Source organism: Mustelus asterias, chromosome 7 (assembly GCF_964213995.1).
Source record: "Mustelus asterias chromosome 7, sMusAst1.hap1.1, whole genome shotgun sequence".
Taxonomy (NCBI): Eukaryota; Metazoa; Chordata; class Chondrichthyes; order Carcharhiniformes; family Triakidae; genus Mustelus; species Mustelus asterias.
The window spans coordinates 74,627,723-74,693,302 of record NC_135807.1 but is presented as its reverse complement, the minus strand read 5'-3'; the positions used below and the strand labels follow the sequence as shown (position 1 = coordinate 74,693,302).

General features: G+C 41.6%; 1 protein-coding gene and 1 long non-coding RNA gene across 8 annotated transcripts; both read left to right on the top strand.

Annotated features, from left to right (window-relative positions):
• The first annotated feature begins 20,296 nt into the window (after positions 1-20,296).
• Positions 20,297-22,962, top strand: tcf24 (transcription factor 24). Its single transcript, XM_078217090.1, has 2 exons — positions 20,297-20,719; positions 22,852-22,962. The coding sequence occupies exons 1-2, from the start codon at positions 20,297-20,299 to the stop codon at positions 22,960-22,962; spliced, it is 534 nt and encodes a 177-aa protein (XP_078073216.1).
• An 11,303-nt stretch (positions 22,963-34,265) lies between these two features.
• On the top strand, positions 34,266-65,255 carry LOC144495790 (uncharacterized). Of its 7 annotated transcripts, none has more exons than XR_013498330.1 (7): positions 34,278-34,445; positions 44,122-44,344; positions 57,841-57,962; positions 60,352-60,419; positions 61,906-61,982; positions 64,556-64,629; positions 65,051-65,255. It is a non-coding gene; the product is annotated as an uncharacterized LOC144495790 (long non-coding RNA). The 7 variants fall into 7 exon arrangements; XR_013498329.1 differs by having other exon boundaries at positions 34,293-34,417; XR_013498333.1 differs by lacking the exon at positions 64,556-64,629 and having other exon boundaries at positions 34,268-34,445.
• The last annotated feature ends 325 nt before the right edge of the window (positions 65,256-65,580 follow it).

Here is a 65,580-nt window from a genome sequence, read left to right as displayed (position 1 = left end):
GGATATAAATTTGTCAGATGGAGTGGATATCTACTCATTTTCAGAGCAGATATCCACTCCATCTGACAAAGGAGCAGCGCTCCGAAAGCTAATGGCATTTGCTACCAAAAAAACCTGTTGGACTTTAACCTGGTTTTGCTAAAACTGTTACTGTGTTTACCCCAGTCCAACGCCGCCATCTCCACATCTCTCCAGTGGGACCAGGCCCCATCTACTGATTTTCAGGATGACTCTCTCTAAGACACTCTGCTGTGCTCAGAGTGTGGGAGATTCATTTTGAAAATCCCCCTTAAAAAAAACAGCAGGGGTTACTCCAGTTTTACTTAACCTGTATATGCACTTTAGTTTAATGAAGTAGGTCCAAAGTATCCACTGATTTATCAATCACCAACACTTAAATCTCTTAGAATGAATTTCACATTGGATGAGCTCCAAACATCTTTCTTATCACAAGTTATCCTTTTGGAATGATGACCATCAATTGTGTTTGTCACTAACAACTGTTGAACTGAAACTAACTCACTCTTTTACCCTACTGATTATTTTAAGATTCTCTTCCTTGTGTTTAAATCCCTTCATATCTCTGTAATCCTTTAATGTGCCATACAACCTTTCCAAACTTTCCATTATGCATTCTCTCTCCGGTCAACAATCCAGGTTCTATGTTCTGAAATTCCTTCCCTAAATGCCTTTTCATTTCCAATTCACTCTCCTCCTTTAAGACCCATCCTTATAACTTGCCTCTTTGATCACATTTCTATCACATCTCCTAAAATCTCCACTTTTTCCTTGCATAACTGTAAAGCACTTTGGGATGTTTTTCTATATTAATGTTGGTGTGTAATTTTTTTAAAAATGTTTTTAAGATGCAATTAGAAGAATCATATTCAGGTATTGAAATTGATGTTACCTACACATAAAGCATTTTTATAAGTCCCTGGTGCTTGACAGGATTGATGCTGTTCAGCAGAAACAACAAGAATATGAAGAAAAGCAGGGAATGATATGAGAGTAGATATCTCCAATTTAAGCTGAGCCAAATAGCCTCTTTATATGTTGTAATCTCTAGGATGAGTTGCAGCTGCACATTTAAGATGGACATCAGCTTATTTAATTAGCAAAACCTCTGCTGTGTTCATTAAATCATTCATAGTTAATATCAGCCAACCAATCTGATGAAGGATCCAAAGAGCTTTGCTTATTGAACAATGAAACAAAACAAAATTTATAATAAACTCTTAGCATTCTGGAGGAAGTTTCTGTGAGTGTCACACATATAACACGCACGTGAACCAACATTGTATGCCATGCTTATTACATTCGCATTCACTACTCCTATCTGGTATATTAGTCTGTATTTTATATACAGCAACTTAATCATATTTTTTATGTCACGCTTAATCTTGCCAGAGAACAATGAAATGTGTACCATATAACTATGATAGAGTCTGATTAAATGTACACAATGTTGACTGTACTTAGTTTTGAGTTAAGATGTTAAAAGAGTGCAGCTATTCTTCCATTTAGTTCAGTACGAGATTCCAGTAATAACCCATTAGACCAAGAAAGCCCACATTTGATTTTTTTCTTACAGGTCAGAGCCAGTCAGATTTTTGTTGCTGCCTTCTAACATGATGACTAAGGTATAGTACTTCAGTCATGTGGATGCAATATATTTCAGGTTGTACTGCCTTTTGCAGTAGACTTATTAGACAAGTGATATAGATGTGATGGTTGTCCCACAGTTATTTAAGAGTAACGACATTCCCTATACTCTGTATACACTACTTCAAAATCCTGACCATCATTAAAACAGAATGAATCAGCTGTTGGAACTTAGTTTATACATTTTTCATTCTAAGCCTATGACTATAAACTCCAGAACCTTGTGGGTATTGTAAACAGAGAACACACTTGGGGCCTGATTTTACCAAAACTTCGCGCCCGTTTCACGGTAAAGTTGGGCGTCAGGCCTTTAACGCGATCTGCTCCCGAATCCGAGCAGATCGCGCCTTTACCGACACCCGATTCGGGCGCGATTCAGCCACCCCTCAGCTTTGCAGACCTGCAAAGCTGAGGGGTGGCTGTGAGGAGCAGAGCTGTAAAACTGAGGGGCATCGGCAAGGCCTAAGATACACTGTGGATCATTCCCTCCAAGGATAGTAGAAAGTAAAAGGAGAGTGAATGAGACAGAAGACTTGTTCAGCCAGTCCTCCAGGACCAGCAAGCAGAGGATGAGCAATGCAGCAATGCAGCGGGAGGGTGGACCAGTTGCTAAAGCCGGTGCAGCACAAGCAAGAGATAAATTGAGCTTGTAAAAAAGTATTTGCATGCTTATGACTGCAATTAAATATTATCTTTCTAATTAAACGTGCAGTGCATGGGCATCGTATGTCGTGAGATCCCTGACCAATCAAAGGTGGTGGTGTCCAGGCAATGCCTCAAACATTTAGGAGGAGGTCAGCCATTGTGGAACAGCCTTCAACAGGAGTTGAAACTTTGGTTGAAAGGGGAGAGAAGACCAGCGAGCTCACAAAGCTGAGGGGCAGCTCAGAGGAGCAGTGAATTCTGTGGCTGTAGAGGTTGCAGAAGGAATAACAGTAGGAGAAAGTCTGAAAATGGGTCGTGCCGCATGCCAGAGTGTTCAGGAGTTGCATGAACTACCTGCATATGTTGAAATGCAGTGCCAGATTAGATTGTGGCTGTCAACAGAGTCTGTCACCAACCTGTGTACAATGCTGCAGTACAAACTGCAACGGTTTGGAACAAATGGGCACACATTGCCAATGGTACTGAAAGTCACCACAGTGCTGCATTCCTACTCCTAAGTCACCTTCCAGAGATCCACATGAGACATGTACCAGATATCTCAGGTAACTGTCACTGCTGCATGAAGGAGATCAACAAAGACTTGAAGAGAGCTGGGGAGTTTGTGCATTTTTGCACTGACCCCGATGGCCAGGTAGAGAAAAGTGTTGGTGCCACAGCCATTGCAGGCTTTCCACAGGTGCATGGTATAATCGATTAGGAACAGGAGTAGGCCATTCAGCCCATCACACCTGCTCCATCATTCAGTGAGACCATGGCTGATCAGCTATCACAACACCACTTTCCTGCACTATCTCCATATGCCTTGATGTAATTAGTCTCCAGAAATCTGTTGATTTCTGTTTTGAACATGCTCAGTAATTGAGTTTCCACAGCCCTCTGGGTTAGAGAATTCCAAAGTTTCACCACTTTCTGACCAAAGAAATTCCTCCTCATCTCAGTCTTAAATGGGCTACCCTTTATCCTGAGATTATGATCCCAGGTTATAGACTCATCAGGCAGGGGGAGCAACTTATCCACATCCACCCTGTCACGCTCTGTAAGAAATTTTAAGTTTCAAGGAGGTCACCGCTCATTCTTTGAAACTCTAGGGAATACAGACCCAGTCTCCCCAATCTCTCCCAAGGGTTAATCTAGTGAACCTCCATTGCACTCCATCTATGAGAAGTATATCCCTCCTTAAATACAGGAACCAAAATTGTACCCAATATTCCAGGTGAGGTCTCAACAAGGCTCTCTCCTATTGCAGCAAGACATCTTTACTCCTGTACTCAAAACCTTTGTGAAGAAGGCCAACATCCCATTTGCTTGGTACACCTTGCATGCTAACTTTTAGTGACTCGTGAACAAGGACACCCACACTTCCCAACCTCTCACCATTTAAGTAGTATCCTGCCTTTCATTTTCTTACCAAAGTGAATAACTTCGCACTTATTAACATTATATCCAATCTGCCATGACCAACATCCCTGTACCAACGAAAAGCCAGGCAGCGTGCCTTAATGACTATCATCCGGTGGCTCTGAAATCCATCATTATGAAGTGCTTCGAAAGGCTAGTCATGGCACAAATCAATTCCGGGCTCCCAAATTGCCTGGATCCACTGCAGTTTGCCTTTCACCACAGCAGACGACATCTCCCTGGCCCTACACTCAACCCTGGAACACCTAGATAACAAAGACACCTATGTCAGACTCCTATTTATTGACTACAGCTCAGCCTTCAACACCATTGTCCCAACAAAACTCATCTCCAAACTCCACGGCCAAGGGGTCGGCTCCTCCCTCTGCAACTGGATCCTAGACTTCCTAATCCACAGACTGCAATCAATAAGGATAGACAACAGCACCTTCTCCATGTTCATCCTCAACACCAGTGTCCCGCAAGGCTAAGCCCTCCCCCTTACTATACTCCTTATACACCTATGACTGTGTGACCAAATTCCCCTCCAACTCACTCTTCAAGTTTGCTGATGACACCACCGTAGTGGGTCGGATCTCAAACAATGATGAGATAGAGTGCAGGAAAGAGATAGAGAATCTAGTGAACTGGTGCAATGACAAAAATCTCTCCCTCAATGTCAGCAAAACAAACGAGATAGTCATCGACTTCAGGAAGCGTAGTGGACATGCCCCTATCTTCATCAACGGGGTGAAGTGGAAATGGCCGAGAGCTTCAAGGTTTTAAGTGTCCAGATCATCAACAACTTGTCCTGCTCCCTCCATGCTGACGCTATAGTTAAGAAAGCCCACCAATGCCTCTTTTTTCTCAGGAGGCTAAGGAAATTCGGCATGTCCGTTACAACTCTCTCCAACTTTCACAGATGCATCATAGAAAGTATTCTTTCTGGTTGTATTACAGCTTGGTATGGCTCCTGCTCTGTCCAAGACTACAAGAAACTACAAAGGGTCGTGAACCAATCCCAGTCCAATATACAAACCAGCCTCCGAGCCATTGGTTCTGTCTACACTTCCCGCTGCCTTGGAAAAGCAGGCAGCATAATCAAGGACCCCATACACCCTGGACGTACTCTCTTCTACCTTCTTCCATCGGAAAAAGATACAAAAGTCTGAGGACACGTACCAACTGATTGAAGAACAGCTTCTTCCCTGCTGCCATCAGACTTTTGGATGGACCTACCTCGTACTAAATTGATCTTTCTCTACACCCTAACTATGACTGTAACACTATATTCTGCACCCTCTCCTTTCCTTCTCTATGTGAGGTATGCTTAGTATAGCGTGCAAGAAACAGTACTTTTCACTGTATACTAATACATGTGACAATAATAAATCAAATTAAATCAAAAAAATATTCTAATAGAACCCAATCACTTAACCTGTCCAAGTCATCTTGAAGCCTGCTTGCATCCTCCTCACAACTTACCTTCCCACCCTGGTGTCATCAGCAAATTTGGAAATATTACAATTGGTTCCCACGTTCAAATCACAGATTTTGAACAATTGTGGATCTTGCAGTGAATCTTGTGGCGCCCCATTGGTAACAACCTGCCATTCTGAGAATGATCCATTTATTCCTACTATCTGCTTACTATCTGTTAAACAATTCTCAATTCTTACTAGTATATTTCCCTCATTCCCATGCACTCTAATTTTATTTACCAATCTACTGTGTGAGACGTTATCAAAAACTTTCTGAAAATCCAAATGCACCACATCCATTGGTTCTCATTTATCAATGCTACAAGTAATATCCTGTAAAACACCAAGTTTGTCAAACATGATTTCCTTTTCATAAATCCATGTGGACTCTGCCCAATTTTACCATTCTTTTCTAAATATTCAGTTATTAATAGGTTCTAACATTTTCCTTATTACTGTCATCAAACTAATAAGTCAGTAGTTCTCCATTCTCCTCCCTTCTTAAATAGTCGGGTTACATTTGTTATTTTTCAGTACGCAAGACCCTTTTCAGAATCTATAGAATTTTGAAACATGACCAATTCACTATTTCTCTAGCCACCTCCTTCAACGTTTTCATCTGTTCCAGGGAATTTATCAACCTTCAATCCAGTTAACTTATCAAGTACTACCTCTTTACTAATATTAACTTCTTGTAGTTCCTCAGTTTCACAAGTCCTTGGTTGCCGAGTAATTCTGTGAGATTTTCTGTATCTTCTTCAATGAAGACAGATGCAAAGTTTAGTTTCTCTGCCATTTCCCTGTTCTCCACCATAAATTCTCCTCTCTCCACCTGTAATGCGTGCACATTTGTCCTAACTAATCTTTTCCTTTTCACATACCTAAAGAAGCTTTTAAAATCCATCTTTATGTTCCTCGCTGGTTTGCATTCATATTCTATTTTCCCTTTCTTAATCAGTTTCTTGATCCTCCTTTGCTGGGTTCTAAATTGCTGATGTGGAGATGCCGGCGTTGGACTTGGGTAAACACAGTAAGAAGTCTCACAACACCAGGTTAAAGTCCAACAGGTTTATTTGGTAGCAAAATCCACTAGCTTTCGGAGCACTGCTCCTTCATCAGGTGAGTGGGATATCAGTTCACAAACAGGGCATATAAAGACACGAACTCAATTTACAAAATAATGGTTGGAATGCGAGTCTTTACAGGTAATCAAGTCTTAAAGGTACAGACAATGTGAGTGGAGAGAGCGTTAAGCACAGGTTAAAGAGATGTGTATTGTCTCCAGACAGAACAGTTAGTGAGATTTTGCAAGCCCAGGCCAGTCGTGGGGATTACAGATAGTGTGACATGAACCCAAGATTCCGGTTGAGGCCGTCCTCATGTGTGCGGAACTTGGCTATCAGTCTCTGCTCAGCGACTCTGCGCTGTCATGTGTCGTGAAGACCGCCTTGGAGAACGCTTACCCGAAGATTAAGCATTCTCCAAGGCAGCCTTCATGACACACGACAACGCAGAGTCGCTGAGCAGAGACTGATAGCCAAGTTCCGCACACATGAGGACGCTCTCAAGCGGGATTTTGAGTTCATGTCACACTATCTGTAATTCCCACGACTGGCCTGGGCTTGCAAAATCTCACTAACTGTCCTGTCTGGAGACAATACACATCTTTTTAACCTGTGCTTAACGCTCTCTCCACTCACATTGTCTGTACCTTTAAGACTTGATTACCTGTAAAGACTCGCATTCCAAACATTATTTTGCAAATTGAGTTTGTGTCTTTATATGCCCTGTTTGTGAACAGAACTCCCACTCACCTGACAAAGGAGCAGCGCTCCGAAAGCTAGTGGATTTTGCTACCTTCTAAATTGCTGCCAATCTTCAGGCTTACCACTTTTTCTGGCATCCTTATAAGCCACTTCCTTTGATCTAATGTAGTCTTTAACTTATTTTGTTAACCATGGTTGATTTACATTTTCCCTTTGGGTGTTTGTGTCTTAGTGAATGTGTATCTGTTGTAGACCGTGTAGTATTTACTTAAATACTAGTCATTGCCGGTCTACTGTCAAATATTTTAGTGTATTTTCCCAATCAACCATAGCCAACTTGTCCTTTATACTATCATAATTTCTGTCACAAAGATGGAGAAAAGTACAGGAAATTATACACTGAAATATTGGACTTTAAGAAGACCTGAGTTTTATATTTTAAAACGGACACAAACCCCGAAGATGGCTGAGAATGCACAGTCAACCACTGACAGGAATTGCTGCAGGGTGATTCTTTAAGGGACAATGGAACCTTTCCTTGTGTTTTCAGACAAGGTACTTCTAAAATCATCCAAAGACTGATTACCCTCTCCGGTAAAGACAAAAGGACATAATGACTATCTCATCTCAAAGACCCTGGGTGTAACTGCCTAGACTGACTAGTGTAATCCGGTTTCCTTTTGAAATATGCAAAGAAAGAGGTTAAAGGCCTGCTTCCCTGTGTCTACTCTGCCAGTCTGCCTCTATGTGTGTACTATGAGTAAAAATAGCTGAAAAAACTTTTTCTATGACTGTGGAAGTCAATCAACCAGCAAAAAGATTGCAGCTGAAAAAAGAACTGAATTCTCTCTATTAAGCCACGGAACACTGAATAGAAGAATCAACAATTCGCTGCCAAAGTCAACTATACTGGAATCAAATGGTAATGACCACAATGCATCATCATCCACTCCTTGTAAATCAAACACTTTTTTATACCTTTTTATTTATCATTACTTACTATTTCTTAATTCTTATTGCTAATCTCTATGAATGTGGATGCATGTGTTTTATAACTTCTCCTTCAAGAAAGCCTGGTTAAATTGACTATTTTTTAAACATGACTATTAGATCTGAAAAGGATTTCCAAGGGAAAGGGAACCTGTGAGATTGAACCTTTTTGCTACAAGCAGAAGTTGGGTTGAATAAAGGCGTGGAGCCAGTCATCCCTTCTCACCTGGGTTTGTAACAATTCGGGGGTATCTCAGCTGTATGGTGATGAATTGATGAGGAACCTCACCTGGGGCTAGTCGAAACATTTTGTTTTATCAGATTTCAGACCCTAGTTTCAGAATGAACTATATAGCATTCAAACTTAGTGCAAAATTCTATCATATTATGGTCACTATTTCCCAAAGGCTCCTTTATAGCAAGATTATTCATTAACCCTTTCTCATTACACAACAAATCCAAAAGAGCCCAATCCATAGTTGAATTCTCAAAGTTCTGCTCCTAAAACCCATCTTGTGCGTGTGTGTATGTGTGTATCTGTTAGAGGGAAAAGGGTGAGTACATGCATGAGAGAGACAGAAGTGAAATTGTGTGTATGGTGTGTGTGAGAGAGAGAGAGAGCGTGTGTGTGAAAGAAAGAGAGATGGGTGAGTATGTGTGAGCATGTGTATGTATAAGATAGAGGGAGGGGTATATATATATATATATGTGTGTGTGTATATATATATATGGCTGTGTGTGCGAGAGAGAGGGTGACTGTGTGCGAGAGAGCATGGTGAAGTGTGTGTGTGAGAGGGGGGCATATGCATTTGTGAGAGAGGAAGGTTTGTGTGTGTGTCTGTGTGCACAAGGCAGAGAGAGAGTGAGAGGGGGATAAGTGTTTGTGTCTATGTGTGTGTGAGAGAGAGTGAGAGAGATAGAGGGGTGAGAGTGTGTGCATGAGAGGTGTGTTGTGTGTCTGTGTGAGAGAGAGAGTGGGGTACATGTGTCAGAGAGAGAGGTGTGTGCGCGATAGAGAAAGGGGTGTGTGTGAGAGAGACGGGGGTGACGTTTGTGTGAAAGAAGGGAGTTATGTGCATGTATGAGAAAGAGAGAATGGTGTGTGTAAAAGAGCGGTTGTACATGTGTATGAACAAGAGAGAGATGGTGTGTGAGTGTGTGCACAAGAGAAGGGTGTGTGAGAGAGGGGAGTAAGTGTGCATGAGAGAGAAAGAGGGTTAAGTGTGTGTGAGAGAGAGGAGTGAGTGTGTGTGTGTGACAGACAGTGAGGGGTGAGTGTGTGTGTGAGAGAGGGTGTTTGTGTGTGTGTATGTATATATAACAGAGAGGGATGTGTGTGTGTATGTTTATGTGTGTACATAAGAGAAGGGGTGTGTGTGTGTGTGAGAAAGATAGGAGTGTGTGAGAGGGTTTGTGTGTGAGAGAGCAAGAGAAAAGTGTGTGTGTTGATGAGAGGGATGAGTGTATATGAGGGGTGAGAATGTGTGTGAGAGGGAGGGGTTAAGTGTGTATGTGTGTGTGGGAGAGAGGTATATGTGTGTTTGTGTATGTGAGAGGGGGGAATGGTTGTGTGTGAGACAGAGAGGGAGGCGTGAGTTTTGTGTGTGTGAGAGGGGGGTACATGTGTGTGTCTGTGTGTGTGTATATATGAGGGGGAGGGATAGATTGTGTGGGGGGTGAGTGTAAGTGAGAGAGAGAGAGGGGGGGGATGAGTGTGTGGGTGTGTTAGGGTGTGTCTGTTTTTGTTTGTGTATTTGACAGGTGAGTAGGTATAAGAGGGAGCAATGTATGTGTAAATGTGTGTGTCCGAGAGAGAGAGAGGGAGAGATAAGTGTATGAGAAAGAGGAGTGAGAGAGTGTGTGTATGTCAGAGAGATTGAATAAACTCGGATTGTTTACACTGGAAAGATGGAGGTTGAGGGGAGACCTGACAGAAGTGTATGAGAAAGAGGAGTGAGAGAGTGTGTGTATGTCAGAGAGATTGAATAAACTGCCTGCCTATTCATGTACCCATCCAAATGCCTCTTAAATGTTGCTAATGTGCCTGCTTCCACCACCTCCTCTAGCAGCGCATTCTAGGCACCCACCACTCTTTGTGTGAAAAACGTACCCCGCACAACTCCTTTAAACTTTCCCCCTCTGTGCATGTGTGTGCGCGAGAGGGGTGTGAAAGTGTGTCTGAGAGAGAGTAGTAAGTGTGTGTTTGAGAGAGAAAAGGATGTGTGGGGGAGACAGAATGGTGAGTGTGTTGAGAAGGGGTGTGAGAGAGCGGATGAGTATGTTGCATGTCTAAGAGAGGGGGTGTGTGTTTGTGTCTGTGAGAGAGAGGAGATGAGTGTGTATGCATGTGTGAGAGAGGGGGATGAGATGTGTGTTAGTTAGTTAAGCTTTTCTGGACCCTTTAATTAGAAATCCTTCCTTAGACAGATCTGGTGTGTGATCTTGCCCTCCCTCACTGGTTAGGGAACCAAAAGTGGGATACTAATACCATAGCTCAGTTAAAGAGCCACAGCAAAGATTCATAATCAACTAATAAGAACAACAAAGAACAAAGAAAAATACAGCACAGGAACAGGCCCTTTGGCCCTCCAAGCCCATGTCAATCCTAAAAAAAACCTTCTGCTCTTATTTGGTCCATATCCCTCTATTCCCTGCCTATTCATGTACCCATCCAAATGCCTCTTAAATGTTGCTAATGTGCCTGCTTCCACCACCTCCTCTAGCAGCGCATTCTAGGCACCCACCACTCTTTGTGTGAAAAACGTACCCCGCACAACTCCTTTAAACTTTCCCCCTCTGACCTTGAACCCGTGCCCCCTTGTAATTGACACTTCCACCCTTGGAGAAAGCCTCTGACTATCCACCCTTCTCATAATTTTGTAGACTTCTGTCAGGTCTCCCCTCAACCTCCATCTTTCCAGTGTAAACAATCCGAGTTTATTCAATCTCTCATTCATAGTCAACACCCTCGAGACCAGGCAACATCCTGGTGAATCTTCTTTGCACTCTCCAAAGCTTCAACGTCCTTCTGGTAGTGTGATGAACCAGAACTACAAGCAATACTCCAAATGCGGCCTAACCAAGGTTTTATAAAGTTGCAGCATGATTTTCCAACTCTTATACTCAATGCCCCGGCCGATGAAGGCAAGTATGCCATATGCTTTTTTCATCACCTTGGCCACGTGTGTTGCCTTTTAGGGAATTATGGACCTGCACACCCAGATTCCTCTGTATGTTAATGTTCCTAAGGATTCTGCCATTTACAGTATAATTCACACCTAAATTTGATCCTCCAAAATGCATCACCTCACATTTGTCTGGATTAAACTCTGCAATTTCTGTGCCCAAGTTTCCAATCTATATGCTGTTATATCCTCTGACAATCCCTGACACTATCAGCAACTCCACCAATCTTCATCTCATCTGCAAACTTGCTAATCAGACCACCAACATTTTCCTCCTGATCAGTTATATATACTAAAAACATCAGAAGTCCCAGCACTTATAGTCTTGCCATTTCAACAGGGACTAGATGTTGAAAATTCTGCCCCTCGTCTTTGGCCCCTGCCAAAAATGTTCATTCACCAGCTACAGATTTAATTGTCTTCCCTGGCTATAGTTTCACAACCTCAGTTTTGACCCTTATCCTCTCCAATATCAAGAACACCAACTTCCTCCTCTGCAGTATCATCTATTTCTGTCCTCATTTCAGCCTGTCAGCTGTACAAACTCACATCCTCCTTTTGTTACCTCCAGGCTGGATTATTCCAATGCTTTCTTTGGTAGTCTCCCATTTTCCACTCTCCGTTAACTTAAACTTATTCAAAACCTTGCTGGCCATATTGTAACTCACACCAAGGCCTTTTTACCCACCCTGGGCATACTTACCTATATTAGTGCTCATCAATACCTTGATTTTAACATTCTCATATTTGTGTACAAATCTCTCCAAGGGCACCCACTCTCCCCATCTCTGAGACTTCCAGCATCCTTACAACCCTCTGGAAACTGTTTTCCCAACAGTGGTCTCATATACACCCACTAATCCCTTAATGCCACCAGTGCTTATAGCTGCCTGGGAGCTAAGCTCTGTATTTCTCTGCCTACATCTTTCCACATCTCTCCTCCTTTTAGATGCTATTTAAAATGTACTTCTAATGAACCTCCTGGTCACCTATCCAATTGTCTCCTTTGTCTCAGTATCATTTTTGTTTTCTGATACTGCTCCATTATCTTGAGATCCATTGTTTTGAGATTTGGCTACCTTTAAGGTGCTTTTTAATGAAAATCTTTGTTGATTTGTATTCTATAACACTACATTTTCTCATGAAAAATATAATTTTATGGTATATTTTGTACTGTAACTTTAGCATAACTATTTTGTTTATCTTAGTATCTATGTTCCCAGTGCATTCAAATTTCAGTGATTGAGAGTGGAGCTCTAGGTGTGTGTTTGTTTGCATGTAAGCGCGGAGATGTCCTGGTGGCAGCTTGGTGGTGTAAGTAAGATACTGCTCGCTGTGAAGGGATACTGTAATTCCTAGCCTGAGTTGGTTTTTGACTCGATAACTGCACCCTTAATGTATTTTTGTGTTCAACAAGTTTAGTTTTAATGTTGTGCTTATATTTTCTTTGCAAATTTGACTTGACCAATACTTCTTCATTGAAATCAATGTATTTGTATCTAAAATAAGTAATAAGCAATTGTACCTAAAATAAGGTCAGAAGTGGGGATGTTCGCTGATGATTGTTGCAGTGTTGCAACTCCTATGCTACTGAAGCAGCAGGATATGGACAACATTCAGGCTAGGTGTGAGAAGTGGCAAGTAACAGTCACACCACACAGGTTCCTGGCAATGACCACCTCCTACAAGAGAGAATGTAACCATCTCCCCTTGACATTCACTGGCATTACCATTGCTGAATCCTCCACCATTAACATCCGGGGATTACTATTGACCAGAAACTGAATTATTCTAGTCATATAAACACGATGGCTCTTGAGATGGCTGCAAGAGCAGGCCAGAGGCTGAAAGTTCTGCAGTGAGTGACTCACCTCCTGCCTGTCCATCATCTACAAGACACAAATCAGGAGTGTGCTGGAGTACTTTCAACTTGCCTGGATGAGTGAAGCCACAACATTCAAGAATTCACACTATTCAGGACAAAGCAACTAGCTTGATCAGCACCCCTTCCACCACCTTAAACATTCATCCCCTACACTACCGATACACAGTCATAGCAGTGTATGCCATCCACAAGGTGCACTGCGGTAACTCCTTTGATACCATCTTCCTTACTCACAACTTCTACCATCAACTTCTACAAGGGCAGCAGTTGGATGGAAACAACACTATCTGAAAGTTTTCCGCCAAGCCACTCACTATCCTGATTTGGAACTGTATTTGATTTTGATTTGATTTGATTTATTATTGTCACATGTATTAACATACAGTGAAAAGTATTGTTTCTTGCGCGCTTTACAGGCAAAACATACCGTTCATAGAGAAGGAAATGAGAGAGTGCAGAATGTAGTGTTACAGTCATAGCTAGAGTGTAGAGAAAGATCAACTTAATGCAAGGTAAGTCCATTCAAAGGTCTGACAGCAACAGGGAAGAAGCTGTTCTTGAATCGGTTGGCACGTGACCTCAGACTTTTGTATCTTTTTCCCAACAGAAGAAGGTGGAAGAGAGAATGTCCGGGGTGCGTGAGGTCCTTAATTATGCTGGCTGCTTTGCTGAGGCAGCGGGAAGTGTAGCCAGAGTCAATGGATGGGAGGCTGGTTTGCGTGATGGATTGGGCTATATTCACGACCTTTTGTAATTCCTTGCGGTCTTGGGCAGAGCAGGAGCCATACCAAGCTGTGATACAACCAGAAAGAATGTATATTGCTATTCCGTCACTGTTGTTGGGTCAAAATCTTGGAACTTCCTCCCCAACAGTACTGTGGGTGTACCTATACCATGTTGACTGCAGTGGTTCAAGAAGGTGACTCATCACCACCTTCTGGGGGTAATCAGAGATGGGCAGCAAATCTTGCCAGGGAGACTCACATCCCATCAAAGAATAACAAATTTCATTTCGGGGTTGAAAGCAAATTACTGTCTGCTTTACTATTTATGAAATTGAGGAATATGGGAAAGACATTCCTAAATTTCAGTCCGAAAGTAGGCATATTTTAGTTCATTGTTCGTTATTTTAAAAATGCGTTGAAAATTGCACATTTCTTCCATCACAGAATCGCGGCTTAAGGAAAGCTACCGCCTCTCTGTCAGTACAGAATATTGCTCAGCCTCAGGCCCAACATCACTGACTGATAGTGCGAACTGTGATATCGAAGATACAAACAACATAATCACTATGCACTGTCATTGGAAAATATTGGAACTACATTAGCCATATTTGGACTTATTTTGCGAGCATGCGAATGTGATTATTTACTCGATTTTATTTAATAAATTTTGTGATATCGAAGTACTTTGTCATTGAAGTTTTAATAAATAAATTGTAACATTAAAGCTAGATAAATTCACATAAGTGGACACATTGTAACGTATGCCAAATGGTTTATCAGCAGAGTTACGTAATGTGTGTTAATTTTAGCGTTGTAACCATGAAGTACAACACGTTACTACTTTCATTTCTTATGTTCGATAATATTAATATGATTACTTACTCCGCCACAATATAATTATTGTTATGCGTTCAGTTAAGTTCCTTGCATGATGATAAAGCAAAATAATTGATGTGATACTTTGACGTAAGAACAATTGAACACCTTTGCAGAGTTCAGACTAACTTGGCCTGGTTGCTGTACCTTTGCTTCAGTTTGTTTTTTAATATATTCCAGTTCCTGAACGTTTGAGTATCTGAAACCCCAGAAATTACAAGTGAAAAAAGGTGCAGAAACTTGTAGCAGAACATTACTATAACACTTCCTCTCTGCTATTAACGACATGTGGGGAGCGGTTTATATCTTCTATTCTTATAAATAAATGGATGAACACCATAACGAACATCTTAGTGTTGACTACGCTTAAGAAAATAAACGGTTGTCACCGTAGTCAGGACTATTTTGGCTACCTTGTACCGAACCATGATGGTATAGATATGATAAAAGCAAGAAGAGTCATACGGACTCGAAACGTGAATACTTTCTTTCTCCACAGATGCTGCCAGACCTGCTGAGTTTTTTCCCCCAGCATTTTCTATTTTTATTTAATGGCATATGTTTGCGTTTATTAACTGTTAATGAGTCTATGCAGTGAGTTTTTGAAATAACGTTGCTGTGGTGTAGGCAAACATTTAGCAAATTACACTATTTGGGAACATTTGTAAGAAAATTGCATGTTTAAATCCATAAATTGTATACGCAATATAACATTTTGTGATAAAATGCCAGCTAACAGTAACTTCTGAATAAATGCAAAACGGAAACAGTTAACATTATATCAAAGTTCGAATGCGCGGGAATAAAACAAATAAAAAATATTTTAACATGTTTCCGGCAATAAATTAACAATAAATTGCTAAATAATTTTGAATATAAAAAATATAAACATGATTTTCATAGAAGATGTATCATAAGAAACATATTACGTTAAGTGCGCTGAACAAATACTGGTGTTTTTGTTGTTCATGAGATAAGTTTTCGAATTGTGGGTGGATTACGGAATTGTGTCTCCGTTTTCTGTTTATATCACTGGTTAGGTATTTGATATAAGTTCAATAATGAGTTGTAGATGTTATTAATGCAATACACCATTGACACTAGTTATGCTGATGTTACTTTTTTTGTTTTTCCATCAAATATAACATTTCACGCATATTCCAGAAGTGATGCTGTGGTATGAAATATGTTAAACTACATGCCTGTGTTCTCTTTATCTATTTAAAATGTTTGTTACATTTTAGTGCAACCAGAAACTTGCAAGTGGATATGATAATTTCAGTTGTTTTCCAAGTTAATGCAAATGCCCAGTCTCCACCTGTGTATAGTCAATAATAAATTGTTGCTTTGAATTAATTGTTTTACACATATATGCGCGTCATTTTAACCAGCTCTATATTTATGTTTATGCAGCTGATTCACCATTATTGCCCTTGAATAAATTGGGGGTCATGTGTTCTATGAACTGTTGATTTAACAAAACTATAATAGATAGTGTACACATATATATACACAGATAGCACTAATCATTCTAAACTTTTCAGAATGATTTTTCATAATTGTTTAGCAATCTACTACCACCAGAACTCCCTCCACAAGAAAGCATAATAATATCTGAAATGGTCTAGTTTGGTGTCTCTTTAAACAGATTAGTTGGATTTTGCATGTTTCACTTAGTTACCCACGGATAATCTAGGTCATTTTAGAAAGAGAGAAATATGTATAGTATGTAGGCAGTTACATTTCTTAACATTCATTTCTGAAGAATTCTAGAGATGCTTGAAAATATTTAATGTATATCATTTATTAAGGATGTTACTTTGCATAGGAGGTTGTCTTAGTATTTTGACAAAAGCTGCTGACCCTTCTATTATCACACTAAGTCAATTTTTATCTTCCACGAGGTATCGTACAAAATTCATATACTGCCGTTTTATTGTGATAATCCCAGCTGAAAGGCAAATGTGGAACTTGTCTTAGAAGAACAAAATACTGTTTATATATAGTAAAAGTTTGATCGCCATAATATTACGAGATAATTATAGGGTTAAGGGAACTAATTCTGTATTTTTGCCCAGGAATTATATGCTTTTTTGCATTGATATAGATGAGATCGGTTTAGAGAAAGTTTGAGTAATATTTGTGCACGTACATTTTTTAATGTATTACATGGAGAAAGACTATACTCAATTATCAATAAAACACATTCTGGGACTGAGTTATCAACTCGAATTGAATATAATGTTAAGTATGACACAAATATTGTTAAGACTTAATTCCCTACATGTAAGAAGCGTGTTTTAAATTTCCATTGTGTGGAATAGTTGGTAGGAGTCGATTCTGTCTCTGGTAAATGATTAATTTTTAATAGAATCAGTAGGGCTATCTGTTTATATTCACTTGAAATAGTAAATCCTGATTATATATTTCTATTAAACTAGTAAATGATTAGTTTAAATTGAGTATTTAAAGAAATCGCGATAGATATAGTTGAATAAATACTTTAAAATAAAATAACAAGATCATGAACGATATCTAAAATGAAAAATAGAAAATACTAGAAACACTCCGCAAATCAAGCAGCGTCTGTGGAGACAGAAACAGAGTTGTCGTTTCAGGCGGAGAACCGGCTGATTTTGCAAAACCCAACATGTTTTAAACATGTTACTTCTCGTACCAACACTTTTGTTATGTGCGTAAACGTTTATATGCTCATATAATTTCTTTGAACTTGTATATCGCTATTTCAGCATTAAATATTGTGCAGGACAAACATTAACTATGAACTTTTCCTGGATAACATACACTGTTTAATCTTCGTTAGAAAAAAAACAGAAAAAATAGATGTTTTATCGCAACCTCCTGTAAAAATATTTCAATTGTGTTGCAGGCTTTCATTTTATTCTGCTGTCGGTTCGTTTTCTTTTTGCTTAATAAATATTGAAGTATTGACTTTAATCATTTCATAAACTAAGAATGTCCCAAGTTCTACTTTATTAAGTACTGCGTTATTGTACGTTGTTTTCATTTTGTTGCCACAAATTTTACGAGGACAAGATAATTGTTTTCGGAGCGATGACCCAATATGCTTTGGAGATCGAGTTTACACCATTGCTATGTAGATCATTGCGGAAAATATTCGGTTTTTTGGCCAACGAATCTTTTACATTACTCAAAGCGTCTCATGATGCACTCCTAGGAGCTAGAACACAGCTTCTCCAAATATCCCCATAGTTTGGTCGCCAAATATATTGCAGCACGTCAGTATTCTGATTATAATCTAATTTATTGCTGGTATTCTGTGCTTTAGAAAAATAACCTGGCGATGATATATTAAATATTTTTGATCCACATTTGTTCCATTTCAATACGTAACACAAATGGTGTAGTGATTCATTTTGCTCCCCAAAGGTTGGAGAATTAATTGACAATAATTGGCTCACATTGTAAACTATGACGTTAAAAATAAGTCAAAGCCAACTGGTAAAGGGATTGCTACACGACACTGATAACCGCCTTTTTCAGTTTTAATTACGTTTCATTGCCGGGTGATTAGTTTTCTCATAATTCTTTCAAAAAATCTGCTCATGATGGATATTGTCACCTATTTTATTGTGTTAAGTTGCCTTTCTACATTTTAATTATGATATTCAGGATTTCATTCAAATAATTATTGTTCTGCGTTTTCTGTCAATCTTTCGAATAAAAATGCAAGAATTTTCATAATCCATTAATTTATAATTAAGCATTTCATTAGTTTAGAGTTTAAAACAGATACGTAACGGGCAAAGACTCCATATTACAAGCCAGATATAGTGCGATGTCCGCTGTTGTATTACTACAGATGATGTGGAGATTACTACAGCGCACTGTCCGAACATGACTCCACATAATTTTGGCGATGTACACTTACCAAATGAGATTGAAAATGAAACCATAATTTTAACTGACCGATCGACATTGAGACGGGAAGAGCTAAAATGCTCGCAACTCTGAAGAAGAGAATGAAAATTCGTGCCTTCTGACAATATAATTTGATACTAATTATTAAAAAAGATTTTGAGAATGGAGTTATTTCATCCTTATACTAACGATATTTATTGCAGCCAGCACTAAAATAAGCTAAATATATCTTATTTTATGATGGATTATGCCTTTAGAAAGACGACATCAATTAAACTTCTGTAAGAATCATGGATTAGTTTAAGATTTTACAGCGCACTTTCTACTCTCTGCACCCTCGTTTCTGTGGCGAACTAGGCAGATAAAGACACTGGCCTGCCTTTTATAAAATCTGAAAGTTTTTCCATTCATGATAGTTCAGTTTGGTCCGTGAAACATAATTTATGCCAGCTATTAACCTCGTTGTTCAAACTTATGTTCAATGTTAAGATGTGATTAAGTATTTCATATATATAAATATTATCTTTCTTTTGTTTAAATGCAATCTCCAGGGGTCATAAAATAGGATGTGGCCTCTTTAAGGAGGTTGGCATGGGTGTCCCATTACTTGTTAGTGAGTGCTGGCTACACAGTGATTAATTGGTTTTCAGTGTGGAAACTGTCAGCGCTTTGTGCTGTCAATGAGTGGCTCCAGAGGCTGCCGGGCTCATTCAGGTGTGCACTCGACGCTTTCCGCCAGCAGTGCTCGGCGCTGAAATCATTACAAGCATTGCTTTATAAAAGGTTCATCTTAGTTGATAGAACGGATCCATTCCTGAATTCTAACCAGCAGGAGAACACATTGAGACATGGAAAGCGTGTCATAGCCGTCTGAGCCAGCTGTATATATACAACATATGGTGTATTCGTTGTTCGATTGGTGCAAAAAGGTAATTTCAAAGCCTGATACTCGTGTACGTCTCTCTGTCTCTGATGGTGTGCATATAGGATCACGATACATGTCCACGTTTATGATGAATTCTTCTGGTTTTAGAAAACAGGACATCAATTAGCATTTTGGAAGAGTTGCTGTTATTTAATCTGTTGGAAATAAGTATTTCCTATTTTTTTGCTGTCAGATTTCTGAATGTAATCCATTTGGTGCACAATAAAGGAGGCTTTTTTTAAAGAGCTTACAGACATCCAAAAGCCGATTGGTTCGTCCGTGTAAAATGTGGACAGCGCAAAGCCTGTCCGAATAGTATATTGCTAACCAGCGACTGTGCAACTGAATATTAAATGATAACTTACTTTCTGGTGCAACTTTCTCTAAGTATACAACATAATAAACTATTTTGAACATTGGCTAAATTTGGTACTTAAACTCACTACCAGGAAAATGGGCGGCATGGTTAGCATTGTTGCCTCACAGCGCCAGGGATCCGGGGGCTAAATTGTCCCTTCGTGTCCCAAAATGTGTACACTAGGGGGAATTAGCGGAGTACAAACGTGGGGCAACAGGGATAGTGCCTGGGTGAGATGTTCTGTCATCGAGTCAGTGTAGACTCTTATGGGCCAAATGTCCTCCTTCTGCACTGTAGGGATTCTACGAAAATGGACTTTTCTGGTGAGTGAGAATCACAAAGAAATACATGCACCTCAAAATACCTTTAGCATGTAGCAATTTGAAAAATTAAACCAGTTCGCGCATTTAGTTAAAGTTTGTGTTTGTTTTCAGATTGACGCTTTCCCATGACTGTTGCGTTTGATCCGGGGAATGGTTCAGCCTAAGAAAAGTCCAATGGATTCCGCTGCCGTTCCAAAGGTCAGGATCGAAGACAGCCCTGGTTCCAGCCCCAGCTCGGATCCTGACTCTTTGATCTGTCCCACGCGAAAGCATTCGGAATTGGCCTCTCGCTCGAAGGTGGTGCGTACTAGGGGCAGGCCTGCGGCAGCCAACGCAGCCCGGGAGCGGAGCCGAGTCCAAACCCTGAGGCATGCCTTCTTAGAGCTACAAAAAACTCTACCCTCAGTCCCCCCGGACACCAAGCTGTCCAAACTGGACGTCCTAATCCTGGCAACCACCTACATTGCACATCTGACCCGTACCCTAGAAGAAAGTCTGGAGGAGGGAGAAGGTCGCAGATCTGCTGAGTTAATGCATTCCCTCAAAGTGGACGGATATCTGCACCCGGTCAAAGTAAGAACTTCTGAATTGGGAAAAAGATTTGAAAATGATTTCAAACGTAAATAATGTAATCTAATCTAGTTAGCTTTTTTAATCATTAACGTTTATGAAATATCATCGTGATAATTATTTCAAGCACTGATCTTTTCAGCCTTAAAAACTTAGAACATTTTCAATAATCACCCGAGGTCTAGTACATTAAATAAATATTATATTTGAAAACGTGGCGCATAGTTTTCTTCCACATCTATTTCTGTCAAAATTAACCTAACATACCATGGACATTAATACGTAAAGGAATCATAGGGCCACTTTGGCTAAGATAATTGCTGCCAGATCTAAAAGCGCTACGTGCATGACGCCATCCAAGCACACAGAAAGACATCTGCGAAACTTTGTGTTCATTTGATGTACACGTCGAAAAAGATTATTCTCACACTCCCGTATGCGCTGGGCCTATAAAAACAGGTTCACGTTTCACTTTTCCACTTTCCAAAATCTTAAAACTACAGTCTACAACATTTATTCTACACGTTGAGTACTTCCAGGCTAGCGTTGCAGAATGCAGATAGTGTGGGAATTACATAAAATCTGAAGTTTTCACCTATAACGATTTGACGCTCTCAGTTTAGACCTTCGACTTTTTGTAATTTCAAAACTGCTCGCCTTTTGTGGGCAAATGCCAAGGTTCTGGTTTCTCGGAATGAAAGTAGCAGTTGTCTATTAAAAAAAGAGTATCAGTATTTTTTAGGGTTAGAGAATATTCAGACATTTTATGTGTTTTTTATTTGGAAATGCTAATAACAGGTTTTGGTTTTAAGATACACCGAAAGTAAAACTATTTTTTTTTAGAACTCCAACCCAGTTTATAAAACACAATTTTCGTTTCGAGTCTATCATATATATTTTTTGAAGATGAGCTCAGGTACGGAACTTTATAATTTTCCAGTCTTGTCGATCACACATTTAGTTTTCGGCACTTTATAATATGACAAATATATTTAACTCTAATATGTAGAAAAACAGGGAGTAATGTCAACTTAACGAAAACGAACGATACCTGAAACCATCCAAAATGATAGCAATCCCAATATAATGAGCAGTATTTTATCGCAAATGTTTACTTCAGCGATCGATGATAACCCCTCACCATTTTTCCATGTTAATGTTTTCAGCAATTTTGAATTCAGCTCTGTACAACATGGAACATTCGGTTGCGTAGTATATAACTTTATATTATTTGCAATGAGGAAATTATTTGCATTACATATTTACACAAAATGATGTTCTCAAACAGTTGCCGCATTTTTTTTGAAAATCACACACCAATGTGGTCATTATGAAGGTTCGTCGCCCATGACTTTCAAGCATCAACAGATATCTGTCACCTTGGGAGATAGAATGATAAACTAGAAATATGAATCAAAAGATGAGAAATGATACAGTTCCGCTAGCTGTAACTCATCTTCCTAAGCGCACGGTGTGGTATATTTTTGAAAGCCATACCACTAGCAGCTGTAAACACAGTTGCTTATTTATTGTATATTTTTTGAGTTCAATTGGCGAGAATTGGATTTGTAATTTTATTGTTTGCATGAGAACTGGAAACAACAATTTCAAGAACAAAATGAAACATTCAGAAAAGTTGGTGTTGTGTGCAGGATTGAGGAGCTGCCTGGATTCTACCCATCTTTTTAAATTTCCTCTGTGGATGTGCAGAACAAGAAGTTTAACAACACCAGGTTAAACACCAGGTCCAACGCCGGCATCTCCACACTTTAACCTGGTGTTGTTAAACTTCTTACTGTGTTTACCCCAGTCCAACGCCGGCATCTCCACACGATGTGCAGAATCACATTTGGATGGAAATCGGTGAATTGACGTATAAAGCAAATTTGATAAAGCAAATACGAAAACTGCCCCAATAATTCTAAACAATTTCTGAACTCAATAGCACTCAAAACAGTACTCACCGATTTCAAAAGAAAATAATTCCGTTACAACAAACGGGAACGGACAAAAATCCGGTTAAAATCAACTGGATTGATTGTCATAGACACATTATCAGTCTATTAAAACCCAAAGCGCTCTCAGACATAAGGTAACAAACAAATAATAAATATAGCTTTGTTTCTGAATTTCAGAAGTGGCCGATGCGATCCCGGTTGTACGTCGGTGCAACAGGTCAATTTTTGAATTCGGGTCAATCAGAGAATCAAACTCAAGGAGAGACGACTAGCTCCGATCCTGTCTAAGTCGGGCTACTTCGCAAAACACATCGCATGGTGTTTATACTCAGAAGAACTAAATACTATTGCCAACTTCACCATTGCTGTTTTGAGTGAATTCCTTAGAGAGCCAACTATCCATTTCAAGGTACAGCTAAGTCAAAGAAATTACTGAACACGATATATAGCCGAATGAAATTATTGAAATAAATGCGGCGTATTTGAAATTGATCTACAAAATTGTTTAATGTTATGCATATTCAAAATATAGTCTCCAAATATTTCGCGATGTATGAGCTAGGTGTTACTTTAAAATGTTTGTAAATATCGATGATGATATGTACATGGATTGTGATAAAGTCATCCTCCCATTCATTTTTTGTCAATTAAATCTGAAATGTCGATTAAGAAGTACTAACGCTTGCAAATTTGTAAAGTGCTGAAGCTAACGTTTTCCGTTCAAGTGCTTCTCTGCCCAATGGTGTTGAAAGGATGGGGGTTGGTTTCTAGTAATGAAGTCTCGGCCTGGCTGATCGGCTATGCACTTTCAATTTCAATAGGTTTGCACTATATACAAGAATGAACAAATAGCAGCAAAATATAGTTGTGCACGACCATTAAAAAAGCGTTCCATTCAAATTCAACTTTGACATGATCGAAACATTCTCATAGCTACGGAAGTTGAGCAGTGCACGACTAATACCGCTTTATACGGAAGTGTTACTCAACTGAAAGAATCAAATTATTGTGTCCAATATGTTAACACTTATTAGTAACTTTAAAATGAATTTTGGCCATTCCGTATGACAATAAGAATTACAAAGCAAAATGCAGCAGATGCTGGAAATCTGAAATAAAAACAGAAATTACAGGAAATACTTAGCAAGTCATGAAGCGTTTGCGGAGAGTTAACGTTTCAGGTCCAACTGACGGAAGGTAATCGAATTGAAAAGTTAGGCGTGTACTGGTGTTACATTGAACTGTGTTTTATTTTTTGGAAGAATAATTTACATTTGTATTTAACTTATATTGTACTGACCGTAAATAAAACCAGCATGTATATTTCATCTGTTTGATTCATCATTTCAATAATACTTCGTGAAAACCTCAATATTTCCAGCAATTGAATGAAAGAATGGATCAAAACTTTATTGGTTCAATTACTTGAGAATTTTGATACAATGTAATGTAAATCTTATTTTACAATATCGAACCACACAGATGTTAATCTTAGTATGTCGACATTCATGCATACCTGTTTTAAAGACTCGGAGTTTGAACTCTTGATGAACTAAACTGCATATAAAGGGGTCGGCTGAAAACAAAGCTGCAACTTGATGCGCCTGCAAGATGTATATATCAAAGAAACAATATTTTAACGAGGCACACCTTCACATTAATACATTGACTGATGTATTATAATTGTAGTAGTATCGAATAGCAATATCCCTTCTTAATTGTAATGTATATTATACTTTGGCTGTTCTTATCGTTCAATTTAATGTTCTTTTTAGCATACTTTGTTGGGAAATGTTAATTCATGTGCAAATGCATTCAACCGCAAAATACAGAACACGTCATATCGCGCAAGCGTTTAAATCTGGTTTATAAAATAGATTTTGTTACGTAGATTTGAAACTGACAACCGTCTGAAATATGCATCGCTTCTAACTATCTAAGCTAAGTATGAGGAAAATGTGTGTTCGCTGGGCAACATAAATGTTTCCATTGACGTTAATGTTCTTAACTGTCCATCAATCATCATCTGGCGGGCTTTCACTTATTAATGACAACAAAATACTTTTGAAATGTGTAAAATGTGAAATTAATTCTGTTTAACCAGATAGCATCATAAGCTATTTGAAATTTATTGGCCAGATTAGCTACTAACGTCTGTCTGGGCTGAAAGAAAAGTAACATTTTAATCTTAGGACATTTTGAATGTGGTGATTACACGTTGTTGCAATTCCCCAAGGGGTCTATCAGTGTAAATCTATTAAACACACATTGCAAAATCCTTTCTAGCCAATGGATGGGCTGAATGAACAAAGCTGGATATGCAGCTGAAAGCCAATCTGTCAAAATCATGTCCCCGTTCACAAATCGCCCCCACCCTAGAATTACTACATTTTCCAATGTTTGTACCTAATGCATATAGAAATCACTGTAAGGTCGAGAACAGGCAACAAGGAGCGTTTCATTGTCCCAATAAAATACAACTCCAGTCTCACAAGAGTATTTCCTGTGCCACTTCAATTCCTCACATTATCAGAGTGAAACTTTCGCTTCTTCTACTCATTCACAATTTTACGTGAAGCAAAGGCCATCCAAAATCACTTTACTAAGAGTTACAAACAACTGCAGCGAAAATTGAAACCGGAACCTTGAAAGCACAGCATGTTCAGTCAGTTCCCAACCTCACCCCCATTACATTGCTCCACTGCCTACCAATCAGAGGTTTAATTTACCAATGCTACATCGGATCTCCGGTAATAGTAATCAGAACCTATAGTAATTTCTTTAAATAAGAGCCACAAAGCCTCAATCATATTCGATTGCGTGGTTTGCTCTCCATCTATAGAACCCAAGTAAATATTGTCACGAAATGACGCAAAAACAGAAAATGCTGGAAAATCGCAGCAGGTCTGACAGCCTCTGTGGAGAGAGAATTGAGTTCTATTCCAGCGTTTTCTGTTTTAGATTCCAACATCCACAGTATTTTGCTTTTACCTCGAAATGACGGTTTAACTGGATGGTGGGAAATGTGTTGAGAATTGACTGAGATTATGCCTTTCTGTGTGGTGACTACAAGTAAGATGTTTAGGAGAATGGGAGGATCCAATTGGCTTCGACGTAAAACCATTATCATCAAAACTTTAACAAATATTTGTCCATAGAATTCTATAGAGCATAAGGAGACCATTTGGCCCATCGAGTCTGCACCGACCACAATCCCACCCAGCCCTATCCCCATAACCCCAGCTAGTCCCCCTGACACTAAGGGGCAATTTAGCATGGCCAATCCACCTAACCCCCGCACATCTTTGAACTGTGGGAGGAAACCAGAGCACCCGGAAGAAACACGCAGACACGGGGAGAACGTGCAGACTCCACACAGACTGTGACCCAAGCTGGGAATCGAACCCGGGACTTTGGCGCTGTGAGGCAGCAGCGCTGACCACCATCCCACCGTGCTGCCCTTTTAGGGATGGAACTTTAATGATTAGAAACAAACAATATACTATGGTGGATAGTTAAGTGTTTACTTTTTCTGAAACTGAGACAGCTTTTTAAAATTGTTTTAGATTTATAAGCTTGATGAATTTCTCTACGGTTTTGTGAACTGTCACATGGATTCCAGTGGTCATATTATTCAAACCTTCATCTGGATCCACCATCTAAATAAAGTCTGGAGTATTTCGATGCTCTTTTCCTTATTCTGTCAGAAGGGATGAACTGAACAATTAATTCTATTGTATTGGAAGGAAAAGAAGCCTTTACGTAACTGAAGGCTGAAACTTTTATATACATATTTATTAAACGTAGATGTGATTTTGAAAAATAAAGGGTAAATTAAGTGTGTATCTGCTGCATCTATGGCAAACATCAATGGAGAACACAGTTAAGATGAATTGATAATTGCATTGCATATGTAATGAAGACAATACATTATAAGGCATACCTAGAACTACAATGTTAAAAATTCGAAGCGCGAATGAATATCATTATCTTGAACTGAAAATTTCTAAAAAAAATTATAACATCTATTTGCACATAGAAACATAGAAAATAGGTGCATTCGGCCCTTCAAGTCTGCATCACCATTCAATATGATCATGGCTGATCATGCACATTCAATATCCCACTCCTGCTTTCTCTCCATACCCCTTGATCCCTTTAGCCACAAGGGCCACGTCCAGCTCCCTCTTGAACATATCTAATGAACTTGCTCCAACAGCTTTCTGTGGTAGAGAATTCCACAGGTTCACAATTCTCTGAGTGAAGAAGTTCTTCCTCATCTCAGTCCTGACTGGCTTACCCCTATTCTTAGACTAGGACCCCTAGTTATGGACTTCCCCAACATTGGGAACATTCTTCCTGCATCTAGCCTGTCCAGTCCCATCAGGATTTTATCTGTTTCTATGAGATCTCCTCTCATTCTTCTAAATTTCAGTGAGTACAAACCCAGTCGATCCAGTCTCTCTTCCTATGTCAGTCCTGCCATTCCAGGAATCAGTCTGGTGAACCTTAGCTGGACTCTCTTAGTAGCAAGAATGTCCTTCCTTAGACCAGGTGACCAAAACTGCACACAATACTCAAGGTGCGGCCTCACTAAGGCACTGTATAACTGCAGCAAGACACCTTTACTCCTATACCCAAATCCTCTTGCTATGAAGGCCAACATGCCATTAGCTTTCCTCACCACCTGCTGTACCTGCATGCCAACCTTCAGTGACTGTTCCACCGTGATACCCAGGTCATATTGCACTTTCACTTTTCCTAAACTGCCACCATTCAGATAATAATCTTTCTTCCTGTTTTTGCCACCAAAGTGGATAACCTCACATTTATCCACATTATGTAGCATTTGCCAAGTATTTGCCTACCCAGCCAACCTGTCCAAGTCACCCTGCAGTGTCTTAGCATCCTCCTCATAGCACACACTGCCACCCAGCTTAGTGTCGTCTGCAAATTTGGAGATATTGCATTCAATTCCTTCATCCAAATCAATAACGTATGTTGTGAATAGCTGGAGTCCCAGTACTGAACCCTGCGGTACTCCAGTAGTCATTTCCTGCCATTCCCACTCTCTGCCTCCTGTCTGCCAACCAGTTCTCTATCCACGACAATACATTACCCCCAATACCATGAGTTTTAATTTTGCTCACGAATCTCTTGTGTGGGACCTTGTTAAAAGTCTTTTGAAAGTCTAGATACACAACATTCACTGGTTCACCTCCTCAGAAAATTCCAGAAGATTTGTCAAGCACAATTTCCCTCTAGTGAATTTTTTAAAAATCCATTTGTGGGACATGGGCGTTGCTGGCTGGTCAGCATTTATTGCCCATCCCTCGTTGCCCGTGGGCAGTTGAGAGTCAATCAGATTGCTGTGGCTCTGGAGTCACATGTAGGCCAGACCAGGTAAGAACGGCAGATTTTCTTCCCTAAAGGACATTAGTGAGCCAGGTGGGTTTTTCTGACAATCGACAATGGTTTCACAGTCATAGTCCTTTTACAAATATATAAAAAGGAATAGAGTGGCAAGAGTGAATGTTGGACCCTTGGAGGACGAGGGGGGGGATTTAATAGTGGGAAATGAGGAAATGGCTGAAACTTTAAATAAGTTTTTTGTGTCAGTCTTCACGGTGGAAGACACAAATAGTTTACCGAATATTAACGATAGAGGGTTGGTAGGAGGAGAGGTACGCGATACAATTAATGTTACCAGGGAGGCAGTGCTTGGTAGACTAACAGGACTGAAGGTGGACAAGTCCCCGGGCCCGGATGGAATGCATCCCAGGGTACTGAAAGAAATGTCAGAGGTAATAGCGGATGCGTTAGTGGTTATTTATCAAAATTCATTGGATTCTGGGGTAGTGCCGGCGGATTGGAAAACGGCTAATGTTACGCCGCTGTTTAAAAAAGGAAATAGACAAAAGGCGGGTAACTACAGGCCGGTTAGCTTAACGTCTGTAGTTGGGAAAATGCTGGAATCCATCATTAAAGAAGAAATAGCAGGCCATCTGGATAAGAATGGTTTGATTAAGCAGACGCAGCATGGATTCATGAGGAGAAAGTCGTGCTTGACGAACTTGTTGGATTTTTATGAAGATGTGACTAGTGCGGTTGACGGAGGGGAACCGGTGGATGCGGTGTTTTTGGATGTCCAAAAGGCGTTTGATAAGGTGCCTCACAAAAGGTTGCTGAAGAAGATTGGGTCACACGGAGTTGGGGGTAGGGTGTTAGCGTGGATTGGGGATTGGCTATCCAACAGGAAGCAGAGAGTCGGAATAAATGGGTGCTTTTCTGGTTGGCAGATGGTAACTAGTGGCGTGCTGCAGGGATCGGTACTGGGGCCTCAACTATTTACCATTTATATAGACGATCTGGAGGAGGGGACTGAGTGTAGGGTAACAAAGTTTGCAGACGACACAAAGATAAGTGGAAAAATGAATCGTGTGGAGGGCGTAGAAGGTCTGCAGAGAGATTTGGACAGGCTGAGTGAGTGGGCGAGGATCTGGCAGATGGAGTATAACGTTAACAAATGCGAGGTTATTCACTTTGGAAAAAATAATAGCAAATTGGATTATTATCTAAATGGAAAGAAATTACAACATGCTGCTGTGCAGAGGGACCTGGGGGTCCTTGTGCATGAGACGCAAAAACCCAGTCTGCAGGTGCAACAGGTGATCAAGAAGGCAAATGGGATGTTGGCCTATATCACAAGGGGGATAGAATATAAAAGCAGAGATGTCTTGCTGCATCTGTACAGGGCATTGGTGAGGCCGCAGCTGGAATACTGTGTGCAGTATTGGTCCCCTTATTTGCGGAAGGATATATTGGCCTTGGAGGGAGTGCAGAGAAGGTTCACCAGGTTGATACCAGAGATGAGGGGTGTTGATTATAAGGAGAGACTGAGCAGATTGGCTTTGTATTCGTTGGAATTTAGAAGGCTGAGGGGGGATCTTATAGAGACCTATAAGATAATGAAGGGGCTGGATAGGGAAGAGATGGAGAGCTTCTTTCCACTTAGAAAGGAAACTAGAACTAGAGGGCACAGCCTCAAAATAAAGGGGGGTCAGTTTAGGACAGAGTTGAGGAGGAACTTCTTCTCTCAGAGGGTGGTGAATCTCTGGAATTCTCTGCCCACTGAAGTGGTGGAGGCTACCTCGTTGAATATGTTTAAATCACGGATAGATGGATTCCTGATCGGTAAGGGAGTTAGGGGTTATGGGGATCAGGCGGGTAAGTGGAACTGATCCACTTCAGATCAGCCATGATCTTATTGAATGGCGGGGCAGGCTCGAGAGGCTAGATGGCCTACTCCTGCTCCTATTTCTTATGTTCTTATGTTCTTAGTCGATACTTAATAGTAGATATTTTTTATTGAATTCAAATTCCACCATCTGCCGTGGTTGGATTGAAACCCGAGTCCCCAGAACATTAGCTGAGTTTCTAGATAAATAGCCTAGCGATAATACCACTAGGCTATCACCTCCCCTTAATCCATGTTGATTTGAATCAATCCTATCACTACTTTCTAAATGCTCAATTATTGCATCCTTAATAATTGACTCCAGCATTTTCCCCACCACTGATGTCAGGCTAATTCCTGGTTTTCTCTCCCTCCTTTTTTAAAAAGTGGGGTTACATTAGCTACCCTTCAATCCGCTGGAACACTTCCAGAGTCTATAGAATGCTGGAAAATGATCACCACTGCATCCAATATTTTTAGGGCCACTTCCTTGAGTACTCTGGGATGCAGAGCATCAAGCTCTAGGGACTTATTGGGTTTTAATCCCAGCAATTTCCCCAATATAATTTCCTGACTAATGAGGATTTATTTTAGTTCCTCCTTCATCCTGGACCCTCTGTCCCCTAGTATTTCAGGAATATTATTTGTGTCCTCCTTAGTGAAGACAGATCCAAAGTATTTGTTCAGCTGGTCTGACATCTCTTTGTTGGCAGCACTAGCTTTTGGTGCCTCAAGCTCAAGATTGAGGCTCCGAAAGCTAGTGCTGCCAAATAAACCTGTTGGACTTTAACCTGGTGTTGTGAGACTTCTTACTGTGCTTACTCCAGTCCAACGCCAGCATCTCCACATCATCTATTTGTTGCCCATTATGAATTCACCTGATTCTAACTCTAAGGGACCCACATTTGTCTTCACCAATCTTTTTGTCTTCACATATCTATAGAAGCTTTTGCAGTCAGTTTCTATGTTTTCTGCAAACTTTTCCCTTCTGAATTAAAACCTTTGTCCTCCTCTGCTGGATTTTAAATTTCTCCCAGTCCTCCGGTTTGCTGCTTTTTTGGGTCAATTTATATGCCTCCTCTTTGGCTTTAACACTATCCCCGATTTCCCTTGTTAGCCATGGATGTGCCACCACATGGTGCCTCAGTGTTTAGCACTGCTGCCTCACAGCGCCAGGGACCTGAGTTTGATTCCCGGTTTGGGTCACTGTCTATGCGGAGTCTGTACATTCTCCTCGTGTCAGTGTGGGTTTCCTCCGGGTGTTCCGATTTACTCCCACAGTCTGCAAGACCTACTGGTTAGGTGCATTGGCCATGATAAATTCTCCTTCAGTGTACCCAAACAGGCATCGGAATGTGGTGACTAGGGGATTTTCACAGTAACTTCATTGCAGTGTTAATGTAAGCCTACTTGTGACAATAAAGAAAAAAGACCATTCCCATTTTACTCTACGCCAGACACAGATATACAGTTGTTGAAGTTCATCCATGTGTTCTTTAAATGTCTGCCATTGCCTATCCACTGCCAACCCCTCAAGTATCCTTTGCCAGCTTATCCTAGCCAATGTACAATATAATGTATAATCTCGGGATGTTTATCACACATGGATGAGTGGACTGTATAAAACTTTTATTAAATCAGAAAAAAGAACAATCAAGTTACATGGCTTTGAAAGGAAATCTTCATCACCATTTATTTTCTTTTGTTGGTTATATATTCTTGGAATACATATCTGTTCTGAGGATGGTGGGATGGATGGTTGGCTTTCAGATTACCATAATGCTTATTCTAGCCAGCTACCAGGGATCACATGAGAATAGCCTGGTGAAAATGTTCCCTTTAATTTTTCTTATCCTCTACCGGGTGCTTGGTGTTTCCCCATTCCTGCTCAACTGATGTTGGAAACACATGTCCTGTGTTGCTTTGGAACTCCAATAGCAGCACTTCTACATTATTTAAAATAATGGATAGATTTATTGAAAATGAATATTATTCTTTAAGAAAACTAAATTAATGGGCAACAGTATGATTAAAAGTAGGCCTTGTGTAAAAAAATGAAGACAATGTCATCATGCTGGTTCAAGATTACGATTGGATGCTGGATTGAGGCACTTACATGCTTTGCTGTATTGCTCCAATGGACAATGTTTGATTCATGTGGACAAGTTGGAAAAGAGTTTTACTCTATGTCTGGCACATGTGGAAGCATAAACTGTTAGTTCATTTAGAAGGAAGAAAAAAGACAAATATAAGTTCATAAGTTCTTAATTTCATAAGATATAGCAGCAGAATTTGGCTATTCAGCCCATCGAGTCCGCTCCGCCATTCGATTATGGCTGATATGCTCCTCAGCCCCATTTTCCTGCCTTCCCTCCATAAACCTTCAACCCATTACCAATTAAAAATCTGCCTAACTCCTCCTTAACTTTACTCATTGTCCCAGCATCCACCGCACTTTGGGGTAGCAAATTCCACAGATTCACAACCCTTTGGGAGAAGTAGTTTCTCCTCAACTCTCTTTTAAATTTGCTACCTCTTATCCTAAGACTATGACCTCTCGTCCTAGAGTGCCCCTCAAGAGGAAACATCCGCTCCACGTCTACTTTATCCACACCTTTTATCATCTTGTATACCTCAATTTGATCTCCCCTCATTCTTCCAAATTCCAGAGAATATAGGCCTAAACTGTTCAATCTCTCTTCATATGATCAACCCCTCATCTCTGGAATCAATCTAGCGAACCTCCTCTGAATTGCCTCCAATGCCACTACATCTTTCCTCAAATACGGGGACCAAAACTGTGCACAATACTCCAGGTGCGTCCTCATCAATGCCTTGTATAGTTGCAACAATACTTCCTCACCTTTATATTCTATTCCTTTAGTTATAAATGCCAACATTCCATTCGCTTTATTATCTGCTGCACCTGCATGCTAGTTTTCTGTGACTCATGAACGAGGACACCCAGATCCTTCTACAACGGAGCACTGGTATATTAGCATTAGGAATATTAGAGAAATATTAGGAATATTAGAGAAAAACACATCAAATTTGGTATTAAACCAGTGGCAGAAAGAGGATGCTCATTCAAAAGTGATGTGCCTGATCAATGTTCCCAAAATTTGGAATGGGAATACCTGCTAATGACCACCCTCTGCCCTTACAGCCAACATGCCTCCTACTACTACAACCAAACTTTTCCCTTACCATCACTCACCGGGATCCAGCGACAATACTGGACCTTGGGTAGGTGTTTACCAGAAAATGCCATTTAACAGACATTGATTGGTCAGCAACTCTTGGCAGGTAGGGTTTACACCATCAGAGACCTTGCTCCTGGGAAGGTCTGCTGCTGCTGTCCAGTATGATAGGTCTTCCCAAAGAGCGGGGAGGCGGTGCTTGCCATCTCTACATATTGGGTGGGATTTGATGGAGCTGTGTCCCCCTGACCCACAGTGAAGGGGTTGGATTTGATGGGGCTGTGTCCACCTGACCCACAGTGAAGGGGTTGGATTTGATGGGGCTGTGTCCACCTGACCCACAGTGAAGGGGTTGGATTTGATGGGGCTGTGTCCACCTGACCCTCCCACAGTGAAGGGCGCTGGATTTGATGGGGCTGTGTCCCCTGATCCTCTCATAGTGAAGGGGTTGGATTTGATGGGGCTGTGTCCACCTGACCCTCCCACAGTGAAGGGCGCTGGATTTGATGGGGCTGTGTCCACCTGACCCTCCCACAGTGAAGGGGTTGGATTTGATGGTGCTGTGTCCCCCTGACCCACAGTGAAGAGAGCTGGATTTGATAGGCTGTGTCCCCCTGACCCTCCCACAGTGAAGGGAGCTAGATTTGATGGAGCTGTGTCCCTGACCCTCCATATGGAGCTGCCGGCGTTGGACTGTGGTAAACACAGTGAGAAGTCTCAGAACATAGAAAGGAGTCTAACAACACCAGGTTAAAGTCCAACAGGTTTATTTGGCAGCAAACGCCACTAGCTTTTGGAGCGCTGCTCCTTTGTCAGATGAGTGGGAGATCTGCCCTGTTTGCTGTTTATGAGCAGATCTCGCACTCACCTGACGAAGGAGCAGCGCTCCGAAAGCTAGTGGCGTTTGCTACCAAATAAACCTGTTGGACTTTAACCTGGTGTTGTGAGACTTGACGTGGAGATGCCGGCGTTGGACAGGAATAAACACAGTAAGGAGTCTATTTGGTAGCAAAAACCACTGGCTTTTGGAGCGCTGCTCCTTCATCGGGTAAGTGGGAGTTCTGGATTTGATGGGGTTGTGTCCCCTGACCCGCCCACAGTGAAGGGGGTTGGATTGGTGGGGCTGTGACCCCACAGGATTTTACTGCGGGGTGGGGGGCGGGGCTAAGGACACGAGCAGTATCTGGAAGTGAGCCGCCATTGCCGGGAGTGTGGGTGTCTCCCGGAGGCGCTGCAGGCCAGGGAGAGGCGAGTGCGGGCCTGGCGGCGGTGGAGAGGCGAGTGCGGGCCTGGCGGCGGTGGAGAGGCGAGTGCGGGCCTGGCGCCGGGGAGGGGTGGGTGCGGGCCTGGCGCCGGGGAGGGGTGGGTGCGGGCCTGGCGCCGGGGAGGGGTGGGTGGGTGCGGGCCTGGCGCCGGGGAGGGGTGGGTGGGTGCGGGCCTGGCGCCGGGGAGGGGTGGGTGGGTGCGGGCCTGGCGCCGGGGAGGGGTGGGTGGGTGCGGGCCTGGCGCCGGGGAGGGGTGGGTGGGTGCGGGCCTGGCGCCGGGGAGGGGTGGGTGGGTGCGGGCCTGGCGCCGGGGAGGGGTGGGTGGGTGCGGGCCTGGCGCCGGGGAGGGGTGGGTGGGTGCGGGCCTGGCGCCGGGGAGGGGTGGGTGGGTGCGGGCCTGGCGCCGGGGAGGGGTGGGTGGGTGCGGGCCTGGCGCCGGGGAGGGGTGGGTGGGTGCGGGCCTGGCGCCGGGGAGGGGTGGGTGGGTGCGGGCCTGGCGCCGGGGAGGGGTGGGTGGGTGCGGGCCTGGCGCCGGGGAGGGGTGGGTGGGTGCGGGCCTGGCGCCGGGGAGGGGTGGGTGGGTGCGGGCCTGGCGCCGGGGAGGGGTGGGTGGGTGCGGGCCTGGCGCCGGGGAGGGGTGGGTGGGTGCGGGCCTGGCGCCGGGGAGGGGTGGGTGGGTGCGGGCCTGGCGCCGGGGAGGGGTGGGTGGGTGCGGGCCTGGCGCCGGGGAGGGGTGGGTGGGTGCGGGCCTGGCGCCGGGGGGTGCGGGCCTGGCGCCGGGGAGAGGCGAGTGCGGGCCTGGCGGCGGTGGAGGGGCGGGTGCGGGCCTGGCGGCGGTGGAGGGGCGGGTGCGGGCCTGGCGTGCTCGGGCCGGGGGATTCAAACCCCGGCATCAGTCCAACCAACAACGACTCGGGCCTCTTGCGTCCCCCCTGCCCTGAGTAAATACTGGGAGGAGTAGGATGAAGCTCTTAATCTAATTGGCCATTTAAGGGCCTCGATAGGCCCAAGGGCGAGAGTGCCGCCTGATGTTTGGAAGCGCTCTCCGTCTCCCGCCTCCCCGTTACTGACTGGCGCCACGGCGGGACGGATGGGAAGGCGATGGGTAAATGCGGAACAAATCTGTCTGTGAGCCTCTTGAGATTTTTCAGCATTTTCTGTTTTGTTTCAGACTCCAGCATCCACAGTATTTTGCTTTAATTATAGTAGATGGGGAGGCCGTGCGCTGAATTTTACCGGTTTCCCTCCTTCAAATACGCCAGCAGGGGAGCATAAAATCCAACTTCATGATGTGGCTGAGATCAGGACTTCCATTTTGATTTGATTTATTGTCACATGTATCGGGATATAGCGAGAAGTATTGTTTCTTGCACGTTATACAGACAAAGCATACCTTTCGTACAGTACATATGCGAGAACGAAAGCAGACGGTGCAGAATGTAGTGTTACAGTCATAGCTAGGGTGTAGAGAAAAGATCAACTTAATAAGGTAGGTGCATTCAAAAGTGATTGCAGTAGGAAAAGTGTTCTTGAGTTGGTTGGTCCATAATCTCAGACTTTTGTATATTTTACCTGACAAAAGATGGTGGAAGAGAGTATGTTTGAAGTGTGGGATCCTTGATAATGTTAGCTGCTTTTCCGAGCCAGTAGCAAACGTAGATGGAGTCAATGGATGGGAGGCTGGTTTGAGTGATGGACTGGGCTATGTTCATAACCCCTTGTAGTTTCTTGCAGTCTTGGTCAAAGCAGGAGCCCTATCAAGTTGTGATACCTCTGGAAAGGATGCTTTCTATGGTACATCTCTAAAAATTGGTGAGAGTGGTAGTGGACATGCTGAATTTTCTTCACCTCCTGAGAAAATAGAGGTGTTGGTGGGCTTGCTTGACTATAGTGACCACCAGAACAGGTTGTTGGTGATCAGGACACCTAGAAACTTGAAGCTTTCGACCATTGCTACTTCATCCCCTGTGCTGGACTGATGCCCAAACCAAAGTAATGCTGCCCCTCTGCGCTCCCTCACATTTTTATATTCTTGTGTTATTAATTTTTGTGGCAATATTAGATTAAAATACCTTGCCATAGTTGGCAGGGGTCCATGTGGCTAGCCTGGGACTCTAGGTTGGTCTGGTACTGTTTTTGACATCTTTGGTGAATCTCCTTAGATCATATCTGGCTTTCTTGTCTAGGTCAGGGTTTATATGTGATGCTTTGGGGGAATCCCTGAAGAGCAGGGCTAAGACTTCATCAATCTGTACTAACTTTGTTAATGGAAATAACCAATGACAGAGCAGATTCAACTGAAGGTGTCAGCCATGGCTCAGTTGATAGCATTCTTACCTCCGAGTCAGATAGTTGGACTTATAAGCAGGCGTGCGGTGGGATCCTGCCCGAGCGTTCCCCTGTTCGGGCGGAATTCCACATTGGCCCAAAGCCTCAGCCCCCCTCCCTGGGTGAGGTGCCCCACAGCCTGAGCCACCTCGCGGAAATGCCCTCCGTGCCTTTTTCTACCGCGCGGAGGCGTTTCCTGTGCGGGCTGCTGCTGCACACCTTCCACTATCGCCTGTCGCCCGGATACACCTTGGCGGGCCTTGTTGCCGCCGGGCGGTGGAGGTCCCTCTACGGAGGGATCTCCCCCAATTACGTCGGGGACCTGGGGTGGAGGGTGATGCATGCAGCAGTTCCGCACAACCGTAGGATCCACTGGTTCACGGGCTCCGAAGACTGCCCTTTCTGCGGCCTTGTGGAGTCCGTGGACCATGTCTATGTTGTGTGTCTTAGGCAGCACTCCCTTTATGTTTTCCTAAAGAACCTTTTGTTGATGTTTTGTCTGCACTTCAGTCCCACGCTCCTGATCTACGGACACCCGGTGCGGAGAGGGGAGGGTCGGGATGGCGACCTCCTCGTGAACCTGGGCCTGGCGAAACGCGCCATTTACCGGTCCAGGCTGCGGGCGATCGAGGGGGCCGTCCATCCTGACTGTCTGCCCCTCTACCGCGGCTACGTTCGCGGCCAGGTGTCCCTGGAGAGGGAGCATGCGGTGTCCACGGGCGTGGTTGACGCCTTCCGCGCCCGCTGGGCACCGCAGGGGTTGGGGTGCATTATTGACCCCAATAATCACATTTTAATTTGATGTTTTTAAGTTTCCTTTGTACTTTGATTTCTGTTCGGGCTGTTCCCCCTCCTTTTTGGGGAGCTGCCCCTTTTACTTTGTCCTGATTTAATCTGAGTTTGTTTACTTGGTTTGGTTTGACCTAAAAAGAGGACAAAAATCTAGGCATACTCTCCAGTGCAGTACTGAGAGAGTGCTGCACTGTTAGAGGTGCTGTCTTTAAAATATGGCTCCAATGTAAAAAATAGTCCATGGTACTGTTTTGAAGAAGAGCGGGTGAGTCATCCTTGGTGTCCTGGCAATATCTATCACTCAGTTAACATCACTAAATGGATTATGTGGTCATTATTACATTGCTCTGCATAGGAACTTGTGTACAAATTTGGCTGCTGTATTTCTTACATTACAATAATGACTACAAAAGTATTTCATTGGCTGCAAAGTATTTTGGGTGTGAAGGCATTATATATATGCAAGTCTTTTTTCCCCTTGTTTTTGGAGAGCACTCCAAAGCTTGATTTTGGGTTGAAGATGGTCGTTGCTGCTCGCAGACTTAGTACCCTGTAACCTCATCCTACCATGAAGATCTCTGATCACTTCCAAATAGGGCTTATCAGTCTTTCAAATACTGGTATTTGGTTCAGGGACAGACAAATTTTTCCCAGTTGTATTTGATAGAGGGCATCCAGAAGAGAGAATTTTTGGCTTGAGTGCAGATGAAATTTGCTGAAATGTTGAATTTTATGGTTGTTTGCTATCAGAAGAGACCTTCTAAAAAGGAGATCACAAAAATAAATTCTTCCAAATAAGGATAGATGTGTTAGAATTGCAATTTTCAGTGTTTGCCACAACAAACAGATATTTCATAAAAACCATGGGGTTGAGAAAGTATCAAAATAAAACTCTCCAGAGGTAGCTGCATCCATGTCTGTTGACTCTTACACATAAGTGATAACATGCCCTAATAGAGATATGAAAATAAGCCTCTTTTAAATCCTTTGCAGCCAACAACTTGGAGGACACATTGCGGCACGGTAGCACAGTGGTTAGCACTGCTGCTTCACAGCTCCAGGGACCTGGGTTCGAATCCCGGCACGGGTTGCTGTCTGTGTGGAGTTTGCACATTCTCCCTGTGTCTGCGTGGGTTTCCTCCGGGTGCTCTGGTTTCCTCCCACAGTCCAAAGATGTGCGGGCTAGGTTGATTGGCCATTCTAAATTGCCTCTTAGTGTCCCGGGATGCATAGGTTAGAGGGGTTAGTGGGTAAATATGTGGGGATATGTGGATGGGGCCTGGGTGGGATTGTGGTTGGTGCAGACTCGATGGGCGAATGGCCTCTTTTTGCACTAGGATTCTATGATTGCCTGAGTGGTTACCATCATGAATCTTATTTTCTGAATTTGTTCTGGGCTGTTTGGTCTAAGAGGGGGGAAATCTTCCCCATTTTTAGGATTGATATGCCTTGCAAGTAATGACTCTGGAGTGTTAATTCTTATTTTTTAACCAATTAATCTCTGGTCTTAAATTAAATGCAGGGCATCCATAACTGGTGATAACTGCACTGTTGTTTTCTGGCTTTAAACAACATAAATGCCCCGGTATGTTATTTTTCAGATTTACCAGCTGCTACTCAAGGCTTTTTTAAAAATGTATTCATTAGATGTGAGCATCATTGACAAAGCGAGCATTTATTTCCCATCCCTAATTGCCCTTGAGAAGAGATTAAGGATTTTGACTGAATGATGGTGAAGAACAACAATATAATTCCAAGTCAGGGTGGTGTGTGACTTGGAGGGGAACTTGCAACTGGTGATGTTCTAATGTGTCTGCTGTCATTATTCTTTTAGGTAGTGGAGGTCATGGGTTTGGGCGGTGCTGTGCCAAAAGAACCTTGAAGAGTTGCTGCAGTGCATCATATAGATGGTGCACATTGCTGCCATAGCCCTCTGGAGAAGACAATTCCAAAGACTAACGAGAGCAGAAATTTATCTTCACCTCCCATTAGCACATGTCTCTGTCTCTTGTCAATCAACCTGATCGAACACCTACTCTGAAACCCCAAGGCAAATCTAAGTAAGCACAAAGGCATTAACTCTGTTTAGACAAACACAGCATTTTAGCTAAAATCAATCATTATTCTACCTTCTCAACATTTGAGCTGCCTGTTGCTCAGACAAAAAATAACTTCCAACACTAATTAGATTCTGGAGGAATGAGATTCCATACTTCCAAAATTCAAGAATTTGGGTTTTAAAAATTAATTTATTGGATGAGAGCATTGATAGGGCAGCATTTATTGCCCATCCCTAATTAGAACATAAGAACATAAGAAATAGGAGCAGGAGTAGGCCATCTAACCCCTTGAGCCTGCCCCACCATTCAATAAGATCATGGCTGATCTGAAGTGGATCAGTTCCACTTACCCGCCTGATCCCCATAACCCCTAATTCCCATACCGATCAGGAATCCATCTATCTGTGATTTAAACATATTCAATGAGGTACCCTCCACCACTTCAGTGGGCAGAGAATTCCAGAGATTCACCACCCTCTGAGAGAAGAAGTTCCTCCTCAACTCTGTCCTAAACTGACCCCCCTTTATTTTGAGGCTGTGTTCTCTAGTTCTAGCTTCCTTTCTAAGTGGGAAGAATCTCTCCACCTCTACCCTATCCAGCCCCTTCATTATCTTATAGGTCTCTATAAGATCCCCACTCAGCCTTCTAAATTCCAACGAGTACAAACCAAATCTGCTCATAATCAACACCACACAATTGCCCTGGAGAAGGTGGTGGTGAGCTGCCTTCTTGAACTGCTGTAGGCCCTGTGGTATAGGCCCGCCCCCAGTGCTGTTAGGAAGGGATTTCCAGGATTTTGACCCAGCAACAGTGAAGGGAAGGTCATACATTTCCAAGTTCGGATGGTGAGTGACTTGGAAGGAAATTTCCCTGTGTCTGCTGCCCTTGTCTTTCTCAATGGTAGCGATTGTGGATTCGGAAGGTGCTGCCTAAGGAGGCTTGGTGAGTTGCTGCCATGCATCTTGTAGATGGTTGCTCTGTCCTGGATGCTGTTGAGCTTCTTGAGGTTGTTGGAGCTGCACTTAGCCAGGTAAGTGAAGAGCATTCCATCAAACTCCTGACCTGTGCTTTGTAGATCGTGGACAGGTTTTGGGAAGTCAGGAGGTTAGTTAATCACCACAGGATTCCTAGCCTCTGACCTATTCTTGTGGTTGCAGTATTTATATGGTTTGTTCAGTTCTATTTCTGATCAGTGGTACCCCCTGGGATTTTGATAGTGCGGGATTTGGTGATGGTAATGCCATTGAATGTCAAGGGGCGATGGTTAGATTCTATCTTGTTGCAGATGGTTATTGCCTGCCACTTGTGTGACACAAATGTTCCTTGCTGCTTGTCAGCCCCAGCCTTGATATTATCCATGTCTTACTGCATATAGAAATGGACTGCTCCAGTATCTGAGGAGTTCTGAATGTCGCTGAACATTGTGCAGTGAACATCCCCATTTCTGACCTTGTGATGGAAGGATGGTCATTGATAAGGCTGAAGCTGTTTGGTCCTAGGACACTACCCCGAGGAACTCCTACAGTGATGTCCTTGAGCTGAGATAATTGATCTCCAACCACCTTCTAGTGCGCTAGGTATGACTCCAACCAGCGGAGAGTTTTCCCCTTCACTCCTATTTACTTCAGTTTTGCAAGGGCTCCTTGATGCCACACTTGGTCAAATGCTGCCTTGATGTCAAGGACAGTCAATCTCACCCCACCTCTGGAATTAAGTTCTTTTATCCATGCTTGAACCAAGGCTGTAATGAGATCAGGAGCTGAATGACCCTGGCGGAACCCAAGCTGAGTATCAGTAAGCATCTTGTTGCTAAGCAAGTGCTGCTTGATAGCACAACTGATGACCCCTTCCATTATTTTACTGATGATCGAGATTAGATGGTCATTGATAAAGCTGAAGATGGTTGGACCTGGTACACTACCCTGAGGAACTCCTGCAGTGATGTCCTGTAGCTGAGATGATTGACCTCCAACTTCCAAAATAGATTGGATTTGTCCTGCTTTTTGTGTACAAGCCATACCTGGGCAATTTTCCACATTGCTGGATAGACGCCAGTGTTGTAGCTATAATGGAACAGCTTGGCTAGGGCACGACAAGTTCTGGAGCACGAGTCTTCAGTACTATTGCCAGAATATTATCAGAGCCCATAGCCTTGGCAGTATCCAGTGCCTTCAGCAGTTTCCCGATATCACATGGAATTAATCAAATTGGCTGGAGACTGACATCTGTGATGCTGGGGACCTCAAGAGGAGGCCGAAATAGATCACCCACTCAGCACTTGTGGCTGAAGATTGTTTAAATGCTTCGGCCTTACCTTTTGCACTGATACACTGGGCTTCTCAATCATTCAGGATGGGGATATTTGAAGAGCCACCTCCTCCATTGACTGTCTACACTTCCTGCTGCCTCGGAAAAGCAGCCAGCATAATCAAGGACTCCACGCACTCTGGACATACTCTCTTCCACCTTCTTCCGACAGGAATAAGGTACAAAAGTCTGAGGTCACATACCAACAGCTTCTTCTCTGCTGCCATCAGACTTTTGAATGGACCTACCTCGTATTAAGTTGATCTTTCTTAACCCCCTAGCTATGACAGTAACACCACGTTCTGCACTCTCTCCTTTCCTTCTCTATGTACAGTTTGTTTTGTATAGCATGCAAAAAACAATACTTTTCACTGTATGCTAATACGTGGGGTGGGGGTGAGTTAATAGGTTGTGATGAACAAAGCATCGTAGCTGTGAGGGACAGCTCGGTGGATAGGATATTGGTATGTAGATAGGCTGGAAAATTGGGCGGGGATCCTGGATTCAGGATTCAATCCTGGACCGGGGAGCGGCGCGGGCTTGGAGGGCCGAAGGGCCTGTTCCTGTGCTGTATTGTTCTTTGTTCTTTGTGACAATAATCAAATCAAAAAATCCAGTGAGTTGTTTAATTGTTCACCACCGTTCATGCAAGTAATCCAATGTTGTAACTTCACCAGGTTGACAACTCATTTTTAGGTATGCATGGTGTTGGCTGTGCCACACCCTTCCAAACTCTCCATTGACCAGGGTTGATCCACTAGCTTGGTGGTAATGGTAGAGTGAGGATATGCCCACAGATTGTAGTTGAGTACAATTTTGATGCTGATCGGCCACCGCATTATGGATATCCACTCGTCAATTGCTGGATCTGTACGAAGTCTACCCCATTTAGCACAGTGGTAGTGCCACTCGCCACAATGGAGCATTTCCGCAATGTGAAAATGGAATTTCATCCCCACAAGAACTGTGCAGTGGTCATTCCTATCAATACTGTCAGGGAACCAACAAGAAGGAAAAACCTTATCCTGGCCAACCTGCCAGCCACTGACCCAGTGTAGCAGTGATGGTCTTTAGGGCTCGGTCTGTGGTGGGGCTTCCGAGCCACCCTTGGTGATGAACATTGAAGTCCCCCACACAGAGTCCTCTTACCATCTTCAGTGCTTCCTCCAAGTGCTGTTCAACGTGGAGGAGTACGAATTCATCAACTGGGGGATGGTATGTGATAACCAGCAGGATGTTTGCCCATGTTTGACCTGATGCCATGAGACTTCATGAGGTCCAGAGTCGACGTTGACCGTAACCCTCCCTTCCTACGTCATGCTGTTGCTTGACTTGCCAGCGAGACGGACCTCCCAGTTTTTGCACTAGCTCCAAGATGTGCAGGGTGGACAGGGTTGGGTTTGCCAGTCATTTCCTGTGCCTTGATCAATGCCAGGTAGTCCGTCCAGTTTCATTCCTTTTTATTGACTTTGTAGTGTCTTGCTAGGCTTTCTGAAAGGGCACTTAAGAGTCAACCACATTGCTGTGTGTCTGGAGTCACATGTAGGCAGTACAGGCAAGGACAGCAGATTTCCTTCCCTGAAGGACATTAAGTGATTTAGATGGATTTTTAGCCAATTGTTTCATTGTCATCATTAGACTTTTAGTTCCAGATTTTTATTTGAATTCAAATTCTGGAGCATTTTGCTGGGTCTCTAGATTAATAGTCCAGTGACAATACCACAACAGTAACAAACCGCACTGTCAGTATTGACGGTAACAAGGTGCCGCTTTGGGTTTACCGTCGGTGTTATGGGAAATAAACTGCTGCCCTGGTCACCAACCGCCGTTCTGAGTTTACAGTTGGTCACTAACTGCTGCCCTGGGTTTACCATCGGTCACTAACTGCTGCCCTGGGTTTACCATCGGTCACTAACTGCTGCCCTGGGTTTACCATTCGTCATTAACCCCTGCCCTGAGTTTACAGTTGGCCACTAACCGCTGCCCTGGGTTTAGTGTCGGTCATTATCCGCTGCCCTCTGTTTAGTGTCAGTCACTAACAGCCGCTTTGGGTTTACCGTTGGTCACTAACAGTTGGTCACTAACCGCTTCCCTGGGTTTAGCGTCGGTTCTTAACCTGCCCTCTATTTAGTGTCAGTCACTAACAGCTGCTCTGGGTTTACTGTTGGTCACTAATAGTCGCTCCTACTTTTATAAAAACATCTCTCCAGATGCTGTCTGACCTGCTGAGATTTTCTAGCAGTTTCTGTTTATGCAGACTCGCGAGCGCGCCGCGCATTCCCGCAGGCAGCTCAGGCGCGCGCGGCATGGCGGCCGTTAACAGTCCGAGGAGGTGACCTCGGGAACAATGGCGGCCGCTGGAATCGCTTCCCTTCAGGCTGAGCGGCCTGTAGTGGGTCTGACTCGGCGATCAACTCTTTCCCCACCGATTAAAGACTCGGGGGTGCCCAGCTTACCGTGCCCGGATCCAAGGAAGTGGGGTAAGAGCATGGGATCGTAGGCGGGAAGACAGGCAAAAATCGTGGGGCGGGTGAGCGGGAAAACTCCTAGATCGTGAGGCGGGAGAACCGGGAAAAGTCCTGGATCGTGGGGCGGAGCGGGAAAAGTCCCCGATTGTGAGGCGGGAGAACCGGGAAAAGTCCTGGATCGTGGGGCGGGAGGTCCGGGAAAAGCCCTGGATCGTGGGGCCGGAGGTCCGGGAAAAGCCCTGGATCGTGGGGCCGGAGGTCCGGGAAAAGCCCTGGATCGTGGGGCCGGAGGTCCGGGAAAAGCCCTGGATCGTGGGGCCGGAGGTCCGGGAAAAGCCCTGGATCGTGGGGCCGGAGGTCCGGGAAAAGCCCTGGATCGTGGGGCCGGAGGTCCGGGAAAAGCCCTGGATCGTGGGGCCGGAGGTCCGGGAAAAGCCCTGGATCGTGGGGCGGGAGGTCCGGGAAAAGCCCTGGATCGTGGGGCTGGAGGTCCGGGAAAAACCCTGGATCGTGGGGCCGGAGGTCCGGGAAAAGTCCTGGATCGTAGGGCGGGAGGAGCGGGAAAAATCCTCGATCGTGGAGCGGGAGAACCGGATGAATCGCTGATGTTTCACTGATTCAGTATGTGAAGAAGAACTCGCTTTCTGCATACCCACATTCTTTGTACAGGAGAAATGGTTTTTCTCCCACATTTAATAACGCTTCACAACACGTGTGGCCCAGTTTAAATCGTAAACATAGTGAAAATATAGTCCAGTCAGTGTCGTAATGACTCAGTAAACTGATCTGGCAAGAGATATTACCAGATTAATGGCCCCTTCTCTTTAGTGAAATGTGAAAAGAGATTTCCCACACACCGTGTGTTTCTGATTGATTAATATTAATCTGCTGTATCCTGTGAATAATGCAAAGCACATGGAAACGATTAAATAAACACGGGTTTATTAACGAACAACTTCCTGAACTTAAATTTACAAACATTGAATAGTTCTGCATGGCAACCAAGTAACTTGAAGTTCAAAGACTTAAATCTGAATGTTATCCTTTTGGTTTATTCCTGTCAAATCATTGGTATCAAAATCAGGATTTGTCAGACCTTAATCTGACAGGATCTCAGAGGTATCAAGCTTCTATCTGTTAGTTTTCTGAAATTTTCTATATTTGGTGACTTACTAATGCATTATTATTATTCTTGAAGATATTTGTTTTATTTAAAATTCTGTCTGTAACGTGCATCTTATTGTCACTTTTTCAGCAACGTTATTGTGTCAATATTTAAAATGGAAATTTTCTATTTGTCAACATTTATGATGAGGAAACTCGGAAATCCCTGTTTGCATTCTGTGTAATAGTGTAGGTTAAAGATTATGTCCTCTCATTCTGTTAGGATTCGAGAACTTATTTTCTTTTTCCCAAAAAATTGAAAGAAACTAAAAATTGAATTGTCAAAGTGAAACAAGTTTAGCATTATGTACTCAATTATCAACATAACTGCCAGTAAGACCTGTCAGGTCATCAACCTGAAATGTTAATTCTGTTCCTCTCTACAGATACTGCATAACCCATTGCATATTTTCAACATTTCCTGTTTTTATTTCAGATTTCCAGTTTCTGCAGAATTTTATTTTTATACCTTGGAACTGTAGTATTATTAACAAGAGACCACACGGGATGCCCCACAGTCTCCTGCTTAGCAGTGGTGTAGTGGGAAATTTTGAATTACAGGAGCTCTAAGAAAATGCGTTACCATAGGTGGCAGTTTTTCAAGGAATGTCTGTCTAGAGTTCTACAGGACAACATTCCGAGCAGACAGGGAGGAGTTGGTAGGTTAAAGGAACCGTGGTGCACGAAAGCTGTGCGGGACCTAGTCGAGAAGAAAAGGAAAGCATACAAAAGGTTCAGAGAGCTTGGCAAAGATAGGGATCTAGATGAATATACGGCTTGTAGGAAGGGACTAAAGAAGGAAATTAGGAGAGCCAGAAGGGGTCACGAGAAGGCCTTGGCAGGTAGGATTAAGGAAAACCCTAAGGCGTTCTATAAATATGTGAAGAGTAAAAGAATGAGATGTGAAGGAATAGGGCCTATAAAAGGTGATGGCGGAAAAGTCTGTACGGAACCAGTAGAAATGGCAGAGGTGTTTAATGAATATTTTGCCTTGGTTTTCACAGAGGAGAAGGACCTGGGTGGATGTACTGCGGGCTTGCGGTGGACTGAAAAGATTGAGTATGTGGACTTTAACAAAGAGGTTGTGCTGGAATCTTTGAATGGCATCAAGATAGATAAGTCGCCAGGTCCGGATGGGATGTACCCCAGGTTACTGTGGGAGACGAGGGAAGAGATTGCAGAGCCTCTGGCGATGATCTTTGCGTCGGCGATGGAGACGTGAGAGGTGCCGGAGGATTGCGGACTTTAACCTGGTGTTGTGAGACTTCTTACTGTGCTTACCCCAGTCCAACGCCGGCATCTCCACATCATGGCAAATGTCTCAGCCAGGGCTCCCGCAATTTCTTCTCTAGCCTCACACAGTGTGCTTAGATACACCTGGTCAGGGCCAGGAGATTTATCCATCTTCATATATTTTAATACATCTATCACCTCTTCTACTGTAATGTGAACTGTCCACAATATATCACCACTAACTTTCACAGGTTCCCAAGTCGCCTTGTCTTTCTCCATGATAAACAGAGGAGAAATATTCATTGAGAACCTCAACCATTTCCTGCGGTTCCACACATATGTGTCCACTTTGTGTTTTAGCAGGCATGTGCTATTTTAAAATATTAGTTTTTAGCATAGCTAGAATTCCATTTTGTAACCGTTGAATTATTTAATTCTGTCAAAACATGAATTACAGAATACTTGATGTATATTTGTAACCTAGACCTGGGTGTACAGGGTAGTTTCAAAATTTGAACATGATGTAAGATTTGGAAGTATTGTGAGGAGAACAGTGATAGACTTCTGGAGCAAACAGACAGACTGCTGCAATGGGCAGACATGTGGCAGATGAAATTTAATGTAGTGAAGTGATACATGTTGGTCAGAAGAATGAGGAGACGTAATAAAATATAAAGGGTACAATTTCTGAAGGAAATGCAGTAACAGAGGGTGGCAAGACACGTTGAGAAAGCAGTTAATAAATTGTACTGAATCCTGTGTTTTATACGTAGGGGCACAGACTACAAAAGCAAGCAAGTAAGTTATGAATTTTCACAAAACACTGATTCAGCCTCAATGGGAAGGCTGTGAAGGTTTTAGAAAGGCTTCAGAAAAGATGTTCAAGAATGGTTCTGAGGATGAGTGACTTCAGTTATGTGGATAGATTAGCGAAGCTGGGGCTGTTCTCCTTGGAGAAGAGTGAGTTGAGACGAGGTTTGACAGACGTGTTCAAAATCATGAGGAATGTAAATGGGGAGAAATTGTTCCCATTGACAGAAGGTCGAGAACACTGAAGGTGATTAACAAAAGAACCAGAGGCGACATATGCAACAAGTGTTGGAGCTGGAACACACTGCCTCAGTGTCTGGTGGAGACATTCAGTACCGATTTTCAACGGGGAACTGAATAATTATCTAAAGATAATTTTTAAAAACTGGGTTACAGGGAAATGGTCGCGCAGTGGGACTTGCTGAGTTATTGTTGCAGAGAATTGTCAAAGAAAAGTGCTGAATGGCCTCCCGTGTTGTAATTCTGGTATAGATACATTCAAGGAAATTGATAAGCACTCAAATGAGAAAGAAGTCGAAGGTTACCCTGCTAGTTTGATCCAGAAGAGTGGGAGGAGTCTTGTGTAGAACATAAGCAATAACATAGATGGGGTAGAGCAAATAACTTACTCTGTGTTGTAAATAACATGTAAAGTTGCCAGCAAGGAGTACAAATAGTATACCACGTCCCATATCCTCAGGTCATCACAGCCAAGGAATTATTGTGAAAACATTCTACACCTTCCCACAAAGTATACTTTCTCCCCAGTCATAAGCGCACTCTTTCCCTGCTGACCACATGCACACTCATATCCTCCCTCACGCACTTTGCATTAAATAATTTAGCATGGTCAATCCACCTAACCTTCACATCTTTGGGCTGAGAGAGGAAACCCGAGCACCCGGAGGAAATTCACGCAGACACAGGGCTAACATGCAAATTCAACGCAGACAGTCAAGGCAGCAGTGCTAACCACTGCCACAGTGCCACACCAATCCTATTGCTGTGGATCTGGAGTCCATTGTCAAACCATAGGAAACCTACATTGCAGAAGGAGGCCATTCAGCCCATTGAGTCTGCACCAACTAATTTAGCATGGCCAATTCACATAACCTGCACCTCTGGGCTGAGAAGAAACGGAGCACCTGGAGGAAACACAGACACGGGGAGAACATGCAAACTCCACACAGATAGTCATCCAAGACTGGAATCAAACCCAAGTTTCTGGCACTGTGAGGCAGCAAACAACAATCAATGATAGTTTCATGTCACCATTACTGACACTAGTTTTAAATTCCAGAATTTTTTTTTTCGTCAATTGAATTTTTAATGTCACCAGCTCCTGTGGTAAGAATTAAATCAATGACTCCAGGGTATTAACTTGGGCTTCTGAATTACTAACCCAGTGATATTACCACTGTCTCCTCTATCACTCATTCCAGTAACCTGCAAGAGTTTTGGAGGAACAGTCTTGCTAAGACTGTCCAATGTAAAGCTATTACATGAGTGAGGCAATATTCCTGCAACAGCATATCTTTCTTACAAGCATATTCCCTGATAGTTTCTGTTATTAAATATAATTTATTTTGTCTACTTGCTCTTCCACTGCTAGTCCCACTCCAGGCCTGGAACCATAGAACCATAGTACTCAAGTATTTTAATGGACTCAAGTATTTTAATATTTCAAAGAAATATTGCACAGCTCCCAATCACAGCAGCTTACAGCGATTTGAATACAGGCACTGTCTCAGTTTTATCATTGGTAGAATGGATATAGATGGTCAGCTTTGGGCATTTTCCTGACACAGCCATGCGGAAGTCTTTCTGATGCTGCTAACTAAAGCCAGATTTTTAACCAGTCTTACAATGAATGATATAATGTACTTGGAAAAAGTCCAGTGAATGATTGCTAGCTTGTCAGCCATGGCTCAGTTGATTTGATTTATTATTGTCACATGTATTACTATACAGTGAAAAGTATTGTTTCACACACTATACAGACAAAGCATACTGTACATAGAAAAGGAGAGAGTGCAGAATGTAGTGTTACAGTCATAGCTAGGGTGTAGAGAAAGTTCAACTTAATATAAAATAGGTCCATTCAAAGGTCTGATGGCAGCAGGTAACAAACTGTTCTTGAGTTGGTTGCATGCGCACCTATGAATCAAGAGGTTCTGGGTTCAAGTTACACTCGAGGGCTAGAGCAAAAAAATAAAATTGAGGCTGTCATTCCAGTGCATGGTTGAAGGAGCATTGCACTGCCAGCCTTTCAGATGAGATGTTAAACCAAGACCCCAACTTCCTGCCAGGTCGGTATAAAAGATTCCATTTCACTATTTCAAAGAAGAGCAGGGGAGCTATCTCCAGTGTCCTGCCAGTATTTATCTCTCAATCAACATCACAATCTGGTCATTATCACATGTTTGTGGGAATTTGCTGAGTGTAAATTAGCTTCCACATTTCCTTCATTACAACCGTACAACACTTCAAAAAGCACTTTATTGTTTGTGAAACACTTTGGGATGTCCTGTGGTCATGAAATGTGCTTTAAAAAAAGCAAATTTTTTACAAAACGCGACAGCTGCTAGGACTTAAAAATGTTGGTTTGTTTGCTTCGGAGGAGTGAAAACATTAAGGCAACCTAAAGTCTATAAAATATTTAAAGAGCTGCATGGCATGTTCTAGATTAGATTATTTCAATTTAAACATACTGGGTGATATGAGTAGTTTAAATGATGTAAGGGATAGGCATAGACTGAATGTTAGATGGTTTTTCTTTTCCAAGAGAGTAGTGAACCTCTGGCATACAACTAGCTGTTATGGTGGGTACTGACATTCTGCATTCCTTGAGAGGGAGCTGATCTCATTCCTAATTGGAACAGAGGTTGATGAACATAGAAGGTTGTGTTTTTATAAACAACACTCAATGAGATCTCCTGGATTAGTTTCAACCATCTCAGGGGTCGGTGAATGATTGCAGTTTTTATTCTAAATAGCTGCTTGGTAGTACAGAACCTGAATATTGCTGAAGATGAGAGACATAGAATCCTGCAGTGCAGAAGGAGGTCATTTGGTCCATCGAGTCTGCACTGACCACAACCCACCCAGGCCATAACCCTATGCATTTACCCTAGCTAGTCCCCCTGACACTAAGGGGCAATTTAGCAAAGCCAATCCACCTAACCCACACACATTTGGACTGTGGGAGGAAACTTGAACACCCGGAGGAAACCCACGCAGCACGGGGAGAATGTGCAAACTCCACACAGACAGTGACCCAAACCGGAAAACTGAACCCGGGTCCTTGGTGCTGTGAGGCAGCATTGCTAACCACTGTGCCACCCGTGCTGCACACATGCCATATGTTGAAGCTTTTTGTCTTGAGCTCATCAGGACAGACGCAGGAATGACAAATTTTAAAGGGAGCAAAAATTTATACTACATGAGGAAGGGATGTTGATTGGTTGGCACTGGTTGAGGCATTGCCAGGTAATAATCATAGAATCATACAGTGCAGAAAAGGCCCATCAAGCCTGCACACATTAGAAATACTTGAACTCCCACCTAATCCCATCTGCAACACTTGACTCATAGCCCTGAATGTTATGATGCGCCAAGTACTCATCCAGATACTTTTTAAAGGATGTGAGGCAACCTACCTCCACCACCCTCCCAGACAGCGCATTCCAAACTGTCGCCACCCTCTGGGTAAAAAAAGATTTTCCTCACATCCCCCCATAAACTCTTGCACCTCACCTTGAAACTCTGTCCCCTCATGACTGACCCTTCAACTAAGGGGAACAGCTGCTCCTTATCCACTCTGTCCATGTCTCTCATAATCTTGTACTCCTCGATCAACTCGCCCCTCAGTCTTCTCTGCTCCAACGAAAACAACCCAAGCCTACGCAACCTCTCTTCATAACATAAACGTGCCATCCCAGGCAGCATCCTGGTGAATCTCCTCTGCTCCCCCTCCACTGCAATCACATCCTTCTGATAAAGTGGCAACCAGAGCTGCGTACAGTACTCTAGCTGTGACCTCACCAAAGTTCTATATAACGCCTACATGACTTCCCTGCTTTTGTAATCTATGCCTAGATTGATAAGTGTCCCATATGCCTTTTTCACCACCCTATTAACCTGCCTTTCCACTTTCAGAGATCTGTGGACAAACATGTCAAGGTCCGTTTGTTCCACAGAACTTCCTAGTGTCCTACCATTTGATTGAGTATTTTCTTGTCAAATTATTCCTTCCAAAATGTATCACCTCACATTTTTCAGGGTTAAATTTCATCTACCACTTATTTGCCCATTCTATCTATATCTTCTTGTAGCCCAAGACACAACGCTTCACTGTTAACCACCTGTCCAATTTTTGTGTCATCCGCAAACTTACTAATCCTACCCCCCACATAGTCATCCATGTCATTTATATAAATGACGAATAATAGGGGGCCCAACACAGATCCCTGTGGTACACCCCTGGACACTGGCTTCGAGTCACTAAAACAGCCTTCTGTCATCACCCTCTGTCTCCTATTGTTCTTCGTCTTTTGTTTAATTTAAAAAAGACGCAATGCGAGGACATGATCCTTTTGCCTGCGGAGTACAGGTCTCTGCATATGAATATATATAGTTCCAAGCAAGTGTAAGTGTGACATGTTGCAAGCCTAACTGATAATCTTAAATTGGTCATTACTGTAATTCTTAGCACCCCTGGAATTGTCCAGCAAACACTGTCCAATCACGGAATCACATCTAACATTAGAAATTATATTTGAAAAAAGAGACATTTGTCAAAGCTTTTCATCTTTCACTCATTAGGTCAATTGCAAGAATAAAATGTAAGGGAATTCTGTCAAACCTGTACTGTATCAGGAGTGAGTGCTTGTTTGTTGGCAAATGGACTCTGATTGGTAGAGGTGTTGCCTTGGAGAATGCACCAGTGATGGTCAATGATACTGAATTGCCAAGCATTGTTTGAAACAATTCAAATTCAGCTCTTTTATTTATTAGTCACACGTAAGCTTACATTAACACTGCAATGAAGGTACTGTGAAAATCCCCTAGTCACCACACTCTGACGCCTGTTAGGAATTTAAAACCTTTGTTTCTTTAAATTACTGAATATTACAGGATTCCTCTTGCAATTTCTAGAGTAGGCATAATAAGCAATCTGTTTGGCAATGGCACTGGGATATTAAAAGTAGTAAATTCAGTGTTAATAGACAATTAAGCAGAGGAAAATAGTTTACAGAATCTATCTACTTCTATTTGTACTTCCAAAATAATGAACAGGTTTGATGTTTCACTAATTTCCATCGTAAATTTTGAATCTTAGATTATTTTCATTAACAATAAGTTAATATCAGGTTGTCTATCTTTTTCCTCACCCAAGTCTTCAGCCGCCTTGTTTTTTGAATTTTTAGCATTTTGTCTGAGATTTTCTCCATGCAGTCCTGAAAGTTTGATTAGAAATAATGGGAACTCAAAATGTGTTTTCTAGAATACAACAAATTTGTCAATCATACAGCTCTACTGATTGCTTCCAGAGTATTAGGAGTGTTGAATACATCTACTTGTCCCCCTGTCTCAAAAACTATTTGACTGAGCTGACTATATTTGCCAGAATAAAACAAGTAGGTGGACCAAGATTGCAATTTACAATATTAATTTTTGATACTCTCTTGATTTAGCTGAACCTATCCTATACCTCCATAACATTGCCCAACTCCGACCCTGCTGCAATTCGTCTGCCGCTGAAACCCTCATGCATGCCTTTTTCATCTCACAACGTGATTACTGCAACTTACTACTGACAATCTAAATGAGAAGTGGTCCAGCTATATCAAAGCTAAAAAAAAATAAAGTAGCACTATGAAAAGGTGGAAATAACTAGGAAATTTATTAGGGCCAGTGAGAAACAGTATAACATTCACCAGCAAGTGGTGAAGGAACTGGAGTTGAAGCATGAAGATGTGAATAAAAGGTAAAAAGTGTTAAGAGGGAAAAGAAACACTCGTGTAACTTAGCAACAGAGGTCATAGCATGGAACTCGAGAAGAGCCAAGGAAATCCCTGCTATCAGTTTCATGATTGGTGAGAGAACTGCTCATCTCCGAGTGAAGCACTTCAAGAATTTGGAACTATGAGGATAGGGCACAGGATGGGGCTGAGTGAGATGCGTTTTTGGGGAGTCGCTGCGGACTCAATGGGCTGAGTGGCCTCCTTCTGCATTGTGGGGATTCTATGATATCCTGACTTGCACCAAGCCCTGTTACCCAGCACCCATGTGCTTATTGACCGACACTGACTCCCAGTTAAACACTGCCTTGATTTTAAAATTCCCATCCTTGTTTTCAAATCTTTCTTTGTGGCTTCCCTCCCTACCTCTGTAATCTCCAAGTCTTACAACTCTCCGAGACATCTGCACTTCTTTAATTCTGATCTCTTAAGCATCACTGACTTGAATCACTCAGCATTGGTGGCCGTGCCGTCAGCTGCCAAAACCCTAAGATGTGGAATTCCCTCTGTAAACTTCTCAGCCTCTTTACCTCTCTTTAAGATACACTTTTAAACCTACCATTTTGATCAACCTTTTGATCATCATGTCAGGAAACAAATGTAGTTTTAAGTAATCTATATTTGAATTAGTGGGTTTTAGAAACAAGATATAGCTTTTAAGTTTAATTGTATTTCTGTGTGAGGGTTAAACGTCAGTTAGCTCATGTTAAACGTCAGTTAGCTCATGTTAAACAAAGGTGCTGGCCTGTGGGTTACGGTTTACTCTCAAACTGTGACTGCATTGTAATTCAAGGTTTACCATGTGAAAACAAGAGGTTTAAAGAAATATTAGGGTGTTGCTTAGCAACCAGAGGCCTAACTGAAAAGCATAAGCACTTGCGGTTCAGTTGGAACCAGGTACCTGAGAAGAAAGCAGCTCTCTCAAAAACTGCTAATAGAGAGGCAGGAGAATGGGGTAAGGGGCAGAAAGCAAGTCTCAGAAGCTAAAGAACAGATAGTTCTAGAAATCAGGGAATGAAAATCTCCAGAAGTCTCAAGTCAAAGAGAACAAAGGATCTGAACAAGGTACTGTTCACTAAAGTAAAGACCGAGCTGAAAAGTGCAGACCTGGTGAAGCTGGCTGCAAGAAGCCCGTTATCTGAAGTAATCCTAAGGTTGATGACACATTAATGCAGTCTGTAAAGCAATGGTGTTCTGTTGGCGTGACTGGGTATCTGAGAGATTGTGTGGAAGCTTCAATGCACCTGGCAATTCAGAGCAGAAGTGGATCCTTGGTGAAGGCATCTGAAGGAAAGTATTGTTTGGAAGATGATTCCAAGGCATCTTTTCCCGAGAGTGGAGTTTAGAAACACTTGGGTGGAAGTCAGAGTTCCAGTGAGACCAGTTGACTTAGTGTGGTAAGCATCTGGGGGGATTTGATGAAAAGTCCCCAGAAGTTGTTTTGGGTGGTATCTGGCATTTGGTTTCAGAGTGTGGTATGACTGACCATAGTTGGCCTGTTGCTTTACGAAGACTGTTCGCTTACTGAGAACATTATATTACAAGATATATTTTGTAACTCATGTTATCCTTAAAAATCTGTGAAAGTTTGGTAGGATGTGAAGGAGATTATTGTCAAATATCTCCTGTTTAATAAATGTGTTTTTGTTAATAAAGCTAATTGGCATCCCTGTGACTCTTCATCCACATCTCTAAACTTCCCCACCCCACTCGCTCCCGTTAACCGAAAAACTGAAACTGGGTGGGATAAAGCCTTCAAGTGACCATTAAGAGGCCACTTAAATGCCTTAATAGGTGAATAGCGAGTTTCCCACCCAAAGCCCTGCTATCCAAGCATGGAATTGCATCTGTGTTTGGGCAGGGAGAATCCCATCCATTCAAATCTAACCCCACCCACCCACACCATCTCAGAACCCATTTTTGAGGGGCTTAAAATTCTGCCCCAAGTCTGATCTAACCAAGGTTCTGTACAAATTTAACAAAGCTTTTCTGCTTTTCAATTCTGTCCCTCTGGAAATGAACCCGGCCCTTTGCTTTTTTGTGGCCTTATTAACCTGGATAACTGCTTTTAGTGATTTTAGTAGAAGTTCAAAGTACAAAGGCTTTCTGCTTGATGTGAAATGTGTTGAAGTGTTCTATTCATCATGCCAACAATACTCTTAAGAAAATAATTAGTGTACAGTTGCCTATTTTTACTTTTGCAAAAATCTTGAAATTATCTCTGCTAAGCGTTGTGCATCAATTGCAAAATAAAGTTCTAATTTTTAAAATGTCTATAAATGATAAATTAGGCTACAAAAGACACGGGGCATTTCTTAGTCTAGCTAGTGAAGGAGTTGTCATCATAAATCATGTTAGCAGCTGCATGCTCTAATTTAGATGATAAATTGGCCCTTGCCACAGGGGCATCGTGGTTAGAGCTGTCCAGTGGACCTGACCATGCCCCTGTTCTCTAAAGAAGCAGAAGAAGAAAGCTAGTGGTCAGAGATTTAATTCTGTTTTAAGTGTCTCTGTGGTATTGTAATTTTAGTGTGGGTCAAAGTCTTGAAATGAACTTGCAGTAAAAATGCTATTCTGGTTGTATTGGGACCCGTGTTACCATGAAGTGGAGCCGTGACCTTTGTACTTTGGTTATTAATCTTTCAATAAATTTGCATATGTCATTGTACTGGTTTGGTTTTCTGTTATATGGGTATGAAGAGCATCAGTTTAAATAATTCCTTTTTAATAATGACTTTACTATGATTGATTATTGGTAAATTGATAAACATCCTTATATTTTTATGTTCTCATGAATTAGCTTGTAGAATAAATATTTTCTCCAAAATGTGTCTTCCACTTGTTTGAACTTGTGCTTCCGATAAGGTAATATGCCAGATTTATCTTATCCCTATCCTCCGCTATCTTATAATACTGAGATGGGTCATATCCTTTATCTCAAGGCTGAAAATCCCCATGTCTTGCCAGTCTTCCTTATAACTTAGAATTTTTACACAAGGGATCCGCTTCATGATTTTTTTAAGCGCTGCTACTTCCCAATGCTAGTAAATGGCTCTTGTTTTGTGGTGAACTGTGTGTAGTTTTCAAAGTACCATCTGACCAGTACACTGTATGTATGCATTCTGCTGTTTTAGCTATTAGCATTCTGTTCGTTTTATTTGCTTGTCTTTATTGATTGAATATATGCGCATTTAATCTATTCACAGATTTCTTTCAACAGCATTTATGGAGTATTTTTGTCACCTAGTTTTTCCTTTTAATATGTTGAGTACTTTATACTTTCCTGTTTGAGATTTCATCTCGCATTTTGGCAAACTGATCTTGTAATTTCTGAGCTAACTCCTTTGATTGCTTTACCCGATCTAGTTTAATTTATTTGCATTGAAAAACACAAGTAGATGCATCTTCACAAAAGAAACCCCATGCTCTTTGTTCTACATTAAATGTTGCTGCATTGTTCAGGGAAGGTTTATTCAATTGATATTTGAGATGACAGGGTTATCTTTTGAGAAAGGTAGGGCCCATATTATTGGAGTTTAGAAGGTTGAGAGGTGATTTTATTGAAACATATAAGATCCTGAGAGGAGTTGACGGGGTGGATGTGAGAGGATGATTCCCTTTATTAGAAAGATTAGAACTAGGGAACACAGTTTAAAAATAAGGGGTCTCCAATTTAAGATGGTGATGAGGAGAACTTTTTTCTCTGAGGGTCGTTTGTCTTTGAAATTCTCTTTCTCAGAGAACAGTGGAGGCAGGGTCATTGAATATATATATTTAAGACTGAGTTATGTCCTTGATTGACAAGAGAGTCAAAGGGTATAGGAAGTTAACAGGAAAGCAAAATTGAGACCTTAATCAGATCAGCCATGATCTTATCAAATGGTAGAGCAGGCTCAATAGATTGAATGGCCTATTCCTCCCATTTCATATGTATATTCGTTTGTTTGAACCTTACTTAACCACTATCTTACACAAGCTTAGGGACTGTAAATTGATCATTAATACACATTGTCCATTATGACCATTTTGTTCACATTTTATTGGTGTTGTACAGTGTGTCCACATTTCCAATTGGTAATGAAGGCCAACAATTATCAGTGTTGGATAGGAACAGCAAGTAAAACCATGCAAATAAAGCAAAAAATTCTGAGTGTGCGGAATAGGTCTCTCAGTTCCTGAAAGGAGACCGATTTGTTGTTTTGGATGTACTTCTTTGTTTGAACTTGGAAATTTGAAATCATGACTTAATTAACATAAATATGTTATAAACTATTGCAGATGACAAATACTTTCATCAGACGCTCGATACACGCAATTTAAAAATTGTTCCTCTTGGAAATGCAAGATGTTCAGATTGACCTTTTATCTACCATAGTGCTATTTTGGTGAATACGAAGAAGGTAAAATTATATATTTGTTTCTTATGATTCATAGTACCTGCAGGAGAAAATTTACAAAGGATTCAATTGAGTAGCTTTGAAGGCTACCTTGTTTAAAGGTTTTTTAAGTGTACACATGTAACTTGTATAAAAATATTTCTGTGTTTGAGTTGGATTGGAATTTTGCTGGGACAATGATGAATATTAATGTCGTTTACCCATCTGATATCATAATGAGGATATATTTTATTAATTCTGAGTTTCCAGCATCAAAACATTCAGTGCATCAAAATACATCTTTTGAAACACAGAACTATGACCATTGAAGTAACATTGCTATTAAATTATGTAGTTGTAGAATGGTATGTGTTAATTTACTTGAGAAACAGATGGGTCTATTCACGTGTTAGTTGTTCGGAAACACAAAGACGACGCTGACAGCCAGGCACCAGGAACAGTTGTGCATGCATATTTGGACTGCACTGTAGGCGCCAGTGCAGTTTGTGTTTCTCCTGCCTAGGTGAGTGCATGCCACCTTTTCCCTGGGCCAGTTTAAACTGAAACTTTAACCATGGAATGTCAACTGTCAGGTTTTAAATTATTTTTTTCTTATTTATTGGGTATTCTGGTTGAAAATTGATTCTCTTCTCTCCCCCCCCCCCCCCCCCCCCCCCATAAAAGCACTAATGACCATGTTATCTCTAAATTTACTGAGCAATTAAAAGCTTACCGTTTTAATCTTGAATTCCAGATTTGATGATGAGTGTGAAAGATTGCCATTTTTCATTTTAATAGTTTTCAATCACTGCGGTGGTACATAAAAAACCTGAATGTTAAATAGTTAATTTCTCTAAAAGCAGAATGTGCAAAGCTTTATAAAGGCAAGTAGTTCCAATAGAACCAATAATGGGATGACTAAACCCTGGGTATGGTTTAAAATAGATTTTTTCTCAAATATTTTATTCAAAATATTTTTATTTATTTTTGCCAACTTGTTAAAAGATTATAAATTGAAAGTCTGAGGTGGAGTTGAGATCCCCATTTGCCAAGATTGACCTGGATTCGTTCCAAGATTTGCTTGTCATTGATTTCACACTTTATTTTCAAATGAAATTTCACTGCACTCTTATATTTTTCCAAATGTTGCCACACTTTTTATTTTATCTTCAAAGAATTAGGGAACAAATTCTCTGATGCAGCTAGGCAGGATATCGCTATGATGTCACTGACTGCATCTTCATACTTGAGAAATGCTCCCTAATGTTTGGTGCCAATAGGCACAGCCGTCAGGAAATGGCAGTATTAATCAAACGTAGGACATGTGGTTTGATAGAAATAAAAAGTGCTACTTAAACAGCAAAAAACTGCTTCCTGATGCCCAGTTTGGGTTCCATCAGGCCCACTTGGCTCCTTACTTTATTATGGTCTCGGTCCAAATATGGACAAAAGAGCTGAATTGAAGAGGGGAGGTGATAGTGAATTGTGTTTGACATCAAGGCAACATTCAACTAACTATCTCAGCTACTGAGCAGTCTGTGTCCATGTGCAGCAAGAACCTGGACAGCATTCAGGCTTGTGCTGAGAAGTGACAAGTAACATTTGTGCCAGACAAAGACTATCTCCAACAAGAGAGAATCTAACATTTCTCCTTGACAATCAGTAGCATTACCTTTGCTGAATCAGCCACTGCCAACATCCTGGGAGGTACCATTGACCAAAAACTGAACTGGACCAGCCATATATACTGTGGCTACAAGAGCAGATAAGAAGTAACCCACCCTGTGATCCCTGAAAGCCTGTCCACCAACTATAAATACAAGTCAGCAGCGTAATGGAATACTCTGCACTTGCCTGGGTGAATGCACTCTAACAACACTCAAGAGGTTCATTGAAGACAAAATAACCTGTTTGATTGGCACTCCTCCCCTCTAAAACATTCACTCCCCCCATCACCAATACACAGTGGCAACATTGGGTACTATCTACACAATGCATAAAACAGCTCACAAATCTCCTTCAATAACACCTGCAATCTCTCGCATCTAAAAGGCAAAGGCGGCAGATGCATAGACACACTAATACTTGCAAGTTTCCCTCCAAGTTAGACCATCCTGAATGTTTCCATTCCTTCACTGTCACAGGTTGAGGAGCCTGGAACTCCCTTCCTAACAACATTGTTAGTGTACTTGTATCCATCGGACCGTAGCACTTCAAGAAGGCACCATCACTTTTGAGGGCAATTAGGGATGAGTAGTAAATGCTGGCCTTCTAAGATGTGGTGAACCCTAGGAAAAAGATTAATGTTGTTTTCAGCTGCCTGTTGTAATTAAGATATGTTGGATGCATTAAAAAAATTATAATGTTTGGATATATATTCATTAATAATTACTTTTGAATAATATGATTCCAGGTGATGACCTAGTGGCTCTGTGAAGGATTGCTCAGTCTTAGGCTGATTCTTCAATGATTATGACAAAGGTAATGATTTGTACAAATATTTTTGTAACTTAACATATTATAGCTGGAACAATGAAGATTACCTTTGCCGTTTACCCATCTGATATAAAAATCATGTGGATATCTACTTGTTCTGAGTTTCCAGCACGATAAAAATATATTTATTTGGACTAAAATTTCAAATGTTTTGACCAAATGAACTGATATCTTGGAGCATGTTATTGTTAGATCATTTTATAAGAGCATTATTGGAGCATGTTATTGTTAACATTTAAGTCTAAAGTGGTTAATCCATTCAATGTTTCAGTACCCATGCATCTTTGAAAGAGATCATTGAATTTCCTTGTCCATTCCACTTCCGAATATTTTCAAATATGCAAGTCTGACAGGTTTTCTGATAGTTTCCCCAAGTTTTGACTCCTTATAACTAATAACTGTTAAACATTCAACTCAGTAACTTTCTCATGACTTTTTGAATTATTGTTTGTATAGTATGTTTAGAATTTGTTTCTTTAAACTGGTAAAGAAAGTTTGAAGTAACATAAGCTTGTTCAAACCTATTAGTATTTCAAGGAATACTTCAGGACACGATCCTGGAATAGAGTTTTTTCTGAGGGTTTTTGCACTGTGTAATCATCAGCAAACATCCCTACTTCTAACCTGTTCTTGGAGGGAAGATCATTGATGAATCCACTGAAGATGTTTAGACATAGGAGATCACCCTGATGAATTCTTACAATCATGTTCTGGGGCGAAGATTTTTAAAAATTCATATATTGGATAAGGGCTTTGCTGGCTAAGAAAAGTATTTATTTCCCATCCCTAATTGTCCTTTAGAAGCTGGTGATGTGCTGCCTTCTTGAACAGCTGCAGTCCATAGATACACCCACAATGCAGTAAGGGAAGGAACGCCAGTACTTTGACCCTAATGATTAATCTCCAACATCCACAACTATGTGTTATGACTCAAAATAAGAATTTTCCTCCTCGTTCCCATTGACTTCAATTTTGCTAGGGTCCTTGATGCCACAACTTGTTAAATGCTATCAAGGGTCATTCTCGACAAAGCTCTGGAATCCAGTTTTTTCTGTCCATGTTTTGACTAAGGTTGTGATGAGCCTTGGAATTGCTTGGTCCTGGGGGAACACAAACTGAGCATCAGAGAACGGATTGTTGTGAATGACACCTACCATTGAGATTGAGAGGAGGTGAATGTGGCAGTAACCAGCTGGATTGGATTTGACCTATTTGTGAAAAGAACACACCTGGACAATTTTCCACACTGCCTGATAGGTGCCTGTGTTGTAGCTGTACTCTAATTTAAAGATAAAATGTCCACATTTTAGAATTGAACGAAAAATATTGTAAATTGCTGATGGTACCAAATTGGAAAGCATAACAAATTGTGAGAAGGATTGTGAAAGACTGAAAAAAGACAAATAATCAGGATGTAAATAGCTCAACCCAAGGTCGTAGGCATGGCTGATATTTTCTGTTTTTAAAAAAGTTAGGTTGACAAAGGTGGCATCTTTCCTGGTATTGGTCAGAAATATTGAGCCTGATTATGAAGCCAGCTACTATATGGTGAGTTTAATTTTTTTTTCAAAAAGCTGACTAGATATTGGTCTGCATTTTGCAGGTTAACATTTGAATGAAGATGTTTGGTGATCTCAGCCTGTAGTATTCCTACAAAGTATTGTGAAACTGGAACAGAGAATTATGCACAAAGAAAATGATTAACAAATGTTTATAACATTTTTTGAGAGCATTTGAAAAGTTTGTATTGTTTGTAGTCTTTTAAGCCAAATTAGAAATTACCATAATTCCAAATAATGCACATTATCAGTGAGAAAACATTTTAGAAATTTGCTGTGTACATGTTTATCACATGGTGATTTGTGAGCAGTCAGTCATCAATTCTGCATGCTGTTCTCTTTTTTCATTTGCATTGCCTTTCAGAAAATAACAAATGATTGGGTCAGTAGTTATTTATAAATTTTGGGGGGAAAGTCTGCAATATTAACTTGGTAGTACATTTTATTTCAATATTCTACTATTTCTCCCTCCCCGCTCCTCAACAAATATGGTTCTTTTGACACTGGTCAATCTCTCCAGTACACAGGAGCTCATCTGTGAGCCTGATGGTGAGTGCTGGCATGTCATTTCACTAGAGGGCACCGCAGCCAAACCCTGTCCTCACCCACATTTGCTACAAATGCACTTCCATTTGTGTGACAATGGAGCAATCAAGAGTGGGAGTCTTGGGCATTTACACGTTCCTTAATGTTATGCTCAATTATTAATTCATCACTTTTATGGTTGAAATCGGATAAAAGCATGCAGTGCGATCAAACCTGGGGCCTTCCTATTTAGTATAGCTCAGAGATAGAAATCCTGTCATTCTTATAGGTAGAATTATTGTAGGATAAATCATTTTGGGGGTTGAAATTTTAGCCAGGACTTTTTGTGCTACATAACATTCCTGGCTAGAAGTGGCAGCTGGAGTACAATGTGCCTACCCATTAATGAAGTGACCCATCTTAAATCCCATCATGTACAACAGTTTGTAGGATGAGTTTCCATATCCAATCACATTTTTGCCAACATCTGATGATGGGGAAGGAAATAGTCTCTCAAAGGGAAAGTACAATTTTTAAATGTATCCAAAATTAGTCTTTGCTATAACTTAACTTTGCTTCATCTTTGGATTTTTTTCAGAATGCTCGTTGACAGACTCTGGGCTTTGTTTTTGTCAAACACAATTTCCTTTTCATAAAACCATGCTGATTATGTTTTACCATCTGATTTTTCTCAGTGCCCTGTTGCCAATAAAATGGTAGTTCTGGAAAATCCTTTTCTGAATGGATTCTAGTACGTGCAGAATAGGTTGTGATGTTAATTGAGAACAATTCCATTTGTTTTGAAAGCTTCAGTTCATTCAGAATATAAACTGTTAAGTAGAGAATTTGTCTTTGAAGTGTTCGTTTCAACAAATGTTCCCCTTTATACAAAAACACAAGAATTAAGTCTGCTCTTCCATTTGATAGGATCATGTCTGATCTGACTGTGACCTCAACTCCACTTTTCTGTCTACCATCCCATGACCCTTGCCTTCATTCTTGATCAAAAATCTATCTTGGCATTGAATGCATTCAATGACTTTATCTCCACTGCTCTCTGGCGAAGAGATTCCACATACAAACTACCTCCTGAAGGAAAAAAAATTCTCGTCTTATATAGGAGACTCCTAATTTAAAACTGTCCCCTAGTGCTAGACTCCACCGTAAGGGGAAACATCCTCTCAACATCCATCCTGTCAAGCCCTTCAGAATCTTATATGTTTCAGTAAAATCACTTGAATTCTTCTAAACTCTAGTGGGCATAGATCTAGCCTACTGAATCTTTCCTCACAGGATAGTCCTTTAATCTCAGGAATTGGTGAGCCTTCCCGAAAAGAGGCAGCGGGGTCTCTCATTGACTCTCTAGCTGGCGGACAAGACCCCTGACACCTCAACAAGATTGCACCCTTCATTTTACCTCTTGATTTTCAGGTATTCCTGCGACATTTTTTGAGTCTTCAACAGTGAAGACAGACAGAAAATACCTGTTCCAACACTCTCACCATTTCCTTAGTTAGCCACAGATCTTTCTCGGTCTGTCTTTCTCAGTGGAATATATCTGTGCTGAGAGTTATGAAATAGCTTTGCCACTATTTACTGTCCTACTTTTTAACCTGTTTTTCCAGTTCACTTTAGCCAACTCTTGTCTTTATATCCTTGTATATTTCTTTCTTTAAGTTTAAGACACAAATCTTCGACCCACATTTCTTACCCTAAAGCTGAATGTGATATTCTGTCATGATTACTGTTGCCTAGAGGCTCCTTCACAATGAAGTCATTAATTAAATCCTATCTCATTGTAAATTACCAGGTCAAAAATGGCCTGTTCTTTGCTTGGCACTACAACATTAAGCTCTAAGAAATGATTCCAAATATATTATGAACTAATCTTCCAGGCTATCTTTGCCACTCTGATTCATCTAATCTATATGAAGACTAAAATCACCTATGATTTTTAAAATTGTAAATGGTGTGGAGTGGGTAACTATTTTTCTCTGAAGCATTACTAATCAAATCTATTGATCCTCAATTCCCCAGAACATTTAATCATTTGCATTGGCTAGTGTTGACACTGACCTTCAAACTTAGAGTGAACCGTATCTTATTACTTGGTAAATATTAAGGCATGCTTTGTTTCAATGTACTGAATCTCTTGTTTTGAAGAGTCTTAAGACACATTTATCCTTAATTAATAACTAGCTGTTTGTCAAGTTACTATTGAACTTAATTAAATTAATGACCACGTTCAGAAATTTTGTTCAATTTCAGTCAATTTTATCTTAAGGAAATATTGAATAGACCGTTGAGAATACTGTTTTTAGTACACACAGTACTTACTTTTAAACTTTTGTATGTTACAAAACAAAAAAGTTCACAATTCTTAATTTAATCATCTGAAACGACTCCCAATTGTGAGATGTTAATACTTATGCTGATCAATACCATTTTCAATCCTCTTTTGTGAGATAATGTGCTATTTTGTTTTTACTTTGAATCCATATTTAAGAAACCATACTGTTGTTACTTTTGCAGAATGAAAAGACCAGCCTTTCAGCAGGAGCTAATTGAAAACAGTGATGCACCACTCTGATGGATTATAATTTAATGCTTGATTCACATTGTTTATATAGATCTGTCGAGTGAATTGTAAGATTGATGAAAATGAGAAACTGTGGTGGAACTCTGTTACAAATTTGTTTTCAATACATGCAATAAAGCTATTACTTTTTAAACTTGATGTTTATGATTTTTCTTTTTAAATGAAATGAACCATTTCCTGCTTAGATCATGAAAGCCAGCACTGAGAAGTGCTCATAAATACAAATGGCTCTATTTTATACAACAACTGAGATTTTAAATGTTGAAAGTTGCATACTAATTATCCACTTTAGGGGCTAAAATTCATTTGTTTCCTAAAATTACTTGAAATTAATGGGCTTCTAACTAAAACACAGAAACATACCAAACTGAATTAGCCTTTATTGTATGGAGGTTGATGTATAGGAATAAATATGTTTTGCTACATTTGCGTGCAGGGCTTTGGTGAGACCACATCTGGAAAA

What these genes read in the sequence shown, in the direction of transcription:
- tcf24 (XM_078217090.1), top strand. Translation starts at nt 20,297, where the DNA reads ATGGTTCAGCCTAAGAAAAGTCCAATGGATTCCGCTGCCGTTCCAAAG. An exon ending in GATATCTGCACCCGGTCAAA is followed by an intron (nt 20,720 to 22,851) that starts GTAAGAACTTCT and finishes TCTGAATTTCAG; the next exon opens with AAGTGGCCGATGCGATCCCG.